Source organism: Caretta caretta, chromosome 24 (assembly GCF_965140235.1).
Source record: "Caretta caretta isolate rCarCar2 chromosome 24, rCarCar1.hap1, whole genome shotgun sequence".
In the NCBI taxonomy this organism is placed as follows: domain Eukaryota; kingdom Metazoa; phylum Chordata; order Testudines; family Cheloniidae; genus Caretta; species Caretta caretta.
Window position 1 is genome coordinate 3191170 of NC_134229.1, and position 72089 is coordinate 3263258.

Sequence of the window (72089 nt, forward strand, 5' to 3'; positions counted from 1 at the left end):
AGGTCTTTGCATAGCTTCATTTAGCGGCACCTGCATTCACAAACTTTTAAATAAAATAAATGATAAGTGTTCTTAAATTTCTTATTTATAGATAGCTAAGGAAGATGGGCGGGGGTGAGATTTTACTGCATTTTCATCTAAGATTTACAGTCTTTTAAAAACCAAACTAAAGCTATGGGAAGCCACAAATGATGCTGAAAGACATCATTTTTCCCCTGCCATTTCTACCTGTAGGAGCAAAGGCAACAGGTCATTGGGGGCTACTGCGACCAAATTGCTACCAATGATGTAGGAATTGCATTGTGTGGCAGATATACTGCAGGGTCCATTCAGGGGTCTCCCGGACTAGAGCCTCCAGCACGCCGGGCTGCCAGCGGGGGAATTTTTGCACTGAAGCACTGAGATAGGAGGCAGCAGAGGGTGGGCGCACAGAGCAGGGAATACAGGCTTCTGTTTGGTGATTTCAGTTCCTTTCTGCAGAGGCAGAGCACGCCTGTTGCATTCCAAGAGGCGCACGTATGGGGTTCCCCTCCAGTAGGTCCTCCCTGAACCGCCATCTCTCCTTCCAGAACAGGCCCAGAAGGAGGGCTGACAGTTTGGGTTGGGCGTATTCTTTGAGGTTTCATCATATGACATCATCTTTAATTCACCCAGAAGTGGCGGAAGAGCGGGAGGAGGCAGCCTGAGGGTGGGCAAGCTGGGATTCTGGAGAGTGAGGAACCAGGTCCAGCCTCTGGCGAAGGGGGAATCGGGAGACTGGGCCACTCCCTTTCCTCACTCACTGAGCATGTCACCACAGCTCTCAACCTCACATGTTACCACCACGTTCCTCTTTATGCATATCATCAGAACATCCGTGCAAGCTAAACACATTGCGTTCCTCTACTCTCGAAGGGAAGGGTCTTTTGAAAAGGAAATAAAAGGAAGGAAAACCTGGGCCTGAGAGCCTGTGACTGCTCAAGAGAATGAAGCACCAGGAGGCAGACAATGCCATGGATCGTAGCTTTTATTACTGCACATCTACATGACAAGACGGGGAAATTTCCCAACAACAATCACTCTACAGCACAAGTGACACAGGGTCTCTCTCCCGCCCATACACAATATCCCAGGGGTACAAAGTCGGTCAGTTAAACATTCCAAGGGAAGGCCTTGATACTGTGAGCAGAAAGAGTCTGCACAGTGAGGACAGAGATTGGAAACATTCCCAGAAACACCTCACACTTCAAGGGGAATGCCAGACAAGTGGAGTCAGGAGAGAGCTACTGCGCAAGGGGCTGCAATTCATTTTCATTTTGTAGACGTTGGTGGTTCCGTGGGCCCTAACAGAACTTCTTTTCTTGACAGCAGTGCTGCAGAGGTGGGCATGGAGGGCACGGATCCACACACTTAGGAGGGCATGGACAGGGATCCACGCACTTAGGGGGGCACGGATCCACGCACTTAGGAGGACATGGCCATTGATCCACGCACTTAGGAGGGCACGGATCCACGCACTTAGGAGGACATGGCCATTGATCCACGCACTTAGGAGGGCACGGATCCACGCACTTAGGGGGGCACGGATCCACGCACTTAGGAGGGCACGGACAGGGATCCACACATTTAGTCTTCACCTGCTTCACACAGCATGGAGGGGGCAGGCAGGGCTGTTTGCATTGCTGCTGGTAAGACATCTTCCTGGGACGTGGGCAAAACTGAAAGAAAAAGGAGTTTTCAGAGTTTGCAAAATCAAGACAAACAACTGTATTTTCTTGTTAACATCATGCACCAGAACATTCAGCAGAATCAGAGGCTGGTGCTCTTGGGAACACTTCTCCAGAGAGAGCATTGCCATTCCAAACCACTTCAGAAAGAACAAACATGGGGGAGGATGGACTGAAATCCCATCCTGAAGCCCTTCAATGGGATGAGTGAATTAAAGTCAAGTCACTTAAAGAAAGCCCTCTTGTGAGCAGTAATGTATTTTGGAAGAAGAAACCAAAAAATGAAATCCCAGCCATAAAGTTAGCTCCCAATAATCAGAAGGAGACTTACCCAATTCACCGATGGGAGCAAGTGAAGAAACCAAGTCGACTGAGGATCATTCAGGTGTGAGCCTTTTTATATGGTTCCTGTGGCTTGGTGTCCGGAAATGAGACACCTCAGAGCTATGTGGTTGTGGATTTTCACAATCCAAACCTCCTCCATGTACAGACTCTTCAATTGCTTGGTTGCATCACTATTTTTAATAATTATTTCGATAATTCTAATTATTTTAACAAGAGACATGACGTTATTTGAGGAAATGCTGTCTGTGAGTTGTAACACCTGATCTACGTAATTCAAATTGGAAAAAAGAATTCAATAAAGAACTGGACTCTTTGCTTTCATGAATGAATTCTTATGGATTTCTTGCGACTGAAACACAACCAGAAGTAGGAGGAAGGATCAGTTTGAGCCAAAGAGCAGAGCGGGAGGTTTGGATCAGCTACAAATTTCCTTCCACCTTCTTTTAATCTGGAGGCAGCTCTTGCTCTTGCCTGGTCCTCTCTGAACCATACACATTTCATGTCCCTGGCACACAGCACAGTCTGTCACCACTCAGCGGTGCTTGGGGACTGTGGATTCAAAGAGAGGTTGAGTTGAGTGTGTGTAGAGAGGTGTTAGGCATGGGGCTTGTGAGGAATGCCCAGTCGCAAAGGGACCCTGGCGGCTCTGGCTGGCACTCCCAACCGGGCCCTTAAATGTCTGGTCAGCGGCGCAGCCGGCCTAGGGGCCCCGCACCCTCTCCCGCACCCCAACCTCCTGTCCCAACCTGGAATCCACGCACATGCCCCAAATCCTTCCCAGAGCCCCCACACCACACAGACCGCCACACCCAACCCCCTTGCCCAACCCTGAGCCTCCTCTGCACCCGAACCCCTCCTCCCTGGCACCCACCCCACTCCCCCAGCCAGAGCTCTAACCCCCCTCCAGAATCCCAAACCCCCACTGCAGCCCGGTGAAAGTGAGTGAGGGTTGGGGAGAAGTGAGCGATGGAGGGAGGGAGGATGGGCGAGCAGTGAGCAGGGCCTCATAGAAGAGGTGGGGCGGAGCGGGGGCTCAGGGAAGGGGCGGGGCAGCGGCATTCTGCTTTGGGTGATTTGAAAGTTGGCAACCCCGTGTGAGGAGCAAGGAGAGTAGGCTGTGTAATTTCTGTGGGGGTTGCCAGGAGAAAGCACATCACAGACCTTGAGCATTGAAGCTAAAGAGCAGCTCCAGCAGCTGGAAGCACTAGTAGGCTAGCGTACCACATTAAAACTCCACGTTCTGTGATCTACCCACTAGATGGAGAAGCAACCCACATTTTACGAGGATGCATCACTGGGAGACACAGGAAGGTCAAGTTCTAGGATCACAGGGACCTGTTGCTTCTAGAAACTTGATCAGAGAAGATCAGGGCTCAGACTCCGCACACCGGCCTGCAGGATAATCCCTCTAGTGCCTTGTGCAATAGCGATTGCTGGGCGCCCCTCCCATTGAATCCTTGCTGAGCCTGGAGAGCAGGTCTGATCAGATCTTCTCCAATCCTCACAATACTTCATAGATTTGTGTAAACCTCAGAAGTTCCTGCTCTTGTGATGTACACTCCCTGCGCCAGATCCTGAGCTGGCATAAATCAGCGCAGCTCCATTAAAATGGCATCCGTATGGTACTAAAGACACGTACCATGGGCAGGATTCACCATTGGCTCAGACTCCCTTATACCTATAAGTGTCCTCCGGTGAATTCCCCCAACATCCTGTGCTCTCTGCCACCTCTTCCCTGAAAACACGGGGTAAGAGAGGGGAAGGGGGAATGGGTTTTAATCAAGGTGATCCATAAGGGCTGGGAGCAGCCACTTCAAGGTAGGACAGTCCCTTACACTGCTCTTAATAGCTCTACGAGGTAACGAGTCCCCCTTCCCAATAGGAAAGGTGAATAGAATTCTTCCCTCCAAAACAATTCAATCAAAATTATTTTTCTCTCTTTTCATCAAATATTTTGTATGAAATGTTTTGGGTCTTAATTGAATAAAACAAAAACATCCAGTCTAAAATGTGGTCTGCGCTTTTGAAATTTTTGTAGTTTTCTAGGTTTTTGCTTTATCGAGGAAAACACAGGATTTGGGGAACAATTTCTGCCTCCCCAATCAAAAAAGCATTTTTGGTCAAAAAAATGTTCTGATTGAAAAGTTCTGAGCAGCTATTGGGAAAAGAGAACAGGAAGCCACGTTTGTACCGTCCTCCATCCCGCACCCTGTGTATGCAACCCTAAGAACCAAATTCTGCCCTCAGTTACACCTGTGCACCCCCACGAGGAACCATTGGACATGGTTTCCATAGGGTTGGGGAAGGGCTGCTGATAATGGCAAACCAGCATTGCCCTGTCGCCCAGCCCCAATCCATATCCACTAAATCAAGCTCTCCTCTGCTCAAGCTGTATCAGTCACATCCTATCTTCCCAAAGGAGCAGGGAGCACCCATAACTCCCACGGGAGTCAGTGAGAGCACCACACCCCTGAAAACCAGGCCTCTTATTTTAACCAGTCCTATTTATCTTTCAATCGGGACAATAGAAGTTCACTGATGGATCCCAAAGTGCTGAATCCTTCAGCAGGAAATGGACCTATCTTTATGAAAGAATCACCGAAATAGTGTCAGATCTTTTCACTTCCCTGTAATAGTCTTGGAGATAGATAGATAGATAGATAGATAGATAGATAGATAGATAGATAGATAGGAACAAGGTACCGAGTCTCAATTTCCAACTGAAATACATTAAAAACTTTCACCATCTTGTTATTCTTCTTCCGAATTATTGCCTCTTTGTACTGATGGGAAGAACACAAAGAGGCATCACATCTTGTATTCATTCATCATTCGAGGAAAAGATTTAATTAGAAAATGATTTGGTATCAATGTTACGAACGCACCTAAATTCCCATCTCGGTGATGTACACTCCGCCTGCACACTAAGGATACATCAGATAGGTCACAATGCTGAGTAATGTGTGACTGGCAGAGTGGTACAGTTCAGTATTACCTCACCTTCAGAATGGGCCTTCGCCACGGTCCATGCAAGTCAATGGAAAGGCTTGGCAATATATTATGAACCCAAAGAAAGGGTTTTTTTTCCTTTAAACAACCTATTTAAACAAATTTCTGACAAATGATTGTTCTGTCTCCCGGACACTTTTCTTCTCCCCACTTTTGCCTGGGCAAAACCACACTGAAATCTTTGAATTCTGCTACGACTCAGTGGTACTAAGCTGTTGGCAGGGGATCTCTTTTTCCTCTCTATTTTACAGCACCTACCACCACAGGATACCAGCCCATGGCTGGGCTCCTAAGCGTTGTGACAATACATAGAGCAATAAGTGCTTCAGACTGAGAAGTGGACTTGGTTGGGTTTCCTTCATTCTTCACCCCGAACAGTTTCACAGGCATCCAGAAATCAATGGCGCTCAAACCAGAAGATAACCTGGACAGCAATGCGTCGTCAGTGGCAGTTTGAAGCACTGTGGCTTGTTGACCCTATCAGTGAGGGAAGGGTCCCCATCTTTCTTGAATGACACAGTTCAGCCCTGCTTTTCACAGCTCTCACCAATCCCTTCTAGCCCTACATGGCAGGAAATTCAAGTCACACATTTTATAGTGTCGAAGGACTTTTGGGGAGGAAACACCAGGTACTAACAAGCTCTTTAGCCAAACAGAGAAAGGCAGAACAAGAACTAATGGCTGGATGTTATAACCAGACCAATTCAAATGAGAAATAGGCCCCATTGTTTAGCAGAGAGAGAGAGATTAACCATTGGAACAAACTGCTGTGGGAAGTGATGGATTCCCCATCTCCTGTTGTCTTCAAAACCAGCCAGGATGCCTTGCTGGGACAGATGCTTCAGTCAAAGACAAGTTGTTGGGCTCAATACAGGCACAACAGGGTGAAATTCTCTGGCCTGTCTTATGCAGGAGGTCAGACTAGATGATCATAATGGTCCCTTTTGGCCTTAAAGTCCATGAATCTATTAATCTATTTCAGGAGCAGAAATAGAGACATTAAAAGAGGAAGTCCTGCAGTCTCAGGGCTAGATCCTCAACTAGTGTAATTAGAAGAGCTATTTTGAAATCAACAAAGCAATGTGGATGTACATGAGCTGAGGATCTGACTCTCAGAGTTTAATCTGAGGGTTCCAGTTGCCTGGACATGTGTGCATAGACCCAGAGACGTTTAAGTGATTGAAGAACTATATTATTGATTTGAATGAACAGTTTCAATGACCACAGGAGACTAGAACAAGGTAGCCACGGGTTTTTCCCCCCAGGAGTCAAACCATTCCGCTAGAACAGTTATGCTGCTCCTTACTGATTCCAAACCCCTCAAGGCAGCTGAACGGCTTGAGAATAAAGCTTTTCCACTAAATGCTTTCTTCTCTGTTGATTCATGAAAGAGCTTTCAGGCTCTTTGGGGCTCTCGCAAGGCGCAGTTTGAACATTTGATCACCGCTTAGCTTTCGTGCTATCGCGCCTGATCAGTCCAGCACTTTGGGCTGTATTGTGCAACCCATGCTCACGCATTCTGTGAACAGAGCTACGCGTGGAAATAGCAGAATGTAGCTCTGTCAGGTGCTTATTATCTAAAGAGAGAGGCACCTAACTCAACCAGCAGCTCTTTTTTTAAAAGATTTTTTTAAGATTTTTTAAAAAATGTCAAAATTTCATGCAAACATGTTTTGTAATTTTTCAATGAAATAACAAAGAAACAGAAAGCTGAAAAATACTCTGGTTTTTTATCAGAAACCCAGAAAATGTTTGACCAAAATTAGTTTTCCACCAACATTTTCATTTTTATTATAACCCCTTATTTCACCATAAACTATTTCTGTTGAAAAATTTGACTAGTTCTTGTGATGTCGTTTTCTTACACACTTTTTTTAAACTTAAAAAAGAAAACAACTTGGGAGTGAAACACAACCAAAAGTAGGAGGAAGGATCAGTTTGAGCAGAGGGTGAGGTTTGAATCAAGTGAAAATTTGCTTCCACCTCCTTTGGATCTGGAGGCAGCTCTAGGTCTTCCTCGTTCCTCTCTGAATCATGCACGTTTCATGTCCCTGGCACACAGCACAGTCTGTCACCACTCAGCTGCGCTTGGGGACTGTGGTTTCATAGTCAGGTTGAGTTGAGGGTGTTGAGAGAGCTGTCAGGGATGGGGCTTGTGAGGAGCAAGGATAGTCGGCTGCGTAATTTCTGTGAGGATTGCAAGGAGAAAGAACCAGAAAGATAATGGAGATAATCAGAAAGATAATGGAGTAAAAAATTAAGAAATCAATTTGCAAACACTCAGAAGATAATAAGGTGATAAATAACAGTCAGCATGGATTTGTCAAAAACAAATCATGTCAAACCAACTTGATAGCCTTCTTTGACAGGGTAACAAGCCTTGTGGATAGGGGGGAAGCAGTAGATGTGGTATATCTTGACTTTAGGAAGGCTTTTGATACTTTCTTGCATGACCTTCTCAGAAACCAACTAGGGAAATACAACCTAGATGGAGCTACTATAAGATAGGTGCATAACTGGTTGGAAAACTGTTCCCAGAGAGTAGTTATCAATGATTCACAGTCATGCCGGAAGGGCATAAGGAGTGGGGTCCCACAGGGATCAGTTCTGGGTCCGGATCTGTTCAATATCTTCCTCAGTTCGTTAGATAATGGCATAAAGAGTATACTTATAAAGTTTGCGGATGATACCAAGCTGCGGGGGAGGGGTTGCAAGTGCTTTGAAGGATAGGATTAAAATTCAAAATGATCTGGACAAACTGGAGAAATGGTCTGAAGTCAATGGGATAAAATTCAATAAGGACAAATGCAAAGTCCTCCACTTAGGAAGGAACAATCAGTTGCACACATACAAAATGGGAAATGATGGCCTAGGAAGGAGTACTGCGGAAAGGGATCTGGGGGTCATTGTGGACCACAAGCTAAATATGAGTCAACAGTTTAATGCTGTTGCAAAAAAAGCAAACATCATTTTGTGATGTATTCGTAGGAGTGTTAAAAGCAAGACATGAGAAGTAATTCTTCCGCTCTACTCCGCGCTGATTAGGCCTCAATTGGAGTATCGTGTCCAGTTCTGGATGCCACATTTCAGGAAAGATGTGGACAAATTGGAGAAAGTCCAGAGAAGAGCAACAACAATGATTAAAGGGCTAGAAAATATGACCTGTGAGGGAAGGTTGAAAAAATTGGGTTTGTTTAGTCTGGAGAAGAGAAGACTGAGAGGGGACATGATAAGAGTTTTCAAGTACATAAAAGGTTGTTACAAGGGGGAGGGAGAAAAATGGTTCTCCTTAACCTCTGAGGACAGGACAAGAAACAATGGGCTTAAAGTACAGCCAGGGCAGCTGGACATTAGGAAAAGCTTCCTACCTGTCAGGGTGATTAAGCACTGGAATAAATTGCCTAGGGAGGTTGTGGAATCTCCATCATTGGGGATTTTTAAGAGCAGGTTGGACGAACACCTGTCACGAATGGTCTAGAAAGATAATACTTAGTCCTGCCTTGAGTGCAGGAGACTGCACTAGATGACCTCTCGAGGTCTCTTCCACTTCTATGATTCTATGATTCTGTGGGGATGGGAGGGATAGGAAAGGGGGAGGAAAGGCGATCAGAATCTTGGAGGGCACAGAGTGTGAAACCAGGAAGCTGGCTGGGACATTTGGCAGTGGGTGCATGGGCTGGCGTAACAATTTCCGCATCAGGTCATCAGCAGGGTTTGGACCTAGCAACGCTGACCTCACATTACAGACCTTGAGCATTGGAGCTAAAGAGCAGCTCCGGCAGCCAGAAGCATTAGTAGGCTAGCATACCATGTTGAAATTCCATGTTATGTGATTAAGCCCCTTCGTTTTCAGTTCAAAAGAAAAAATAACTTGTTTTATAAGGAAAATACAATACATTGCACGAGACAACTGTATTACGATAATACATTAAGTCTGTGTGGATATGCCAAGCGGCCTGTTTATGAAGTAAGGCTATGTGTAAGTCTAGAAGATACACACAATAAACAAACAGATACACACACAAGCTCTGAAGTGCGTGCGCAATGAACATACTGGTGAATCTCACGCCCACCACATACACATTTCAAGCTGTTAGCAGAGAACAGTTTAAAGCTCTGACACACTAAAATAGGAAGAAAATGAAAGTATGTATCAGAATACATTACAGAACACAAGGAGGACGCATTCGAATGTTTTAAAAAAACAAAAACAGGAGAAAAGGATGAAGTTGAGCACATGCAAATGGTGTGGCCCAATTATTAAATGTAAATATTTACAGGCTAATAGTTCTATGTCTACAACAGTAAGCTATTTATTCAAATGGAAAATTTGATTTGGGGATTAGAGAGATATTCTGTATTTTCTTAAACTCACAGGTGGCATTGTGTTCTGTTTTAGGTCTGCAGCAAACCACATTGATGAATGGAATTCAAAGCATTAATCTACTGAATACCCCCCCCTTCCCGTCTTTCCGTCCAATCAAATAAACCCCAATATTTACCCAGAAAAAATATGAATAGTTTTTGCACAGATTTTCACCTGGTTCTGTTGTGGTGGTAATAAACACTGATAAGTTCCTGGGACAAATTAAATAAAATACAAACTGAAAACAAAGGGCCCTATATGTGAGCTAGGCAGCAGAGGGAGGCACAACCCACATTTTACGAGGCTGCATCACTGGGAGATCTAGGAAGGTCGAGTTTTAGGCTCACAGGAACCAGCTGCTTCAAATAACTTCATCAGAGAACACCAGGGCTGAGATCCTGCACAGCGGACTCCAGAATAATCCCTGAACTGGCTTGCGGAATAGCGATTGCTGGTTCCACCTCCTCCCACCTCTGTCCCCTTTTCTGACATGCCCATGCAAGGCCAATCTATACGGCCTGCAGTGGCACATTGGGAATAATCTCTCCCACCCATGCTAGAGCTAAAATCTTTCCCTCTTCAGTCCTCTGACTATATCTTATCCCTGTCAGCTATGCACGGGGTGTTTGCTATTTACATTGGTTCTTTCTTCACTAAGAGCATCTTATGAAATGCAAATTCACAGAAGAGGTGTTTTTAAGCAACGTGCAATATTCCTAATTTTCAATGTTTTGAAACTAGAGTTTTTCCACGGATGGGGGAGGATGAGAACGAAACACGGAGACCTGCGAGTGATAATGGTCATGTTAGATCTGCATATGGGATAACCATGGGCTTCAGATTTCATATTTCTCCTGTTGTCTCAGCACTTTGTTATGTCAAAACAGGGCACCAAATTTTGGCCTAGGTCTTTGCATAGCTTCATTTAGCGGCACCTGCATTCACAAACTTTTAAATAAAATAAATGATAAGTGTTCTTAAATTTCTTATTTATAGATAGCTAAGGAAGATGGGCGGGGGTGAGATTTTACTGCATTTTCATCTAAGATTTACAGTCTTTTAAAAACCAAACTAAAGCTATGGGAAGCCACAAATGATGCTGAAAGACATCATTTTTCCCCTGCCATTTCTACCTGTAGGAGCAAAGGCAACAGGTCATTGGGGGCTACTGCGACCAAATTGCTACCAATGATGTAGGAATTGCATTGTGTGGCAGATATACTGCAGGGTCCATTCAGGGGTCTCCCGGACTAGAGCCTCCAGCACGCCGGGCTGCCAGCGGGGGAATTTTTGCACTGAAGCACTGAGATAGGAGGCAGCAGAGGGTGGGCGCACAGAGCAGGGAATACAGGCTTCTGTTTGGTGATTTCAGTTCCTTTCTGCAGAGGCAGAGCACGCCTGTTGCATTCCAAGAGGCGCACGTATGGGGTTCCCCTCCAGTAGGTCCTCCCTGAACCGCCATCTCTCCTTCCAGAACAGGCCCAGAAGGAGGGCTGACAGTTTGGGTTGGGCGTATTCTTTGAGGTTTCATCATATGACATCATCTTTAATTCACCCAGAAGTGGCGGAAGAGCGGGAGGAGGCAGCCTGAGGGTGGGCAAGCTGGGATTCTGGAGAGTGAGGAACCAGGTCCAGCCTCTGGCGAAGGGGGAATCGGGAGACTGGGCCACTCCCTTTCCTCACTCACTGAGCATGTCACCACAGCTCTCAACCTCACATGTTACCACCACGTTCCTCTTTATGCATATCATCAGAACATCCGTGCAAGCTAAACACATTGCGTTCCTCTACTCTCGAAGGGAAGGGTCTTTTGAAAAGGAAATAAAAGGAAGGAAAACCTGGGCCTGAGAGCCTGTGACTGCTCAAGAGAATGAAGCACCAGGAGGCAGACAATGCCATGGATCGTAGCTTTTATTACTGCACATCTACATGACAAGACGGGGAAATTTCCCAACAACAATCACTCTACAGCACAAGTGACACAGGGTCTCTCTCCCGCCCATACACAATATCCCAGGGGTACAAAGTCGGTCAGTTAAACATTCCAAGGGAAGGCCTTGATACTGTGAGCAGAAAGAGTCTGCACAGTGAGGACAGAGATTGGAAACATTCCCAGAAACACCTCACACTTCAAGGGGAATGCCAGACAAGTGGAGTCAGGAGAGAGCTACTGCGCAAGGGGCTGCAATTCATTTTCATTTTGTAGACGTTGGTGGTTCCGTGGGCCCTAACAGAACTTCTTTTCTTGACAGCAGTGCTGCAGAGGTGGGCATGGAGGGCACGGATCCACACACTTAGGAGGGCATGGACAGGGATCCACGCACTTAGGGGGGCACGGATCCACGCACTTAGGAGGACATGGCCATTGATCCACGCACTTAGGAGGGCACGGATCCACGCACTTAGGAGGACATGGCCATTGATCCACGCACTTAGGAGGGCACGGATCCACGCACTTAGGGGGGCACGGATCCACGCACTTAGGAGGGCACGGACAGGGATCCACACATTTAGTCTTCACCTGCTTCACACAGCATGGAGGGGGCAGGCAGGGCTGTTTGCATTGCTGCTGGTAAGACATCTTCCTGGGACGTGGGCAAAACTGAAAGAAAAAGGAGTTTTCAGAGTTTGCAAAATCAAGACAAACAACTGTATTTTCTTGTTAACATCATGCACCAGAACATTCAGCAGAATCAGAGGCTGGTGCTCTTGGGAACACTTCTCCAGAGAGAGCATTGCCATTCCAAACCACTTCAGAAAGAACAAACATGGGGGAGGATGGACTGAAATCCCATCCTGAAGCCCTTCAATGGGATGAGTGAATTAAAGTCAAGTCACTTAAAGAAAGCCCTCTTGTGAGCAGTAATGTATTTTGGAAGAAGAAACCAAAAAATGAAATCCCAGCCATAAAGTTAGCTCCCAATAATCAGAAGGAGACTTACCCAATTCACCGATGGGAGCAAGTGAAGAAACCAAGTCGACTGAGGATCATTCAGGTGTGAGCCTTTTTATATGGTTCCTGTGGCTTGGTGTCCGGAAATGAGACACCTCAGAGCTATGTGGTTGTGGATTTTCACAATCCAAACCTCCTCCATGTACAGACTCTTCAATTGCTTGGTTGCATCACTATTTTTAATAATTATTTCGATAATTCTAATTATTTTAACAAGAGACATGACGTTATTTGAGGAAATGCTGTCTGTGAGTTGTAACACCTGATCTACGTAATTCAAATTGGAAAAAAGAATTCAATAAAGAACTGGACTCTTTGCTTTCATGAATGAATTCTTATGGATTTCTTGCGACTGAAACACAACCAGAAGTAGGAGGAAGGATCAGTTTGAGCCAAAGAGCAGAGCGGGAGGTTTGGATCAGCTACAAATTTCCTTCCACCTTCTTTTAATCTGGAGGCAGCTCTTGCTCTTGCCTGGTCCTCTCTGAACCATACACATTTCATGTCCCTGGCACACAGCACAGTCTGTCACCACTCAGCGGTGCTTGGGGACTGTGGATTCAAAGAGAGGTTGAGTTGAGTGTGTGTAGAGAGGTGTTAGGCATGGGGCTTGTGAGGAATGCCCAGTCGCAAAGGGACCCTGGCGGCTCTGGCTGGCACTCCCAACCGGGCCCTTAAATGTCTGGTCAGCGGCGCAGCCGGCCTAGGGGCCCCGCACCCTCTCCCGCACCCCAACCTCCTGTCCCAACCTGGAATCCACGCACATGCCCCAAATCCTTCCCAGAGCCCCCACACCACACAGACCGCCACACCCAACCCCCTTGCCCAACCCTGAGCCTCCTCTGCACCCGAACCCCTCCTCCCTGGCACCCACCCCACTCCCCCAGCCAGAGCTCTAACCCCCCTCCAGAATCCCAAACCCCCACTGCAGCCCGGTGAAAGTGAGTGAGGGTTGGGGAGAAGTGAGCGATGGAGGGAGGGAGGATGGGCGAGCAGTGAGCAGGGCCTCATAGAAGAGGTGGGGCGGAGCGGGGGCTCAGGGAAGGGGCGGGGCAGCGGCATTCTGCTTTGGGTGATTTGAAAGTTGGCAACCCCGTGTGAGGAGCAAGGAGAGTAGGCTGTGTAATTTCTGTGGGGGTTGCCAGGAGAAAGCACATCACAGACCTTGAGCATTGAAGCTAAAGAGCAGCTCCAGCAGCTGGAAGCACTAGTAGGCTAGCGTACCACATTAAAACTCCACGTTCTGTGATCTACCCACTAGATGGAGAAGCAACCCACATTTTACGAGGATGCATCACTGGGAGACACAGGAAGGTCAAGTTCTAGGATCACAGGGACCTGTTGCTTCTAGAAACTTGATCAGAGAAGATCAGGGCTCAGACTCCGCACACCGGCCTGCAGGATAATCCCTCTAGTGCCTTGTGCAATAGCGATTGCTGGGCGCCCCTCCCATTGAATCCTTGCTGAGCCTGGAGAGCAGGTCTGATCAGATCTTCTCCAATCCTCACAATACTTCATAGATTTGTGTAAACCTCAGAAGTTCCTGCTCTTGTGATGTACACTCCCTGCGCCAGATCCTGAGCTGGCATAAATCAGCGCAGCTCCATTAAAATGGCATCCGTATGGTACTAAAGACACGTACCATGGGCAGGATTCACCATTGGCTCAGACTCCCTTATACCTATAAGTGTCCTCCGGTGAATTCCCCCAACATCCTGTGCTCTCTGCCACCTCTTCCCTGAAAACACGGGGTAAGAGAGGGGAAGGGGGAATGGGTTTTAATCAAGGTGATCCATAAGGGCTGGGAGCAGCCACTTCAAGGTAGGACAGTCCCTTACACTGCTCTTAATAGCTCTACGAGGTAACGAGTCCCCCTTCCCAATAGGAAAGGTGAATAGAATTCTTCCCTCCAAAACAATTCAATCAAAATTATTTTTCTCTCTTTTCATCAAATATTTTGTATGAAATGTTTTGGGTCTTAATTGAATAAAACAAAAACATCCAGTCTAAAATGTGGTCTGCGCTTTTGAAATTTTTGTAGTTTTCTAGGTTTTTGCTTTATCGAGGAAAACACAGGATTTGGGGAACAATTTCTGCCTCCCCAATCAAAAAAGCATTTTTGGTCAAAAAAATGTTCTGATTGAAAAGTTCTGAGCAGCTATTGGGAAAAGAGAACAGGAAGCCACGTTTGTACCGTCCTCCATCCCGCACCCTGTGTATGCAACCCTAAGAACCAAATTCTGCCCTCAGTTACACCTGTGCACCCCCACGAGGAACCATTGGACATGGTTTCCATAGGGTTGGGGAAGGGCTGCTGATAATGGCAAACCAGCATTGCCCTGTCGCCCAGCCCCAATCCATATCCACTAAATCAAGCTCTCCTCTGCTCAAGCTGTATCAGTCACATCCTATCTTCCCAAAGGAGCAGGGAGCACCCATAACTCCCACGGGAGTCAGTGAGAGCACCACACCCCTGAAAACCAGGCCTCTTATTTTAACCAGTCCTATTTATCTTTCAATCGGGACAATAGAAGTTCACTGATGGATCCCAAAGTGCTGAATCCTTCAGCAGGAAATGGACCTATCTTTATGAAAGAATCACCGAAATAGTGTCAGATCTTTTCACTTCCCTGTAATAGTCTTGGAGATAGATAGATAGATAGATAGATAGATAGATAGATAGATAGATAGATAGGAACAAGGTACCGAGTCTCAATTTCCAACTGAAATACATTAAAAACTTTCACCATCTTGTTATTCTTCTTCCGAATTATTGCCTCTTTGTACTGATGGGAAGAACACAAAGAGGCATCACATCTTGTATTCATTCATCATTCGAGGAAAAGATTTAATTAGAAAATGATTTGGTATCAATGTTACGAACGCACCTAAATTCCCATCTCGGTGATGTACACTCCGCCTGCACACTAAGGATACATCAGATAGGTCACAATGCTGAGTAATGTGTGACTGGCAGAGTGGTACAGTTCAGTATTACCTCACCTTCAGAATGGGCCTTCGCCACGGTCCATGCAAGTCAATGGAAAGGCTTGGCAATATATTATGAACCCAAAGAAAGGGTTTTTTTTCCTTTAAACAACCTATTTAAACAAATTTCTGACAAATGATTGTTCTGTCTCCCGGACACTTTTCTTCTCCCCACTTTTGCCTGGGCAAAACCACACTGAAATCTTTGAATTCTGCTACGACTCAGTGGTACTAAGCTGTTGGCAGGGGATCTCTTTTTCCTCTCTATTTTACAGCACCTACCACCACAGGATACCAGCCCATGGCTGGGCTCCTAAGCGTTGTGACAATACATAGAGCAATAAGTGCTTCAGACTGAGAAGTGGACTTGGTTGGGTTTCCTTCATTCTTCACCCCGAACAGTTTCACAGGCATCCAGAAATCAATGGCGCTCAAACCAGAAGATAACCTGGACAGCAATGCGTCGTCAGTGGCAGTTTGAAGCACTGTGGCTTGTTGACCCTATCAGTGAGGGAAGGGTCCCCATCTTTCTTGAATGACACAGTTCAGCCCTGCTTTTCACAGCTCTCACCAATCCCTTCTAGCCCTACATGGCAGGAAATTCAAGTCACACATTTTATAGTGTCGAAGGACTTTTGGGGAGGAAACACCAGGTACTAACAAGCTCTTTAGCCAAACAGAGAAAGGCAGAACAAGAACTAATGGCTGGATGTTATAACCAGACCAATTCAAATGAGAAATAGGCCCCATTGTTTAGCAGAGAGAGAGAGATTAACCATTGGAACAAACTGCTGTGGGAAGTGATGGATTCCCCATCTCCTGTTGTCTTCAAAACCAGCCAGGATGCCTTGCTGGGACAGATGCTTCAGTCAAAGACAAGTTGTTGGGCTCAATACAGGCACAACAGGGTGAAATTCTCTGGCCTGTCTTATGCAGGAGGTCAGACTAGATGATCATAATGGTCCCTTTTGGCCTTAAAGTCCATGAATCTATTAATCTATTTCAGGAGCAGAAATAGAGACATTAAAAGAGGAAGTCCTGCAGTCTCAGGGCTAGATCCTCAACTAGTGTAATTAGAAGAGCTATTTTGAAATCAACAAAGCAATGTGGATGTACATGAGCTGAGGATCTGACTCTCAGAGTTTAATCTGAGGGTTCCAGTTGCCTGGACATGTGTGCATAGACCCAGAGACGTTTAAGTGATTGAAGAACTATATTATTGATTTGAATGAACAGTTTCAATGACCACAGGAGACTAGAACAAGGTAGCCACGGGTTTTTCCCCCCAGGAGTCAAACCATTCCGCTAGAACAGTTATGCTGCTCCTTACTGATTCCAAACCCCTCAAGGCAGCTGAACGGCTTGAGAATAAAGCTTTTCCACTAAATGCTTTCTTCTCTGTTGATTCATGAAAGAGCTTTCAGGCTCTTTGGGGCTCTCGCAAGGCGCAGTTTGAACATTTGATCACCGCTTAGCTTTCGTGCTATCGCGCCTGATCAGTCCAGCACTTTGGGCTGTATTGTGCAACCCATGCTCACGCATTCTGTGAACAGAGCTACGCGTGGAAATAGCAGAATGTAGCTCTGTCAGGTGCTTATTATCTAAAGAGAGAGGCACCTAACTCAACCAGCAGCTCTTTTTTTAAAAGATTTTTTTAAGATTTTTTAAAAAATGTCAAAATTTCATGCAAACATGTTTTGTAATTTTTCAATGAAATAACAAAGAAACAGAAAGCTGAAAAATACTCTGGTTTTTTATCAGAAACCCAGAAAATGTTTGACCAAAATTAGTTTTCCACCAACATTTTCATTTTTATTATAACCCCTTATTTCACCATAAACTATTTCTGTTGAAAAATTTGACTAGTTCTTGTGATGTCGTTTTCTTACACACTTTTTTTAAACTTAAAAAAGAAAACAACTTGGGAGTGAAACACAACCAAAAGTAGGAGGAAGGATCAGTTTGAGCAGAGGGTGAGGTTTGAATCAAGTGAAAATTTGCTTCCACCTCCTTTGGATCTGGAGGCAGCTCTAGGTCTTCCTCGTTCCTCTCTGAATCATGCACGTTTCATGTCCCTGGCACACAGCACAGTCTGTCACCACTCAGCTGCGCTTGGGGACTGTGGTTTCATAGTCAGGTTGAGTTGAGGGTGTTGAGAGAGCTGTCAGGGATGGGGCTTGTGAGGAGCAAGGATAGTCGGCTGCGTAATTTCTGTGAGGATTGCAAGGAGAAAGAACCAGAAAGATAATGGAGATAATCAGAAAGATAATGGAGTAAAAAATTAAGAAATCAATTTGCAAACACTCAGAAGATAATAAGGTGATAAATAACAGTCAGCATGGATTTGTCAAAAACAAATCATGTCAAACCAACTTGATAGCCTTCTTTGACAGGGTAACAAGCCTTGTGGATAGGGGGGAAGCAGTAGATGTGGTATATCTTGACTTTAGGAAGGCTTTTGATACTTTCTTGCATGACCTTCTCAGAAACCAACTAGGGAAATACAACCTAGATGGAGCTACTATAAGATAGGTGCATAACTGGTTGGAAAACTGTTCCCAGAGAGTAGTTATCAATGATTCACAGTCATGCCGGAAGGGCATAAGGAGTGGGGTCCCACAGGGATCAGTTCTGGGTCCGGATCTGTTCAATATCTTCCTCAGTTCGTTAGATAATGGCATAAAGAGTATACTTATAAAGTTTGCGGATGATACCAAGCTGCGGGGGAGGGGTTGCAAGTGCTTTGAAGGATAGGATTAAAATTCAAAATGATCTGGACAAACTGGAGAAATGGTCTGAAGTCAATGGGATAAAATTCAATAAGGACAAATGCAAAGTCCTCCACTTAGGAAGGAACAATCAGTTGCACACATACAAAATGGGAAATGATGGCCTAGGAAGGAGTACTGCGGAAAGGGATCTGGGGGTCATTGTGGACCACAAGCTAAATATGAGTCAACAGTTTAATGCTGTTGCAAAAAAAGCAAACATCATTTTGTGATGTATTCGTAGGAGTGTTAAAAGCAAGACATGAGAAGTAATTCTTCCGCTCTACTCCGCGCTGATTAGGCCTCAATTGGAGTATCGTGTCCAGTTCTGGATGCCACATTTCAGGAAAGATGTGGACAAATTGGAGAAAGTCCAGAGAAGAGCAACAACAATGATTAAAGGGCTAGAAAATATGACCTGTGAGGGAAGGTTGAAAAAATTGGGTTTGTTTAGTCTGGAGAAGAGAAGACTGAGAGGGGACATGATAAGAGTTTTCAAGTACATAAAAGGTTGTTACAAGGGGGAGGGAGAAAAATGGTTCTCCTTAACCTCTGAGGACAGGACAAGAAACAATGGGCTTAAAGTACAGCCAGGGCAGCTGGACATTAGGAAAAGCTTCCTACCTGTCAGGGTGATTAAGCACTGGAATAAATTGCCTAGGGAGGTTGTGGAATCTCCATCATTGGGGATTTTTAAGAGCAGGTTGGACGAACACCTGTCACGAATGGTCTAGAAAGATAATACTTAGTCCTGCCTTGAGTGCAGGAGACTGCACTAGATGACCTCTCGAGGTCTCTTCCACTTCTATGATTCTATGATTCTGTGGGGATGGGAGGGATAGGAAAGGGGGAGGAAAGGCGATCAGAATCTTGGAGGGCACAGAGTGTGAAACCAGGAAGCTGGCTGGGACATTTGGCAGTGGGTGCATGGGCTGGCGTAACAATTTCCGCATCAGGTCATCAGCAGGGTTTGGACCTAGCAACGCTGACCTCACATTACAGACCTTGAGCATTGGAGCTAAAGAGCAGCTCCGGCAGCCAGAAGCATTAGTAGGCTAGCATACCATGTTGAAATTCCATGTTATGTGATTAAGTCCCTTCGTTTTCAGTTCAAAAGAAAAAATAACTTGTTTTATAAGGAAAATACAATACATTGCACAAGACAACTGTATTACGATAATACATTAAGTCTGTGTGGATATGCCAAGCGGCCTGTTTATGAAGTAAGGCTATGTGGAAGTCTAGAAGATACATACAATAAACAAACAGATACACACACAAGCTCTGAAGTGCGTGCGCAATGAACATACTGGTGAATCTCACGCCCACCACATACACATTTCAAGCTGTTAGCAGAGAACAGTTTAAAGCTCTGACACACTAATATAGGAAGAAAATGAAAGTATGTATCAGAATACATTACAGAACACAAGGAGGACGCATTCGAATGTTTTAAAAAAACAAAAACAGGAGAAAAGGATGAAGTTGAGCACATGCAAATGGTGTGGCCCAATTATTAAATGTAAATATTTACAGGCTAATAGTTCTATGTCTACAACAGTAAGCTATTTATTCAAATGGAAAATTTGATTTGGGGATTAGAGAGATATTCTGTATTTTCTTAAACTCACAGGTGGCATTGTGTTCTGTTTTAGGTCTGCAGCAAACCACATTGATGAATGGAATTCAAAGCATTAATCTACTGAATACCCCCCCCCTTCCCGTCTTTCCGTCCAATCAAATAAACCCCAATATTTACCCAGAAAAAATATGAATAGTTTTTGCACAGATTTTCACCTGGTTCTGTTGTGGTGGTAATAAACACTGATAAGTTCCTGGGACAAATTAAATAAAATACAAACTGAAAACAAAGGGCCCTATATGTGAGCTAGGCAGCAGAGGGAGGCACAACCCACATTTTACAAGGCTGCATCACTGGGAGATCTAGGAAGGTCGAGTTTTAGGCTCACAGGAACCAGCTGCTTCAAATAACTTCATCAGAGAACATCAGGGCTGAGATCCTGCACAGCGGACTCCAGAATAATCCCTGTACTGGCTTGCGGAATAGCGATTGCTGGTTCCACCTCCTCCCACCTCTGTCCCCTTTTCTGACATGCCCATGCAAGGCCAATCTATACGGCCTGCAGTGGCACATTGGGAATAATCTCTCCCACCCATGCTAGAGCTAAAATCTTTCCCTCTTCAGTCCTCTGACTATATCTTATCCCTGTCAGCTATGCACGGGGTGTTTGCTATTTACATTGGTTCTTTCTTCACTAAGAGCATCTTATGAAATGCAAATTCACAGAAGAGGTGTTTTTAAGCAACGTGCAATATTCCTAATTTTCAATGTTTTGAAACTAGAGTTTTTCCACGGATGGGGGAGGATGAGAACGAAACACGGAGACCTGCGAGTGATAATGGTCATGTTAGATCTGCATATGGGATAACCATGGGCTTCAGATTTCATATTTCTCCTGTTGTCTCAGCACTTTGTTATGTCAAAACAGGGCACCAAATTTTGGCCTAGGTCTTTGCATAGCTTCATTTAGCGGCACCTGCATTCACAAACTTTTAAATAAAATAAATGATAAGTGTTCTTAAATTTCTTATTTATAGATAGCTAAGGAAGATGGGCGGGGGTGAGATTTTACTACATTTTCATCTAAGATTTACAGTCTTTTAAAAACCAAACTAAAGCTATGGGAAGCCACAAATGATGCTGAAAGACATCATTTTTCCCCTGCCATTTCTACCTGTAGGAGCAAAGGCAACAGGTCATTGGGGGCTACTGCGACCAAATTGCTACCAATGATGTCGGAATTGCATTGTGTGGCAGATATACTGCAGGGTCCATTCAGGGGTCTCCCGGACTAGAGCCTCCAGCACGCCAGGCTGCCAGCGGGGGAATTTTTGCACTGCAGCACTGAGATAGGAGGCAGCAGAGGGTGGGCGCACAGAGCAGGGAATACAGGCTTCTGTTTGGTGATTTCAGTTCCTTTCTGCAGAGGCAGAGCATGCCTGTTGCATTCCAAGAGGCGCACGTATGGGGTTCCCCTCCAGTAGGTCCTCCCTGAACTGCCATCTCTCCTTCCAGAACAGGCCCAGAAGGAGGGCTGACAGTTTGGGTTGGGCGTATTCTTTGAGGTTTCATCATATGACATCATCTTTAATTCACCCAGAAGTGGCGGAAGAGCGGGAGGAGGCAGCCTGAGGGTGGGCAAGCTGGGATTCTGGAGAGTGAGGAACCAGGTCCAGCCTCTGGCGAAGGGGGGATCGGGAGACTGGGCCACTCCCTTTCCTCACTCACTGAGCATGTCACCACAGCTCTCAACCTCACATGTTACCACCACGTTCCTCTTTATGCATATCATCAGAACATCCGTGCAAGCTAAACACATTGCGTTCCTCTACTCTCGAAGGAAAGGGTCTTTTGAAAAGGAAATAAAAGGAAGGAAAACCTGGGCCTGAGAGCCTGTGACTGCTCAAGAGAATGAAGCACCAGGAGGCAGACAATGCCATGGATCGTAGCTTTTATTACTGCACATCTACATGACAAGACGGGGAAATTTCCCAACAACAATCACTCTACAGCACAAGTGACACAGGGTCTCTCTCCCGCCCATACACAATATCCCAGGGGTACAAAGTCGGTCAGTTAAACATTCCAAGGGAAGGCCTTGATACTGTGAGCAGAAAGAGTCTGCACAGTGAGGACAGAGATTGGAAACATTCCCAGAAACACCTCACACTTCAAGGGGAATGCCAGACAAGTGGAGTCAGGAGAGAGCTACTGCGCAAGGGGCTGCAATTCATTTTCATTTTGTAGACGTTGGTGGTTCCGTGGGCCCTAACAGAACTTCTTTTCTTTGCAGCAGTGCTGCAGAGGTGGGCATGGAGGGCATGGATCCACGCACTTAGGAGGGCATGGACAGGGATCCACGCACTTAGGGGGGCACGGATCCACGCACTTAGGAGGACATGGCCATTGATCCACGCACTTAGGAGGGCACGGATCCACGCACTTAGGAGGACATGGCCATTGATCCACGCACTTAGGAGGGCACGGATCCACGCACTTAGGGGGGCACGGATCCACGCACTTAGGAGGGCACGGACAGGGATCCACACATTTAGTCTTCACCTGCTTCACACAGCATGGAGGGGGCAGGCAGGGCTGTTTGCATTGCTGCTGGTAAGACATCTTCCTGGGACGTGGGCAAAACTGAAAGAAAAAGGAGTTTTCAGAGTTTGCAAAATCAAGACAAACAACTGTATTTTCTTGTTAACATCATGCACCAGAACATTCAGCAGAATCAGAGGCTGGTGCTCTTGGGAACACTTCTCCAGAGAGAGCATTGCCATTCCAAACCACTTCAGAAAGAACAAACATGGGGGAGGATGGACTGAAATCCCATCCTGAAGCCCTTCAATGGGACGAGTGAATTAAAGTCAAGTCACTTAAAGAAAGCCCTCTTGTGAGCAGTAATGTATTTTGGAAGAAGAAACCAAAAAATGAAATCCCAGCCATAAAGTTAGCTCCCAATAATCAGAAGGAGACTTACCCAATTCACCGATGGGAGCAAGTGAAGAAACCAAGTCGATTGAGGATCATTCAGGTGTGAGCCTTTTTATATGGTTCCTGTGGCTTGGTGTCCGGAAATGAGACACCTCAGAGCTATGTGGTTGTGGATTTTCACAATCCAAACCTCCTCCATGTACAGACTCTTCAATTGCTTGGTTGCATCACTATTTTTAATAATTATTTCGATAATTCTAATTATTTTAACAAGAGACATGACGTTATTTGAGGAAATGCTGTCTGTGAGTTGTAACACCTGATCTACGTAATTCAAATTGGAAAAAAGAATTCAATAAAGAACTGGATTCTTTGCTTTCATGAATGAATTCTTATGGATTTCTTGAGACTGAAACACAACCAGAAGTAGGAGGAAGGATCAGTTTGAGCCAAAGAGCAGAGCGGGAGGTTTGGATCAGCTACAAATTTCCTTCCACCTTCTTTTAATCTGGAGGCAGCTCTTGCTCTTGCCTGGTCTTCTCTGAACCATACACATTTCATGTCCCTGGCACACAGCACAGTCTGTCACCACTCAGCGGTGCTTGGGGACTGTGGATTCAAAGAGAGGTTGAGTTGAGTGTGTGTAGAGAGGTGTTAGGCATGGGGCTTGTGAGGAATGCCCAGTCGCAAAGGGACCCTGGCGGCTCTGGCTGGCACTCCCAACCGGGCCCTTAAATGTCTGGTCAGCGGCGCAGCCGGCCTAGGGGCCCCGCACCCTCTCCCGCACCCCAACCTCCTGCCCCAACCTGGAATCCACGCACATGCCCAAAATCCTTCCCAGAGCCCCCACACCACACAGACCGCCACACCCAACCCCCTTGCCCAACCCTGAGCCTCCTCTGCACCCGAACCCCTCATCCCTGCACCCACCCCACACCCCCAGCCAGAGCTCTCACCCCCCTCCAGAATCCCAAACCACCACTGCAGCCCGGTGAAAGTGAATGAGGGTTGGGGAGAAGTGAGCGATGGAGGGAGGGAGGATGGGCGAGCAGTGAGCAGGGCCTCATAGAAGAGGTGGGGCGGAGCGGGGGCTCAGGGAAGGGGCAGGGCAGCGGCATTCTGCTTTGGGTGATTTGAAAGTTGGCAACCCCGTGTGAGGAGCAAGGAGAGTAGGCTGTGTAATTTCTGTGGGGGTTGCCAGGAGAAAGCACATCACAGACCTTGAGCATTGAAGCTAAAGAGCAGCTCCAGCAGCTGGAAGCACTAGTAGGCTAGCATACCACATTAAAACTCCACGTTCTGTGATCTACCCACTAGATGGAGAAGCAACCCACATTTTACGAGGATGCATCACTGGGAGACACAGGAAGGTCAAGTTCTAGGATCACAGGGACCTGTTGCTTCTAGAAACTTGATCAGAGAAGATCAGGGCTCAGACTCCGCACACCGGCCTGCAGGATAATCCCTCTAGTGCCTTGTGCAATAGCGATTGCTGGGCGCCCCTCCCATTGAATCCTTGCTGAGCCTGGAGAGCAGGTCTGATCAGATCTTCTCCAATCCTCACAATACTTCATAGGTTTGTGTAAACCTCAGAAGTTCCTGCTCTTGTGATGTACACTCCCTGCGCCAGATCCTGAGCTGGCATAAATCAGCGCAGCTCCATTAAAATGGCATCCGTATGGTACTAAAGACACGTACCATGGGCAGGATTCACCATTGCCTCAGACTCCCTTATACCTATAAGTGTCCTCCGGTGAATTCCCCCAACATCCTGTGCTCTCTGCCACCTCTTCCCTGAAAATAGGGGGCAAGAGAGGGGAAGGGGGAATGGGTTTTAATCAAGGTGATCCATAAGGGCTGGGAGCAGCCACTTCAAGGTAGGACAGTCCCTTACACTGCTCTTAATAGCTCTACGGGGTAACGAGTCCCCCTTCCCAATAGGAAAGGTGAATAGAATTCTTCCCTCCAAAACAATTCAATCAAAATTATTTTTCTCTCTTTTCATCAAATAGATAGATAGATAGATAGATAGATAGATAGATAGATAGATAGATAGATAGGAACAAGGTACCGAGTCTCAATTTCCAACTGAAATACATTAAAAACTTTCACCATCTTGTTATTCTTCTTCCGAATTATTGCCTCTTTGTACTGATGGGAAGAACACAAAGAGGCATCACATCTTGTATTCATTCATCATTCGAGGAAAAGATTTAATTAGAAAATGATTTGGTATCAATGTTACGAACGCACCTAAATTCCCATCTCGGTGATGTACACTCCGCCTGCACAATAAGGATACATCAGATAGGTCACAATGGTGAGTAATGTGTGACTGGCAGAGTGGTACAGTTCAGTATTACCTCACCTTCAGAATGGGCCTTCGCCACGGTCCATGCAAGTCAATGGAAAGGCTTGGCAATATATTATGAACCCAAAGAAAGGGTTTTTTTTCCTTTAAACAACCTATTTAAACAAATTTCTGACAAATGATTGTTCTGTCTCCCGGACACTTTTCTTCTCCCCACTTTTGCCTGGGCAAAACCACATTGAAATCCTTGAATTCTGCTACGACTCAGTGGTACTAAGCTGTTGGCAGGGGATCTCTTTTTCCTCTCTATTTGTACAGCACCTACAACCACAGGATACCAGCCCATGGCTGGGCTCCTAGGCGTTGTGACAATACATAGAGCAATAAATGCTTCAGACTGAGAAGTGGACTTGGTTGGGTTTTCTTCATTCTTCACCCCGAACAGTTTCACAGGCATCCAGAAATCAATGGCGCTCAAACCAGAAGTTAACCTGCACAGCAATGAGTCGTCAGTGGCAGTTTGAAGCACTGTGGCTTGTTGCCCCTATCAGTGAGGGAAGGGTCCCCATCTTTCTTGAATGACACAGTTCAGCCCTGCTTTTCACAGCTCTCACCAATCCCTTCTAGCCCTACATGGCAGGAAATTGAAATCACACAATTTATAGTGTCAAAGGACCTCTGGGGGTGGAAGCACCAGGTACTAACAAGCTCTTTAGCCGAACAGAGAAAGGCAGAACAAGAACCAATGGCTGGATGGTATAACCAGACCAATTCAAATGAGAAATAGACACCATTGTTTAGCAGAGAGAGAGATTAACCATTGGAACAAACTGCTGTGGGAAGTGATGGATTCCTCATCTCCTTTTGTCTTCAAATCCAGCCAGCATGCCTTGCTGGGACAGATGCTTCAGTCAAAGACAAGTTGTTGGGCTCAATACAGGCACAACAGGGTGAAATTCTCTGGCCTGTCTTATGCAGGAGGTCAGACTAGATGATCATAATGGTCCCTTTTGGCCTTAAAGTCCATGAATCTATTAATCTATTTCAGGGGCAGAAATATTGTGCTCCTTGCAGCAGGACATGGTGAGACGGTTCCACTCTGTGAAGAGCCAATGTCAGAACATAAGCACCCAAACTTCACAGCAGCAGGAGTCTGTGGTGAATCCTTAATCTAGCCTGGCCAAACAAGCTCTTTAGCCGAACAGAGAAAGGCAGAACAAGAACCAATGGCTAGATATTATAACCAGACCAATGCAAATGAGAAATAGGCACGAACATTTGAAAGGAATGCAAAGATTGAAGCAAATCCATGAATTCCAGCATTTATTTAAACAAGACGGGAACAAAAAATTATGAAAACAAAGCACTGAGTTGTTTGTTACAGCGAATGCTGTTTCCCAACTCTAGTTTCATTTCGTCTTTCAGAAAGCGGCGGGGAGGGGTGGGAGGGAGGAGGGAATTGCTTGGCTCTGAAATGGGAGAAGGTTGGGAATTTTCCAGCAAAGAAGATGATTCAAACGAGGAATTTAAGGAGGCGGAGGTGGAGCAAGTTCAGGTTGCTACATACAAGGTCCTCACACTGTCTATCCAGAGCCTGCTTTGCAGGAAACTGGGCTCAGAAACGCTATAAAAGGTCTCTTTTCACAGCGCTCCTCAATCCACTTGGCTTCTCAATGCTTCTTGGTTGCTCAGTCCTGTGGGTGAATTAGGTAAGTCTCTTTCTGATTATTGAAGGCTGCCTTTGCCGTGGTCATTATCTTGACCCTTTGTTCTGCAGAGATCTATTTATGATAACAAGACTGTCCTGTTTAAAGATGGGATTTATCGATTATTTCACTCTTTCGCCAGCATTGGTGATTGGAATTAACTATATCCAAGTCATTGCTTATGAATCTCCTGCAGGGTTTGCACCCGGGGCATTCAGCATTGTAACACAGACCTCTGCAACTTGCGTTAGAGGATTAAGGTCCTTTCTAGAAAGTCATTATGTCCTTAGCCTGAAGCACAAGCTGAAATTCATTCCCTCTTCAGGGAAGCATTCAGAAATTAAAGCAATGCAAAGCACTGGTTTTTTGGTTCACTGGGAACTGCAAAAAAAAAATTTTTTTTAAGTGTTTCAGGTGGATCAGGAAACAAAATAGTTCAAAATTTTTGGTGAACAGAAAATGTAAAGAAAAAATATTTGGGGTTGAACTAAACCTTTAGACTGTGAGTAGGTGCCGTTTTTTTCATTTTTGTTTAAATAAAAGTGAAGAAAATTTCAAATCCTGAGTCGCAGGTTTTTAACCATTGTGGACCAGCCCCCAAAGGAGACAGGCAACCCTCTTTCCAAGCGATTTACACTGGTGCTTGCTGAAATAGTTTGCAATTGCCAACCACACCCCTTAGAAATGCTCCACAGCATGCTTGTCTGTGGTTCAGCTGAGTGTCTCACCTTGCTTTCTTTAACCTTTTTTTCACTCTGCAATTGATATTAAAATGGGAATTGCGGCAGAAGAAGGAATGTCATGGAAGAAGTTTCAGGGATTCAGAAAAAAAAGACCTAGGAATGCTCAGGGTTAGCGTTCCTACAAGAGATTTCAGGGTAAATGGACAGGAGAAGCCTAGAAGACAAGGGGAAGAAGGAGTAGAGACATTAAAACAGGAGGTCCTGCAGTCTCAGGACTAGATCCTCAAGTGGGGGAATTAGAAGAGTTATCTTAAGTCAATAAAAGCTATCTTAGTTTACATGAGCTGAGGCTCTGGCTCTCAGAGGTTAATCAGAGATTTCCAGTTGCCTGGACGTGTGTGTAGCCCCAGAGACGTTTATGTGATTGAAGAAGTATATTATTGATTTGAACAAACAGTTTCAATGACCACCGGAGACTAGAACAAGGTAGGCAGGGTTCTTCCCCAGGAGCCAAACCATTCCGCGAGAACAGTTATGCTGCTCTGTACTGATTGCAAACCCCTCAAGGCAGCTGAATGGCTTGAGAATAAAGCTTTTCCACTAAATGCTTTCTTCTCTGTTGATTCATGTAAGAGCTTTCAGGCTCTTTGGGGTTCTCACAAGGTGCAGCTTGAACATTTTGTCACTGCTTAGCTTTCATGCTTTCGTGCCTGATCAGTCCAGCACTTTGGGCTGAATTGTGCAACCCATACTCACGCATTCTGTGAACAGAGCTACGCGTGGAAGTTACACAGTCTAGCTCTGTCAGGTGATTATTATCTAAAGAGAGAGGCACCTAACCTAACCAGCAGCTCTCTTGATAGAGGTCTCAAGCCATGCAAATGACAAGCCTTGCGTTGGGAGTCCGAGCAGGGATGCATTCTTAGAAGCAGGATGGCTACATTGCCATTGCCATTAGAAAATAACGGAACCCCAATAAATGGTAACCCCAATGCACAATTTACTGGAATATTTTCTCTTACTCTCAAAGGGCATATTCAGTTGCCCAGTAAGAGCTGATGACGTGTATGCCCGAAAAAGGAGAGGTGAGCCTGAGATTTTCAAAGGAGTCTAAATCCTATTGAAATTCACTGAGAAGAGAGCATCTAATTCCCTTAGGCTCTTCTGGAAAACCCCGTGTTGCAATGAAGGAAAATACTGGAAGATTGTCTTATACTCACAAGGGCTGTGTTCTTACTTTCCTTTCAGGTTTACTTAATTCGTTGAAATATGTCTCACCAACATCAGCAGCAGTGTAAGCAAACCTGCCTGCCACCACCAGTGTGTCCACCCCAGTGCCCGGACCCGTGCCCCCCAACGAAATGCCAAGAGCCGTGCCCTCCACTCAAGTGCCCGGACCCGTGCCCTCCACCCAAGTGCCCAGAGCCGTGCCCTCCACCAAAATGCCCTCCACCTAAGTGCCCGCCTACGCAGAAGTACAACTGAAGTGATATGAGTATCCACAGGAGCATCAACAGCCACGAAATGTCAAGCAAATTAGCAAGTTCCTGTTTGTAACTTATTTCATAATTGGTTCTCTCATGTTCTCCCTGGCTTGTCTTCTGGGGGGTTTCAGAGCGCTACTTGTACCCTGAGTATTTATTCAGTCATTAGTATCCTCTAGGGATTGGTATAGCCTGCAATTGGCTTTGTATCCCTGAAATATTGTTTTTTACATCCTTCAGAGACATACCGTACCATACACCGGTCCTGAGGAATAAATGATAATGCTGTACATTCATTTGCCTGTTTTCCATTCCATCTTTCATTGTAGACATGCTGGAATAAAAATGATAATTTATTGTATCCACTGGCTCCTGGTGTTTCCTTTACCTTGCAACTCTATTTTTCTTGGCTATCTAGACATTGCTACGGCACCCATCACTGTGAGCTTCTCACACACATTACTACATTTATCCTGACAACCACCCTCTAAAGCAGAGGTGTGTTATATCTGTTGCAGGTGGGAAATTGATAGACAGAGAGAATAAGTGACTTGACCAAGGTGGCATTGGATGTCCGTAGCAGAGCCAGGGACAGAGCTCTGAGACATTAGGGGTCACTTCTGTAATCTAACCAGAAGACTACCTGGGTCCTATTTTCCTACCTTTCTCTCTGCCTCTTAGGTGATGAGGAGTTATGGTTAAGAGCTCATGGAAAAAAATATAATTTTCATACGAGTTCTTTTTTTAAAAATGTCAAAACTTCATGCAAACATGTTTTGCGATTTCTCAATGAAATAACAAACAAACAGAAAGCTGAAAAATACTCAGTCTGACTTCTGATTTTTCATCAGAAACCCAGAAAATGTTTGACCAAAATTAGTTTTCCACCAACATTTTCATTTTTATTATCACCCCTTATTTCACCATAAAATATTTCTGTTGAATATTTTGGCCGGTTCTTGTGATGCGGTTTTTTACACTCTTTTCTTTAAACTTAAAAAAAAAAAAAAACTTGGGACACCACTTAGCTCCGCTTGGGGACTGTGGTTTCATAGTCAGGTTGAGTTGAGGGTGTTGAGAGAGCTGTCAGGGATGGGGATAAGCTATTACCAGCAGGAGAGTGAGTTTGTGTGTGTGGTTTTTGGAAAAAAGGGGGGGGGGGTGAGAAAACCTGGATTTGTGCTGGAAATGGCCCACCTTGATTATCATACACATTGTAAAGAGAGTGATCACTTTAGATAAGCTATTACCAGCAGGAGAGTGGGGTGGGAGGAGGTATTGTTTCATGGTCTCTGTGTATATAATGTCTTCTGCAGTTTCCACAGTATGCATCCGATGAAGTGAGCTGTAGCTCACGAAAGCTTATGCTCAAATAAATTGGTTAGTCTCTAAGGTGCCACAAGTCCTCCTTTTCTTTTTGAAAATAGCAGAGGAAATTCAGTGTTGGTAAATACAAAGGAATGCACACTGCAGAACATGATCCCATCTGTATGTATCAAATGATGGGGTCTAAATTAGCTGTTACCATTCAAGAAAAGAGATCTTGGAGTCACCGTGGATAGTTCTCTGAGAACATCTGCTCAATGTGCAGCGGCCATCAAAAAAGCAAACAGAATGTTAGGACCCATTCGGAAATGGATAGCTAATAAGACAATAAATATTATAATGCCACCATATAAACCCATGGTACGCCCACACCTTGAACACGGTGTCCAGACCTGGTTGGCCCACCTCAGCAAAGAGATATTAGAATTGGAAACGCCAAGTCAACCTGTGGAACTCATTGCCAGGGGATGTTGTGAAGGCCCAAAGTATACCTGGGTTCAAAAAACAATTAGATAAGTTCATGGAGAATAGGTCCATCAATGGCTATTAGTCAACATGGCTAAGCCTCTGACTGCTGGATACTGGGACTGGACAACAGCGGACGGTTCACATGATAATTGCTCTGCTCTGGCCACTCCTTCTGAAGCACCTAGCATTGGCCACTATGGGAAGACAGGATACTGGGCTAGAGGGACCACTGGCCTGACCCACCACACTCCTGTTTCTTATGCCAGCCAATTGGAAGAGTTCAGAAATCATGAGTCAGGCCCCAGGGATGATGAGGTTTTAATAACGATCAATTTTGGTGAACTTGGAATTAGGAAAAACTAGAGTTGTGTGCCTCTAGAGTTGCATGCTGCTGCATGCAGTACCCCTCTGATGTCGAAGGGTTGGCTGGCCCCCCTGCCCGTGCTGTGGCATGCCTGGCTGATACCAGGGGCATTCTGGTCCTGTAGCACACACACCGCAGGCAGTGGAGAGGGGAGGCGCTGAGCAGGGAACACAGGCTGCTGCTGGGCCTGTCTCCCATGTTCCCAGCTGCCTCTGCAGCTCCTGGCTTCCTGCAGCCCCACCACTTCCTCGAGGCACCAGTGAGTACTCTCGAAGGGAAGGCTCTTTTGAAAAGGAAATAAAAGGAAGGAAAACCTGGCTCTGAGAGCCTGTGACTGCTCAAGAGAAAGAAGCACCAGAAGGCAGACAATGCCATGGATCGTAGCTTTTATTACTGCACATCTACATGACAAGACGGGGAAATTTCCCAACAACAATCACTCTACAGCACAAGTGACACAGGGTCTCTCTCCCGCCCATACGCAATATCCCAGGGGAACACAGTCGGTCAATTACACATTCCAAGGGAAGGCCTTGATACTGTGGGCAGAAAGAGTCTGCAAAGTGAGGACAGAGATTGGAAACATTCCCAGAAACACGTCACACTGCAAGGGGAATGCCAGACAAGTGGAGTCAGGAGAGAGCTACTGCGCGAGAGGCTGCAATTCATTTTCATTCCGTTGACGTTGGTGGTTCCGTGGGCCCTAACAGAACTTCTTTTCTTTGCAGCAGTGCTGCAGAGGTGGGCATGGAGGGCACGGATCCACACACTTAGGAGGGCACGGATCCACGCACTTAGGAGGGCACGGATCCACGCACTTTGGAGGGCACAGATCCACGCACTTAGGAGGGCATGGCCATTGATCCACGCACTTAGGGGGGCACGGATCCACGAATTTAGGGGGGCACGGATCCACGCATTTAGGGGGGCACGGATCCACGCACTTAGGAGGGCATGGGCAGGGATCCACGCATTTAGTCTTGACCTGCTTCACACAGCATGGAGGAGGCAGGCAGGGCTGTTTGCACTGATGCTGGTAAGACATCTTCCTGGGACGTGGGCAAAACTGAAAGAAAAAGGAGTTTTCAGGGTTTGCAAAATCAAGACAAACAACTGTATTTTCTTGTTAACATCATGCACCAGAACATTCAGCAGAATCAGAGGCTGGTGCCCTTGGGAACACTTCTCCAGAGAGAGCATTGCCATTGCAAACCACTTCAGAAAGAACAAACATGGGGGAGGATGGACTGAAATCCCATCCTGAAGCCCTTCAGTGGGATTAGTGAATTAAAGTCAAGATACTTAAAGAAAGCCCACTTGTGAGCAGTAATATATTTTGGAAGAAGAAACCAAAAAATGAAATCCCAGCCATAAAGTTAGCTCCCAATAATCAGAAGGAGACTTACCCAATTCACCGATGGGAGCAAGTGAAGAAGCCAAGTCGATTGAGGATCATTGAGGTGTGAGCCTTTTTATATGGTTCCTGTGGCTTGGTGTCCGGAAATGAGACACCTCAGAGCTATGTGGTTGAGGTTTTTCACAATCCAAACCTCCTCCATGTACAGACTCTTCAATTGCTTGGTTGCATCACTATTTTTAATAATTATTTTAATAATTATAATTATTGTAACGAGACACGTGACATTATTTGAGGAAATGCTGTGTGTGAGTTGTAACACCTGATCTACGTAATTCAAATTGGAAGAAAGAATTCAATAAAGAACTGGATCCTTTTGCTTTCATGAATGAATTCTTATGGATTTCTATAAATTCCTTCTGAGTGTTTGCTTGCGTCTTCCTCTGAGGCATCTGATACTAGTCATTGCCGGAGACAGAATCCTGAACTAGATGGATCTTTGGACTGACCCACGATGTATGTTGCTCTTTCCTGCTATTGTACAAATAGGCACGGAGTTGACATTGGAATCCTGGATTCCCCAGTAGGACACGCTCCACGCCGTTTGTCCTGCTAAAATAAAGATTTGTCAGATAACTCCCGATGATAGGAGGTTTGGTCTTTATTCTCTGACGCTGTGTATTCACCTAGTGGTGGCTTCTTGCCATTTTGCGCTGCAACGTCGTTCTAAGCCTAATATATGCTAATGTAATATAGATTGTAAATTCTTTGTGGTGGGGGTCCCTCTTTATACATATGGGGTGCCAATGCCCCCTAAATTGATAGCAGTCTCCTATCCATTTTCATTACATTAAGGTCTTTTACATACCTAAGATGCCAGGAGCATGTGCATGGAATTGCAATTATCCTAAAATATGTATGTCTACTTGACATGAGTAATTGGTCATGGGTGAGGCCTCATTTCTGGGAAGACAGAATTAGGGAGCTAAATGGGTCAGCAGCCTGGAAACAGAATGTCTGTCCTAGCTGAGGTAAGGGGAACACCATAGGACAATGGACAAGATAACAATGGATAAGATAAGCCTGAAACATATGATGATGTAAGGAGTAAGGTATGCATGGACAGAGCATGCTTTACAGGGACTGGCTCCTACAAAGTGACCATAGGAATCCCCAGATGTGTGATGCAATGTATAGTAAATGCAATGGAACATATGAGCGTGTATAAAGGAAGAAGTTTCTGTGTAACATTGACTGCCCCACACCCATGCCCTAGGCTTGTGGTGGATCAACTCAGCATACCTTTGCTGTGTGCAAAACAAAGAAAGCTGAGTGAAAAACTAGAGTAGAACTGAGCTCCTGTGGAAGCAAGTGGAATAGGTCTTGGGGAAATCCCAAAAATATTGACAGGAAAAGTCATGAGATTATGTGTTCTGGTGACAATTTTTACCAAATCAACTAATTCAATCATTAGTTCAGCACTGTAATGACTGACAACATGGAGCGAACCACCTAGTGGTGGTGTTATCCTGTTTACACAGGACAGTGAAGTGTTCTGAATATGAATGACAAAAGTTTGAAAGTTTTAATGTATTTAAATCAGGAAATGAGAACCTAACCAGGTATGTGTCAGGAAGTGCCTTTTTCTTTTTCTTTCTTTCTTTCTTTCTTTCTTTCTTTCTTTCTTTCTTTCTTTCTTTCTTTCTTTCTTTCTTTCTTTCTTTCTAAAGGAGAGGCTACTGCAGAGATTAAAATAGCTTGTAAGCTCACTGGGACAGGAACCATATTTTTATGTGCTTGTACAGCACGGGGTCAAGTGACTTGCCCAAGGTCACACAGGAGGTCAGTGGCAAAGTCAGGAATATAACGCATTTCTCCTCACTCTCAAAGCAATGACTTATATCATCTACATCATGCTTCCTTCTACAAGGTATTTAATTATTGTGACTCACTAAGGGAAAGTCTCCTTTATCAGAACAATCCTGACACAGGTAATTTCCCAAATCCATCTCCTGTAGATACGGCCTGGGCTCCTGGAATCCGGAGGCCCAGCTGTAAGAACCGACACACTGGAATGCCAAAGAGAAAGTTTCACCCATGTTGGCACATTCAGAGGCTGAGTCACCACCTCACAGGAGGATGACACATGCTCAGGGCCTTGCAGCATGTGAGTCCACAGTGCCCATTAACTGATTAAGTGGGAATAGCAAGTGACACAAAAGGAAGGGGCTGAAAGACATCCTTGGATGTGCTTTTAATGCCTACAATTGTTTGGGGATTTTCATTTTAAATGTCAACACAAAGATGGCACCCCCAGCAGCACAGCACTCACTCGTGCTGCACCAGGGAGTTGGTTCGGTATAGAGTCAGAGAAGCATCACCAGTCACATCTCTCCTGGTTAAAGCTTAGGTCAAAGCCTCTCTGCTATTGGTAAGCATTGGCTTTCAATGGCAGGCTCTCTGCTAGACCCATCTGACTCTCCCCTGGACCAATATTCCAGTGTGTTCACATCAAATCGTAAAAAGCAAATGGGCCGTGAACATTAGCTGCCGTCCTGCAACACACTCTCTGCATCAGTCTTGGTAACTCCTCCGTAACTTCGGATGCCTTCTCCCCGGCCTGCGCCACCACAGCCTTTGCCTCCCTGAGAATTTTCTTCCCACTTTGGTATCCAAACCCACCTACTTCTGTCTCCCTGCTCCCTCTCCATACAGCATGCTCAGACACTGCGGCCATGGGCAGAGACTAAGAACCTATGACAGACTAGATCCTATTTCTTCAGAGCCCTATTTCCTCACAGCAGGCTCCTAAGCACTGAGACCCGTGTTGCTAAATACCTCTTCCAGGGATAGAGAGGGAGACAGCTGGTGCAGTACGACAGGGACCTTTCCATGACTGGATGCGATGGTCAGTTTTGTGGAGGGTTCAAATCAGCCACCAGGGAAACACACTAAGGCCCAAATTAATCTCTTGCATAAATCCATCGACCTCCATGACCCAGTGAAATTGGGGAAGGGATACAAAAGTCCATGACTACACCTCATTCTGAAGGGCTTTCTTAAAAATCCCTCTGTGTGTTAGTGCTGTTTGATGGGCAAAGAGATGTAGTCACTAAAATAAAAAATCTCATTATGGAAACAAAATCTCTCCTAGTAGAAAGCTATTCAATGTGTAAAAAGAAAAGGAGGACTTGTGGCACCTCAGCGACTAACCAATTCATTTGAGCATAAGCTTTCGTAGCTGTAGCTCATGAAAGCTTATGCTCAAATAAATTGGTTAGTCTCTACGGTGCCACAAGTACTCCTTTTCTTTTTGCGAATACAGACTAACATGGCTGTTACTCTGAAACCTATTCAATGTGTGTGATTAATATGTTGTTTCACTTGGACTAAAACTCCTTGCTTCAAGTGAGAGAAGACTGAACTCCACAGAGAACATCCTAGCTGAGTTTTATTGTTTCTAGGTTCTTGTATCATCCTCATCATCTGACACCTTCCAGTAGTTTCTTAAGAAACCTGACTAACCTCTGTCACAGGTGGTTTATCCACTCTTTCACCATCTTGGCAGGGAATCCCCGGGTTAGTTTCTTCTTTCTCTCATCCTCGTCAGAGGGGAATTGTGGGAAGTGCAGTTTTGTTTTGGTTGGGGTTTGTTTATGGGAATTTTTTTTTACATGTACACCCTACTACCTGTCTATGTTACAGCTACACCACAGAGCTTGCACCTGCTCCACTTTACCCCTGCTAGTGCAGATGGTGTAAGCTGATGGGGGAGAGCTCTCTGTCGACTTAATTACTCCAACTCCCGCCAGCAGCGGTAGCTACGTCGGTGTGAGAAGTTCTCCTGCTGACGTAGCGCTATCCACCCCAGTGCTTAGGTCGGTGTAACTTCCGTCACGCAGAAGGGTGGCTTAGTCCCACCCCTGAGTGACACAACGTACACCGACCCCAGCTGTAGTGCACACATAGCCTTAGAGAAGGAAGGTCAAACAATTCTGTGCCAGGCACTTTTAGCATCATATCATGTCTTATGATCCTTCAATCCTGAGTGAGTTCATTCCAGGCTCAGACCCAGTCCCTGTGAAAGCTCTGTCTCCTAACAAAATGAACTTTACTCCCTGCATGACATTTCAAGCCCTTTTCTCTATAGGATTTATTAAGATATTGGTGCAATGTACTTCATTACCCTAAAATAGGCTGGAAAAGTCACACATTTCAGTGACAGGTTTCAGAGTAACAGCCGTGTTAGTCTGTATTCGCAAAAAGAAAAGGAGTACTTGTGGCACCTTAGAGACTAACCAATTTATTTGAGCATAAGCTTTCGTGAGCTACAGAAGTGAGCTGTAGCTCACGAAAGCTTATGCTCAAATAAATTGGTTAGTCTCTAAGGTGCCACAAGTACTCCTTTTCTTTTTACATTTCAGTGAGATGGCGACATCCCTTACCAAACTGAGTAATTAACTCTTTTCCTCAAGGGCCCAAAGAACAGGAAGCACAGTGCGATTCTCTTGGGAGTGCTGTCCTTTTTACCTCGAAAGGCAAGAATCCTGAACAAGAACAAACAGGCGGTAAACATTTTTATTCTTAAACATTAGGAGGTGTTGAATATGTATAGCTAAGTCAGTCCCCATTCAACAGACTGAATTTGGAAGAGAGGGCTATATGCTAACGTGCTGAATGAAACATCCATAGAAAAGGATAAAGAGAAATTGATCACACTGTGTTTCCCTCTCTGCATTTTATCTTAAGGATCATCAATCCATGTAACTACTAGACAAAAAAAGCATTTTTTGGGGTGGGAGGACCAAGCAGGTTCTACCTGTATCCTGGTATCACTCATTAGCTTACTACCCATGGACAGGCAACCCTATTTCTGGTGTTTCCCAACTTTGAGTGACTGTCTTTGGATGCTTCATGTTCCTTTACTGTAGATTTTTCATGAGTAATACACTTGAAGTCACTGAATTGATTTTAAAGACTGAATGACCTACAGAGACAGATCTCACTTAGAAAAAGCCGTAGCTTTTCTCCCTGCTGCAACAAGCCCACTCACTTGTAGTTGAAGTAAAGCTTAGTTTCAGGAAGGTGCCCAGTGTTGATTTAAAGCTCCCAAGTGGTGGCAAATCCATCCTATCCACTGGTAAGTTGACCCAGTGGACAACGACTATTTCTAGCTCAGAATTTTGCATCTTATTTCCACCTGGAATTCTTTTTAAACTTCAACTCCCAGCCACTGGCTCTTGTTCTGTCTGTGTTCGGTACAGGAAAGAGATCTCTAGTGTACCTAGAGGGAAGTGATAACTTCCAGGTTATAGGAATATATACAAAAATGTCTTCAATATTGGTGTTTCACTTCCATGGCCAACTAGTGTTCTGTGCTTGGCAGGCTTCTACTCAGCTATTTCAGCGCAGTCCCACAGAGGCAGATTATGGGCCTGTCTCACATGTTCCCTGTTGCCTCTGCTCCTCCTGGCTTCCTGCAGCCCCAGCACTTCTTCTGGGCACCAGCTTCCACTTCCAGCGGAAGGGTCTTTTAAAAAGAAACCAAAGGAAGGAGAATCTGGGTCTGAGACCATATGACAGCTGAAGAGAATGAAACACCTGAAGAAGAGCCCTGTGTGGCTCAAAAGCTTGTCTTTCACACCAAGAAACATTGCTGCAAGAATAGATATTAGCTCACCCACTTTATATCTGAAACACCAGGAGACAGACAATGCTGTAAACTATAGCTTTTATTGCTGCACATCTATATGGTATGATGGGATAACATGATTTTGGCAATTAATTGATCTTTAACTATTCATGGTAACTAGGTCCAATGGCTTGTGATGAGATGTTAGATGGGGTGGGATCTGAGTTACTACAGAGAATTCTTTCCTGGGTGTCTGGCTGGCAAATCTTGCCCACATTCTCAGGGTTCAGCTGATCTCCATATTTGGGCTCAGGAAGGAATGTTCCTACAGGGCAGATTGGAAGAGGCCCTGGGGGTTTTTCGCCTTCCTCTGTAGCATGGGGCACCGGTCACTTGCTGGAGGATTCTCTGCACCTTGAAGTTTTTAAACCATGATTTGAGGACTTCAACTGATCAGACATAGGTGAGAGATTTATTTCAGGAGTGGGTGGGTGAGATTCTGTGGCCTGCATTATGCAGCAGGTCAGACTAGATGATCATAATGGTCCCTTCTGACCTTAATATCTATGAATCTATGAATCTTCGTTACAAGATGGGATGGGAAAAGAGATCAGATGGGGAAATTTTCCAACAACCACCAGTCTGCAGCACAAGTGTTACAGGATCTCTCTCCCGGCCCTACGCAATACCCCAGGGGTACAAAGTTTGTCGGTTACACATTGTTAGGATATAGATATTCAGGCCTGTCTGCAAACGCCTGTACTTTAAGAATTTAGGGGTATTCTTATCACTTGGCTAGTTCTAGAGGTATAAAAGAAAGAATCAAAATCACTGTCTGCTGGTGTAAGGGCCTTCTCTTACTGTGACAGTCTGAGGCCCTGTTCTTAGGCTAAGGCCTTTGGCTAAGCAGCAGAGGCAGCCATAAGCTAGGAAGCGAACAGTCACATCCTCACATTCCAAACTAGTCTCATTGAAATAAGGTGCTATTGGGCTGTTAGGCACTATCAGGACAGGATTGTATTCCTATCACCTCCAGAGAAAGGGAAGTGCCTAGAAAATGTAAAAGGAAACTTAGTTTGATAGCGTCCTGTCTGGCAAGAACTCACTTATCAATAGCTGGGATGTGAAATCCTCACTTCTGTATTATCTTGTCATTATAGTTCCCACTTTGCTATTGTTTGTCTGTATAATCTCTGTCTGGTTCTGTGATTGTTCCTGTCTTCTGTATAATTAATTTTGCTGGGTGTAAACTAATTAAGGTGGTGGGATATAATTGGTTACATAATCATGTTACAATATGTTAGGATTGGTTAGTTAAATTTCAGAAAAATGATTGGTTAAGGTATAGCTAAGCAGAACTCAAGTTTTACTATATAATTTGGAGTCAATGAGGAAGTGGGTGAGTATGGGTGTGGGTGGGAGGGGGTGGGTGTGTGGGTGGGTGTGGGAGATGGGAACAGGGAATGGGGGTAAGGAAATTGCAATCATGTTTTGCTAAAGGGGGAAATGGGAACAGGGAATGGGGGTAAGGAAATTGGAATCATGTTTGGCTAAGGGCAGGAATGGGAACAGGGACACAGGTGTAAGGCTCTGTGGTGTCAGAGCTGGGAAGGAGGACACTAAGGAAGGAAACTGGAATCATGCTTGCTGGAAGTTCACCCCAATAAACATCGAATTGTTTGCACCTTTGGACTTCGGGTATTGTTGCTCTCTGTTCATGCGAGAAGGACCAGGGAAGTAAGTGGGTGAAGGAATAAGCCCCCTAACACACATTCCAGGGAAAGGCCTTGGTCTCTAGGCACTGATAGCAGAAAGAATGTATGAAGTGAGGACAGAGATCGGAAACATTCCCAGAAACACGTCCCACGGCAAGGGGAATGCCAGACCAGCGGAGCGAGGAGAGAGCTACTGCACGAGAGGCTGAAATTCATTTTCATTCCACGGACGTTGGTGGTTCCGTGAGCACTAACGGAGCTTCTTTTCTTTGCAACAGTGCTGCACAGGCGGGCATTTTGGAAAGCACAGAGGGCACGGATCCACGTGCTTAGGAGGACATGGGCATGGATGCACACATGTAGTGCACTTCTTCACACAGACTTTACAGCAGGGATCCAGGCATTTGGTAGTGCACTTGGTCACACAGCATGGAGGGGGCAGGCAGGGCTGTTTGCATTGCTGCTGATAAGCCATCTTCCTGGGACGTGGGAAAAACTGAAAGACAAAGGAGGCTCCAGGGTTTGCAAAATCAAGACATTGTCATTAGTGCCATGCATCAGGACATTCAGCAGAATCAGAGGCTGGTGCACTAGGAACCCTTCTGCAGAGAGAGCATTGCCACTGAAAATCACTTCAGGAAGAACAAGCCTGAGGGAGGATGGACTGAAATCCCATCGTGAGACCTTCAATGGGATTAGTGAAATGATCACAAGATACTAAAGCAAAGCACTCTTGTGAGCAGTAATATATTTTGGAAAGAAAAAACAAAATCCCAGCCATAAAATTAGCCCCCAGTAATTAGAACGAGGCTTACCCAATTCACCGAACGGGAGCAACTGAAGAAGCCAAGTGGATTGAGGACTATTGAAACACAAGCCTTTACATATGGTTTCCATGGCCTGGTCTCCAGAAATGAGACACCCCAGAGCTATGCAGATTTGATTTTTCACAACCTTGCACCACTTACAGTGTTTGAATCATTATTTAAATAATAACTCATCATTATTTTATGGAGACAGGTGACCGTGTTTGAGGAAATACTATCTATAAATTGTAGCTCCGAGCTACGTAAGTCAAATCAGAAAAAAACCTGATTCAATAAAGAACTGGCTTTTGTGCTTTATACAATGGACTCAGATGGATTTCCATAGATTTGTTCTGCAGGCTTTTCTGTACCTTCCTCTGAAACATATGGTACTGCTAAATGTCAGAGAAACAGTACTGGATTGAATGGATCTTTGGTCTGATCCGATATTCAGATTCCTCTATTCCTGGTAATGTACAACTCCCCTCCATGATATAGCATTCTTGCTTCTGTAGACACAGAGCTGACATTAGAATCCTGGATTCCCCTGGTTTTTTAGCAGACACTCTCCACTCTGTTAGTCCTTCCAGAATAAACATTTGTCAGAAGATTCCAGATGATAAGGAGTTTAGGTCTTTATTATCTGACATTGTGTTTTCGTGCTCATTTGTGCTGCAACTTCTTTCTAATTTTAATATAGAATCATAGAATATCAGGGTTGGAAGGGACCTCAGGAGGTCATTGAATCCAACCCCCTGCTCAAAGCAGGACCAATCCCCAATTTTTGCCCCAGATCCCTAAATGGCCCCCTCAAGGATTGAACTCACAACCCTGGCTTTAGCAGGCCAGTGCTCAAACCACTGAGTAACATAGATTCATAAATTCCAAGGCAGGAAGGACCATTGGGATCATCTACACAGGCCAGAGATCTGCCTCAAAAGACAATTCCAAGAACATATATTTTAGAAAAACATCTAATCTTGATTTTAAAATGGTCAGTGATGGAAAATCCACCATGACCCTTGGTAAATTGTTCCACTGGTTAATTGCCTTTACTGTTGGAAATTTACAGCTTTTTCCCAATCTGAATTTTTCTAGCTCCAACTTTCAGGATTGCATTAGTCTTTTCTGAGCTCGATTGAAGAGCCCATTATTAAATATTAGTTCCTCATGTACTTTCTTATAGACTGATCAACTCACCCCTTAACCGTCTCTTCATTAAGCTAAAGGCATTGAGCTCCTTAGTCTGTCACTATAAGGAATGTTTTCTAAACCTTTAATCATTCTTGTGGCTCATATCTAAACCCTCTCCAACTCCCCAGCATTCTTCTTGAATGGGTGGCACAAGAACTGGACACAGGCTTCCAGCGGCATCCACACCAGTGCAAAACATAGAGGTAAAACAACCTCTCTACTCTCACTCCAGATTCCCATGTTTATGAATCCAAGATCATGCTAGGTATTTTGGTCCCAGCATCACACAGGGTGCTTGAATTCTGCTGATTATCCACCGTGCCCCCCAATCTTTTTCAGAGTCACTGCTCCCCAGGAGAGAGTCCTGTATGAACGGCCGACATTCTTTGTTCGTAGCTGTATACATTTACATTGAGCCATATCAAAATGTGTATTGTTTGCTTGCATGCGGATTACTAAAGCATCTAGACTGCTCTGAATCAAGGACACTTCCACTTAATTAATTACCACTCCCCCAATTTTCATGTCATTTGTAAATTTTTCACTGATGATTTTATGTTTTCTTCCACCTCATTGATAAAAAATTTTAAGTACGGTAAGGCCAGGAACCAATCCATGAGGGACCCCACTGGAAACTCATCCGCTCGATGACAATTCCCTGTTTACAATGACATTTTGAGACCTATCAGTAAGCCAATTTTTAATCCATTTAATGTGTGCCATATTAATTTTATATCATTCTAGTTCTGGATTAAAATGTCATGTGGCACCAAGCCAAATGCCTTAGAACATCTAAGGATATTACGGCAACATTATCAACTTTATCAACCAATCTTGTAATTTTATTAAATAGATATTGAGTTAGTTTGACAGGATCTATTTTCCCATAAAACCATTGCATTAATGACATTATTCTTCTTTATTAATGAAGTCCCGTATCAGCCTTTCCAGTCTCTTGCCCGGGATCGATGTCAGGCTACAATTACAGTTGGTCATTACCTGGGTCATCCCATTTAACCTTTCTAAAAATTGGCATAACATTAGCTTTCTTCCAGTCTTCGGGAACTTCCCCATGCTACAAGAGATACTGAAAATCAACATTAACAATCCAGTGACCTCCTCAACCAGCTCTTTTAAAACTCTTGGGTGCAAGTTATCTGGACCTGCTGATTTATATATGTCTAACTTTTGTAGCTTCTTTTTAATATCCTCCAATGTAAGCACTTTGTGGTGGGGTCTGTCTTTATACAAATGGGATGCTAATGCCCCCAATGGTGATAGCAATCTTCTGTCTATGTCCATTGCACTATTTCTAGTCCAGCCATGTCACTGTAACCAGAACCAGATGGCTCAGAGGAAGGTGAAAGAAAGCCTGCAGAAGGAATTTTTGCAAATTCATCAGTCTATTAATTAAGGAAAAGAAGCCAGTTCTTTATTGAATTTTTTTTTTCTTATTTGAATTATGTAGCTCAGCAGTTACAACTTACAAACACTATTTCCGCAAACACTGTCACCTGTCTCCTTAAAATAATTATTAATTATTATTAAAATCAGGATTTGCACAATCAACTAAAGAATCTGTAGGTGGCGCAAGGTTCTGAAAAATCACATCTGCATAGCCCTGGGGTGTCTCATTTCCAGAGACCAGGCCACGGAAACCATACATAAAGGCTCATGCCTCAATGTTCCTCAATTCACTTGGCTACTTCACTTGCTCCCATTTGGTAAATTGGGTAAGTCTCATTCTGATTATTGGGAGCTAACTCTGTCTGTGGGATTTCATTTTTTGCTTTCTTCTTCCAAAATATATTACTGGTTACAAGAGTGCTTTGCTTAAATATCTTGTGACTATTTCACTAATCCCATTGCAGGGCTTCAGGATTGTATTTCACTCCATCCTCCCCCATGTTTGTTCTTTCTGAAGTGGTTTGCAATGGCAATGCTCTCTCTGGAGAAGTGTTCCTCGTGCATCAGCCTCTGATTCTGCTGAATGTTCTGGTGCATGACACTAATAAGAAAATACAGCTGTTTGTCCTGAGTTTGCAAACCCTGAAACCTCCCTTGTTTTTCAGTTTTGCCCACATCCCAGGAAGATGGCTTATCAGCAGCAATGCAAACAGACCTGCCTGCCCCCTCCATGCTGTGTGACCAAGTGCACTACCAAATGCCTGGATCCCTGCTGTAAAGTCTGTGTGAAGAAGTGCACTACATGCGTACATGCGTGCCCGTGCCCGTGCCCGTGCCCTCCATGTCCTCTGTGCCTTTCAAAATGCCCACCTGTGCAGCACTGTTGCAAAGAAAAGAAGCTCTGTTAGTGCTCACGGAACCACCAAAGTCCATGGAATGAAAATGAATTTCAGTCCCTCGTGCAGTAGCTCTCTCCTCGCTCTGCTGGTCTGGCATTCCCCTTGCCGTGGGACGTGTTTCTGGGAATGTTCCCGATCTCTGTCCTCACTTTGTACACTCTTTCTACTATCAGTGCCTAGAGACCAAGGCCTTCCCCTGGAATGTGTAACCGACCGACTTTGTACCCCTGGGGTATTGCCTAGGGCCAGGAGAGAGATCCTGTAACTCTTGTGCTGCAGACTGGTTGTTGTTGGAAAATTTCCCCATCTGATCTCTTTTCCCATCCCGTCTTGTAATGTAGACATACAGCAAATAAAGTTACGATCTACAGCATTGTCTGCCTCCTGGTGTTTCAGATATAAATTGATTGAGCTAATATCTTTTGTTGCATCAACATCTGTTGGTGACAGATACAAGGTTTCGAGCCGCACACGGAGCTCTTCTTCAGGTACTTCATTCTCTTCAGCCGTCACATAATCTCAGACCCAGATTCTCCTTCCTTTGGTTTCCTTTGAACAGACCCATTCCCTTCTGGTGCCCAGAGGAAGTGCTGGAGCTGCAGAAAGCTAGGAGGAGCAGAGGCAGCAGGGAACACGTGAGACTGGCCTGTTCTCTGTCTCTGCGGGACTGGGCTGAAATAGCTGAACAGAAGCCTGCCTAGCAAAGAACACTAGTTGGCCATGGAAGTGAAATACCAATATTGAGGACATTTTTTCAATATGTTCCTATAAACTATAAGTTATTGCTTCCCTCTGTGTACACTAGAGATCTTTTTAATGTGTCATACAAGGACAGAACAAGAGCCCGTGGCTGGGAGTTGAAGTTTTAAAAAATTCCAAGTGGGAATAAGATGCAAAATTCTGAGCTACAAAGAGTCGTTAAGCACTTGAACAGCTTCCAAAAGGATAGGGTAGATTCATCACCACTCGGAAGCTTTAATTCAAAATTGGGCATCTTCCCAAAACTATGCTCCACTTCAAGCAGAAGTGATTGGGCTTGTTCCAGAAGGGAGAAAAGCTGTGGCTAGAATAAGGGAATCTTATGCATCTAGTCAAGCACTCAAAAGTTGGGAAACACCAGAAATAGGGCTGCCTTTCCATGGGTAGTTAAGATAATGTGTGATACTGGGATTCAGATAGAACCTGACGGGTTAACTCAAAAATTCTCTGTTTGTCTAGCAGTCATGCGGATTTGATCCGTAAGACAAAAGGCAGAGAGTGAAACACATTGTGGTCAGTTTCTCTTTACCCTTTTCTATTAATCTTTGATTCAGCACTTTAGCATGTAGCCCTCTCTTCAAAGTCAATCTGTAGGATGGGGACTAACTTAGCTATACATATTCAAACCTCCTAATGTTTACATGGGAAAACTTTCACCACCAGTTCTTCTTATTCAGGATTCTTGCCTTCCGAGGTAAAAAGGCCAGTACTCCCAAAAGAATCGCACTGTGCTTCCTGTTCTTTGGGCCCTTGAGGAAAAGAATTAATTACTCAGTTTGGTAAGGGATGTCACCATCTCACCGAACTGTGTGAATTTTCCAGCTCATTTTAAGATAATGAAGTACATTGCACCAATATCTTAATAAATCCTACAGAGTAAAGGGCTTGAAATGTCATGCAGGGAGTAGTGAGCTGTAGCTCACGAAAGCTCATGCTCAAATAAATTGGTTAGTCTCTAAGGTGCCACAAGTACTCCTTTTCTTTTTGCGAATACAGACTAACACGGCTGTTCCTCTGAAACCAGAGCTTACACAGAGACCGTGTCTGAGTCCGGAACGAACTCGCTCAGGAACGAAAGACCACCAGAAACCATATCACGCTACAAGCGGCTGACATGAAATTGTTTGACCTCCCTTCTCTAACATAGATACTGGGGTGTACATTTCAAAGCAATCCCCATAAACAAAACCCTACCAAAACAAAACTCTGCACTTCCCACACAATGCCCCTTGGAAGAGGATCAGAGAAAGACCAAACCACAGGTGATTCCCCTTGCAAGTGGATGACCGAATGAATAAACCACATGAGAGAGGTGAATCATATTGCTTAAGGCACTACTGGAACATGTCAGATGTTAAGGCCTTTACCAGAAACTATAAACAATAGAATAGAATACAATGCTAGTATGTTGCTATTGTGCTGGGTGGCACAGACATACCATGTGAATCTCAGGAAAACAAACACAGAACATTGTCTCTGGACTCTTTTCCCTCCTTTAGAAGAAAATTATTTTATTCCAAGTTAAAGGAAATATCCATTGTATAATTTTAATACATTTTTAATGATAGACATTTCATTTTCATGATGATATCTTTATCTTAGCTCTGCCCAGGTGACATCACTTTACCCATCAATCATCACCAAAACACAGGATTTTTAAGAAATCCTTTCAGAATGAGGAATAGCCATGGGCTTTTGTTTCCTTTGCCCAGTTTCTCAGAATCATGAAGAGTAATGGAATTATGCAAGTGATAAATCTGCTCCTTCACATGTGTGGCTGATTTGAACCCTCATCAAAACTTAGCAAGTCATCCAGTCACAGAAGGATCTCTCTGGACCACACCTGATTGTCCCAGCTCTGTCCAGTGTCCTGAAAACCTAAATAGCATCACAATTGGCAAGGTGGCAGCTGCTTTCACCAGCTTAATGGTGATTTGGCCATCAAAAATCTATAACTAGAAGCCCAACACATGAAACTTCAGCTCAAATGTTATATCCGTCTTAACGTATGGGTGTGAAATCCACCATAGGTTCAGACATACACCTAAATGCCTTTGAAAGCAAATGCCTTAGGAAATACAAGGTATTAATTGGAATGATTTTATAACAAATGCTGGGATTTGTCAGAGAGTTCGACAAGCACTTGTGTCTAACTTTATCCTGAAAAGAAGATGGAAATATCCAGGATATCCTTCTCTTTTCCTTCTGCTACGAAGGTCGATATAGCTTTTTAGAGCTTAGCCATGTGAGAAAGGAAAGCACTCTTTTCAGCCACAGAACCATCAACAGTCACGGAATGCAAAGCAAATCCCACGTCCCCGTGCAATTTACTTCTCCTCCCACTGCTTAGCTCATGTTCTCCTAGCTTTGTCTTTGTTAGTGATTTCTCTAAAACTGCCAGAGTTTTATGTTAATTCTCGTACTACTGTGTAGGGATCAGAGTCTTCCCACGTAATATGTAACTGACTGACTCTGATCTTCTGGGATATTGCTCATACCCTAGTGAATCACTCTGTACAATTCAACTGTAGCATAGTCAGTGGTGGAACAATTTGATTCCCCAGCTCCCATCCCAACATTTAATTGTGGCTGTGCTTAAATCAAACTTGCAATTCCTAGCTTCATCCGCCTCTTAGTGTTTCCTTGATCTTCTCTCTCTTTTTAAGAGGTCTGGGCCCCATTCTGTCAGGTGCTGAGCAGCCACTTAACAAGACACCATCCTGCTCTGAAGAGCTTGCAATCTAAATAGACCAAGAATCACAGGAGAAATAACTGACACGAGGTCACCCAGTAGGCCGGTGACAGAGCTGGGAACAGACTTCCAGTCAAGTGTCCACTAGGCCACACCAACCACTGAAGAAGCACTCAAAAAGCTTTGGCCCTGTGTATCAATGTCTGTACTCCCATGGCAGGGCTGACTTGCACTTGAGGAACTTACCCCTCAGAGTCACACCTCTTTTGCTCTGGCACACGGCACCTGGAGGAGGCCTTGAGCAACCCAGGTCTCCCGGTGCTTAGGAGTCTGCTAGGGAGTGCAGGGCTGTGAGGACTTAGGGCTCTGAAGAAATAGGACCTAGTCTATCATAGCTGGGTTCTTAGTCTCTGTCCATGGCCGCAGTGTCTGAGCATGCTGTACGGAGAGGGAGCAAGGAGACAGAAGTAGGTGGGTTGGGACAGGGGTGGGTATCAAAGTGGGAGGAAAATTCATGGGGATGGAGGAATAGGGGGTTCAGGAGCAGGCTGGGGACACGGTTACAAAGACTAATTTAGAGTGCGTACTGTTAGGCGAGGATAGCTAATGCTCAAGGCCCATTTACTTTTTACGGTTTGATGTGAATACAAGGGAATATTGGTTCTGGGGAGGGTCAGATGGGTCTAGCAGAGAGCCCGCCATTGAAAGCCAACCCCCACCAACAGCAGAGAGACTTTGACCGAAGCCTATGACCAGAAGGGATAGGATGGGAAGGGAGAGGATTCTCTAACTCGATACAAAACCAACTCCCTCTCTGGCACTAGGGGGTGCTGTGCTGCTGTAGGTGTCATCTCTGCGATGACACCGAAAACCAAAATCCCAAGCACTTGTGGGTCCTTGAGAGCCCGTGCGAGGGCGTCTTTCAGCCCCTTCCTTTTGCGTCACTTGCTATTCCCGCTTAGTCAGTTAATGGGCACTGTGGACTCTCACGCTGCAATGCCCTGTGGTGTGTGATCCTCCTGCGGCTTCAGATAGCAGCAGCTGGATTAAAGACCTTCTGACTCAACCTCTGAAGCTGCCGACACAGGTGTATGTTCCTCTTTGGAATTCTAGTGTGTTATTCTCACGAGCTGGGCCTCAGGGTTCCAGGAACCAGGTCTTATCTAGAAGAGACGAGTTGGGAAATTACCTCTGGATTCTTCTAGTAAAGGAATCTGTCCCCTAGTGAGTCACAATAATTAAATACCTTACAGGAGGCACGGGGATCTCCTGGATATGGCATTGCACGGGGAGTCAGGAGAACTGGACTATATCCCTGCCTGTGCCACTGACCACCTGTGTGATCTTGGACAATTCATTTCACCTCCCTATGCCTCTTTCCCCTCCAGCCTTTTATCAGTCTAGATTAAAATTTTGGGGGCAGGCACTATGTGTTTGTACAGCACCTAGCACAATGGGTTTCCTGTCGTGGTTGGGGCCTCTCGGAGCTGCAGTAATACAAATCATTAAATTTAAAAAAAGCCTACCACTCTTCAGTATTTCTAATTGCCTGGCATCTGAGAACACTCAAAGTAACTCTCCTAAAGGGTCTGTTTGTCACAGAAATTGTTATTTCCCGACCAACGGACAGGAGAGAGATGAGATATAAAACGAAAAGCACAGGGGGGAAGAAGCTTTGCGTTCAGATAACACTTCCCCTTGAAATAACTTTTCCTGGAATTACTCTGCTTGTATTACAGTCGCTTTCACTTCAACCTTTTCTGTGAATTTGGCTATTCAGAACTCACTGCTAGACCCTAAAGGGCTGAGCCCAGGGACATCCAGGAAGTAGGGTCATAGAAATCCAAGTAGGAGAGCTTTGGCTTTCTCAGGTTGGAGTACTATTTCACCCTATGGTTACACGCATGGAAATCAGTGGTACGGCCTCTGAGAAAAGTGTAGCTCAACATGGGAAAGGGTGGCAGAATCCAGCATACAACATGATGCATTGTGGTAGAGGACCTAGACCCTGCTGTGTTAGGTTTGGTGCCTGTGCCAAAGATGTTACAATCTCAGTAAATCTCTGCCATGGCTTCTCATCTTGAAAGAAAGAAAGAAAGAAAGAAAGAAAGAAAGAAAGAAAGAAAGAAAGAAAGAAAGAAAGAAAGACCCCACTAGAGGTAAAAGGGGAAAGTGAGCGTCCTGACACATGCATAGATGGGTTCTTGTTTCCTAACTGAAATAAATTAAACCTTTCTTTCCTTGACATTATTCTTCAGAACAGTCAACGTCCACGGCAACAGGATCACATATGTGTTTTTTCCAGTCCATATTAGCATAATTCCCATTCCACACTCATGTTGATGGCGTGTTAGATATGTAAAATTGTATAATGTAATGGAGATGGACAGAAGATTACTTTCCCCATTGGGGTCACTGGCATCCCATATATAGCAAGATAGCCCATGCCACAGCAGTTTACCTTCATTTTTAGAAAACACAACAATTAGAATGAAATTTCAGTGCAAAATGGCAAGAAGCCACCCTTAAGTGAAGACTCAATGTCAGATAATAAAGAGCCAAACTCCGTATCATTAAGAGTCACCTGACAAATATTTATTCTAGCAGAACTAACAGGGTGGACTGGATTTGAAGTGTCCTCCTGCTAAAAATACCAGGGAATCCATGAATCCAAGGTCACCTCTGTGTCTATAGAAGCATGGGTGGTATATCATGAAGGGAAGTTGCACATTAGCAGGAATAAAGAAATACGCATAATGGCTCAGAGCAAAGATCCATCCCGCCCAGTGTCCAGTCTCCAATAGCAACCAGAACCAGATGACTCAGAGGAAGATGCAAGACAGTCTGAAAAAGGAATTTATGAAAAACCATAAAGCAAAGAGTCCTGGCATTAATTGAATTGCCTTTTTCTAAGGTAGAGTATGTGGATCAGGCAGAGAACTTCCAAACAGCATTTACTCTAATATGTAACGTGCATTCGCTTAAAATAATTATTTAAAATAATTAGCAACATTAGTGATGCAAATGATCAATTGAAGGCTGTGTCACTGGAGCTGAACAGGATTATAAAAATCATATCTGCATACCTGTGGGGTGCCTCATTTCCGTGGAGCAGGCCGTGGAAACCATATAAAAAGGCTCGTGTCCCAGTGCTCCTCAATCCACTCGGCTTCTTCATTTGCTCCTGTTGGTGACTTGGTAAGTCTTATTCTTATTACTGAGAGCTAACTTCATGGCTGGGCTTCATTTCTGGCTTTCCTTTCCTTGCTCTTCACAAGAGCGTTTTGCATAAGTATCTTGCTGTGATTTCTCTAATCCCATTGCAGGGCTGCAGGAAGGGATTTCAGTCCATTCTCTGTCAGGGTTGTTCTTTCTCAAGTGGTTTGCAATGGCAATGCTCTCTCGACAGAAATGTTTCCCACGGCACCAAGCTCTGTTTGTGCTGAATGCTCTCTGTCCATGATTTCCAGAGCCCTTTCTAAATCAGGAGATTTAATTAGTGGGTGTGACAGCGAATTACAGGGCGGGGCTCAGTGCTTCAGAAGAGAGAAGTGGGAAAGGGAAACCTCTAGGCGGAGGCAGCGGTCAGAGACTTGAGGGCAGAGGAGTAAGATGTGTCTGGAAGTAACTCAGACTGACACGATATGGAGGGGATATAGCCCCTGCACTCTCACTGCCCGATTCCTCACGAGCGAAAACCTGTTCAATTCTGTGGATGTCAATGGAGCTCCACTGATTTACACCAGCTGCAGAGCTGGAGGGGAACAGAAGAGAATCTAAAGGCCTTGCCTGCGCACACATCCTCCCAATGAAAGAAAGGCAGTAAGTAGATTCAAGGAATCACCACCCATAAAAATCAAGCTGCTCTGTACTGGAATTACAACTCCAGATGCATTCGTGCAGCCTCAGGACCTGGGAAGAAAACATTTGCAAAAATGCACTTCCATTCTGGACTATTTAGTTCAGAACACAAGAGGCCAAAGGAACTGACTGTTCATTTGGGGCTTTGGAAAAGTTCAGCTGAAAAGTTGACCCTTGGATCAGTTGTGTTGGGCTCAGTCAGCCCTACAGACTGTGATAATGACGAGATAGTAGAGAGTATCTTTACCAGTGCCACTTGCCACCTGCACGTTCAGAAGCACTGAGTGGTTTATTTCACTCTTCTCACAGAAAAACATTTGAATGCAGAAATGATCAATGGTTACATATACTGCTAAACCCATTCTGTATCTCTCGCCCTGCCATTAATCTCAGGATAACTCTTTCAACCGTAGAGTACATATTGCACTGAATGTTTTGCTTTCTTCTGCAGAGATATATTACTGGTCAGAAGAGTGTTTTGCTTAGGTATCTTGAGGTTATTTCACGAATCCCATTGCAGACCTTTAGAATGGGATTTCAGTCCATCCTCCCCCATGTTTGTTCTTTCTGAAGTGGTTTGCAATGGTAATGCTCTCTCTGGAGAAGTGTTCCCAGTGCACCAGCTTCTGATTCTGCTGAATGTTCTGGTGCATGATGCTAATGAAAAAATGATGCTGTTTGTCTTGATTTTGCAAACCTTGAAGCCTACTTTGTCTTTCAGTTTTGCCCACGTCCAGGAAGATGGTTTACCAGCAGCAATGCAAACAGACCTGCCTGCCTCCTCCTTGCTGTGTGACCAAGTGCACTACCAAGTGCCTGGATCCCTGCTGCAAAGTCTGTGTGACAAAGTGCGTGACAAAATGCGTGGATCCTTGCTGTAAAGTCTGCGTGAAGAAGTGCACTACATGCGTGCATCCATGCCCGTGCCCATGCCCTCAAAAATGCATTCCGTGCCCTCCCTGCCCTCCGTGCCTTCCAAAATGCCCACCTGTGCAGCACTGCTGCAAAGAAAAGAAGTTCTGGTAGGGCCCATGGAACAACTGACGACTATGGAATGAAAATGAATTACAGCCCCTCGCGCAGTAGCTCTCTCCTCACTGTGCTGGTCTGTCATTCCCCTTGCAGTGTGACGTGTTTTCAGTCTCTGTCCACACACTGTGCACTGTTTCTGCTTCTCCTGTCCAGAGGTCAATTCCTTCCCTTGTAATGAGTAACTGACCATCTTTGTGCCATGGGATATCAGCTGTGCCTGGGAGTGATCCTGTAACACTTGTGCTTGTAGACTCTTTAGTGTTGGAGATTTCCCCACTCTGGTCTCTTTTCCCAACCAGTCTTTTAATGTAGATGCACATCAATAAAAGCTACTATTCATTACATTGTTGGCCTCCTGGTGTTTCATTCTCTTCAGCAGTCACATGCTCTCAGACCCAGATTTTCCTAGGGGCGGGGATTTTTGAAAGGAAACCCAAGGAAGGAGGTGGTCGCAGGTGCCAAGAAGAAGTGATGAGGACAGAGGTAGGAAGGAGGAGTAGAGACAGTAGGGTACAGTTGAGACAGGCCGGTTCTCTGCTCCTGTGGGAGCGAAAGAGGAAAACAACAGCCCGTGTTCCCTGCTCAACGCCTCCACATCTGCTGACTGCGGTGTGTGTGCTACAGGGCCTGAATTCCCAGTGGGTATCTGGGTGCGCTGCACCAGTGGGGGCCAGACCAGCTCAGCTGCCAGACGGGTTCTGCCTGCTGCAGCAACTCAGCCAGAAAACAATTTAGTTTTTCTTAATTTACAAGTTCATCAGAATGTATCATTTTTATGAATCTCATGATTTTGGGGTCCCACTGCTGCCTTTTTAGCTCTTTGGCCTGAAAGTTCTGCCGACGCACACAAACTGGTTTCCTAATATTCTGCCATATTCAACTACTGCCACCAGCTACCCACCTTGCGCTGTAACTTCCCTTTACGTCCACATCTGAAAGGTGCGTCAGGCTAAGGGTGAGCAAATGTCCTAATATTATTGGGACTGTCCCAATTCTTAGGGGATTTGACTTACATAGGACCATATTACCTCCTCATTATACTCGTCCCCCGTCCCCCCATCCCGATTTTTCACACTTGCTCTCAAGTCAATCTAGTCAGACTCCAGGTTTCTGAGTATCCGTCTTCCAGCACATTGGGTGCAGCTGTGAAAATCATGACAGGTCCAGGTGTTGTTTGTACAGCACCTAGCACAATAGGGTCTAGGTCCACGCATAGGACACCTCGGTGCAATGACAATTCCGGTAAATGATAATAATGCCATTTTAGAAGGGACTGGGAGTTTATCTTTGGCCATCAATTTAGGGTGTTCACATCCACTGCTGGCTGCAATCTGATGGCCAAATTCATCTCTGGAGTAACTCCCTTGATTCCAATGTCAGACTGGGCCAGGAAAACGAGATGTATTGCCTGGTGACATTCAAGTGGCTCAACAGGCAGAACTAGCATAAAATAGGGCTGTTGTTTTTTATTTATTAAATCCTTTTCTTTGGAAGGAGCAATAAGACTGAGCTCTGTAGGCAATGCTCCGTATTTGTTTTCATGCCTTGCCCATGGAGTACAGTCTTTGAAGGGGTGGACCATGAGTCCATCCCTGGGAACCTGTATCAGAAAAATAACAATGAGGGGCACAAGCTGATGCAACACCCCCACAACAGGTCTGGAACTGCTTTTGATTATGGGATGTCAGGATTATAACTCAGACCTCAGCCACCTGAGCTAAGTGGTAACACCGTTACCTAGAGTAGCCTGTCACCTTGAAATTCCATTTTCTGTTGAGTAGCCACTAGAGAGAGATACAACCCACCCATGACTGTGACAATTGTGAGAGGAGAGCAACAGAGGATCACTGGTCAACTTGGCCTCTACCAATTAATCAGAAAAACACAAGGTCTAAAGTACTTTAGTTCTGGCACTTCCTCCATACCAATAATTCTCAACATTTTCTGTAGTCTCCAATATTTGAGGTCATCATCATCTGAAATTGTGTCATCGCTGAGTAGTGGCCAGAGGCGCTGCTGGAGCAGCCACGGGGAAAAATTGGAGGGTTCTCTGCACGCACCGGCATCCCCCTGCCTTGCCCCAACTCACCTGCGCTCTGCCTCCACCTCCTCCCCTGAGCGGGCCGCTGTTTGGCGGCGGCAAGTGCTGGGAGGGAGGGGAGAGAAGGGGGAATGCGGCGCACTCCGGGAAGAGGCGGGACCGGGGCGGGGATTTGGGGAAGGGGTCCAATAGGGGCAGGGAGGGGGCGGAGTGGGGATGGGGACTTTGGGGAAGAGGTTGGAACGGGGGCGGGGCAGGGGTGGAGTCAGGGCGGGCATCCACCCACACCGGGAAAAGTCGGCGCCTATGGTAGTGGCTTCCTGCCATTTTGTGCTGCAATTTCATTCTAATTCTAATTGTGACAGGTTTTAATTGGTCCACCGAGCCTCGAGGGGGCAATGGAGAGCTACTGTCCCACTGGCAGGCCTTAGTCACACCTTGCAGGCACTGGGGAATTAGCGGAGAAGGTGTGCCGGCTGGAGTCTGCAGCGCGCCCCTCAGGCAAGGGAGGGTCGGTTAGAGTCTGCGGCGCGCCCCTCAGGCAAGGGAGGGTCGGCCCGGGTCTTCGGCGCGCCCCTCAGGCAGGGAGAGCGCTGGCGTGAGTCTGCGGCGCGCCTCTCAGGCAAGGGAGGGTCGGTTAGAGTCTGCGGCGCGCCCCTCAGGCAAGGGAGGGTCGGCCCGGGTCTGCGGCGCGCCCCTCAGGCAAGGGAGGGTCGGCCCGGGTCTGCGGCGCGCCCCTCAGGCAAGGGAGGGTCGGCCCGGGTCTGCGGCGCGCCCCTCAGGCAAGGGAGGGTCGGCCCGGGTCTGCGGCGCGTCCCTCAGGCAAGGGAGGGTCGGCCCGGGTCTGCGGCGCGTCCCTCAGGCAAGGGAGGGTCGGCCCGGGTCTGCGGCGCGCCCCTCAGGCAAGGGAGGGTCGGCCCGGGTCTGCGGCGCGTCCCTCAGGCAAGGGAGGGTCAGCCCGGGTCTGCGGCGCGCCCCTCAGGCAAGGGAGGGTCGGTTAGAGTCTGCGGCGCGCCCCTCAGGCAAGGGAGGGTCGGCCCGGGTCTGCGGCGCGTCCCTCAGGCAAGGGAGGGTCGGCCCGGGTCTGCGGCGCGCCCCTCAGGCAAGGGAGGGTCGGCCCGGGTCTGCGGCGCGCCCCTCAGGCAAGGGAGGGTCGGCCCGGGTCTGCGGCGCGCCTCTCAGGCAAGGGAGGGTCGGCACGGGTCTGCGGCGCGCCCCTCAGGCAAGGGAGGGTCGGCCCGGGTCTGCGGCGCGCCCCTCAGGCAAGGGAGGGTCGGCCCGGGTCTGCGGCGCGCCCCTCAGGCAAGGGAGGGTCGGCCCGGGTCTGCGGCGCGCCCCTCAGGCAAGGGAGGGTCGGCCCGGGTCTGCGGCGCGCCCCTCAGGCAAGGGAGGGTCGGCCCGGGTCTGCGGCGCGCCCCTCAGGCAAGGGAGGGTCGGCCCGGGTCTGCGGCGCGCCCCTCAGGCAAGGGAGGGTCGGCCCGGGTCTGCGGCGCGCCCCTCAGGCAAGGGAGGGTCGGCCCGGGTCTGCGGCGCGCCCCTCAGGCAAGGGAGGGTCGACCCGGGTCTGCGGCGCGCCCCTCAGGCAAGGGAGGGTCGGCCCGGGTCTGCGGCGCGCCCCTCAGGCAAGGGAGGGTCGGCCCGGGTCTGCGGCGCGCCCCTCAGGCAAGGGAGGGTCGACCCGGGTCTGCGGCGTTCTGGATTCTGCTACCCAAGGCAGGCTGGCCGGGGGAGGGGAACGCAGCCCCCCCCCCCCCCCCCCCAACTCCACTGCGTTCCAGCCCAGGGCCCTGACAATGGTGGGAGGCGAAGGTCCCGCCGCTGGGTCAGCGGAGGACCCTCCGCGCCCCGCTGACCAAATACGCCCACCCCACGGCGCAGTTCTGCCCCTGGGCTACTTCCTACCCGGTCTCTCAAGCAGGCCTCTCCGGTCTCCCCAGCTCGTCCGGGTCTCCAGCCGCTGGCAGCTCCAGCTCCCCCTCTGTGTCGGGCTCACGCTGGCCCAGGCTACAGCCGGGCCCCTCCAGCCCCTCCAGGTCCTCAGCGGCTGGCAGTCCTGGTCGCCACAGGCCTTCCTCCCGGTCAGGTTCCTCCTGGCCCAGAGCCTCCCCTGGGTCGGCAGCAGGGTCTGGAGAGAGTCGCCAGCAGCCTGGGTCTGTCTCCCACCCTGGTGCTGCCCGCACTGGGCCACGGGCCCCACCCTTTGTACTTCCTGTCCCATCCCGCCCCTTCCAGGGATTGGCGCAAGCTTGGTCTGGCCCCGCCGTCTCAGGCTGAGAGGGTGGCTCTTTACCCTCTCATTCGGAGGGAAGCCACCCTGGCTCCCTACACTAATCCATTGAAATACACTCGACATTCATCGATTCCTAGGCCAGAAGGGACCACTCTGATCATCTTGTTGGGGACACTGGGGCATGGCCACTGGGTAATTCGAGGGGATGGAAGACCACGAGTGTCGATGAAGCCTCCTCGCACGAGGCCCAAGTGTCCTTGCCCCCCCCCCTCCCACCTGGAGGCACTCGCAGCAGCTCTGCGGACTAGGCCCAAGTGTTCTTGGCCCCCCTGCCTGGAGGCACTCACAGCAGTTATGCTGAGAATCTGCAACAATATGCTGCAGAGTCAGACTGCCTGAAACTAAGCAAGGCCACACAGGGCAGATATGGAAGAACAATGGTGAATAAAGCAGCTTTATGTATGGTTTAATAAATGTTTGGATACGGCAGCAAGGGGCACAGTATTAGGACCTGGCTATGATAGATTAGATCCTATTTCCTCACAGACCCCTATTCCCTAGCAGGCTCTTAATGCTCTGAAAGACCCGTGTTACTAAAGATCTCTTCCTGGGATATCTAAGGAAGCAGAGTGTGCCACAGGGTAAGGTGTGAGATTCAGGGGTAAATGTGGAAGTCTCCACTGCGGTCTGGTGCATATGTTGATCCACAGCACCAAAGCTTTTTGAGTTCTTTGGAATGTGGGCTTCAGATCATCCAAACCTGCCCTCTCTTTAGACCACTAATGTTTGTTATTGCTGTGGGCACTAAGTGGCTACCCAAGAAAAATGTCACGTCACATCATAGAGACCATACATAGCAAAGACTTGGAGCTGTGGAAGGGGGTGGTGTGGCCTAGTGAATAAACTCTTGACAGGCAGAGAGAGGAGATGGGTTCTCTGCTAGCTCCATCACACACCTGCTGTGTGACCTCGGGTGAGTCCGTCCCCTCCTCATTTTCAGTCTGTTTAGATGGCCAGCTTTTCAGGGGAAGGGACTGTGACCTGCTGCGTTTCTACTCAGTGCCTGACGCACGGGGCCCCGGTCTCAGTGGGCCTGGAGGAGCGAATGAAATATGAAGTAATAATAATAGCTCTCCTGTACTTCACCAGCGCTGACAGAGCCTTAGGTGAAAGGTTGGCAAAGAGCTGGGAGGGCTTGGCTGATGCGGGTTGAATTATTTGTGGCACCCAGAGAACACTGCAGCGTAAGAAATGATCCAATGGTCTTTTCTCAGTTCTTTCTTTTTAGGTTCGTAGGTTGCTACGAAGTCACCCAGGCTTCTCTCGGAATTTTTCTTTCCTCTCTTTTCATGCTATGTGGGTCTTTTAAAGCAAACACAAAAGAGCGATTGATGTGTCAACGCAACAATAATTCGAGGATGGATGGAAGCTGGGGAATGAAATTATTCCAGTGCTGAAGACGAGACGGTGGAATTGTACAGAGTGAGTTTCTAGGATGTGAGCAATATCTGAGGGGTACCTACGCAGTCAGTTACATCCTAGATGGGAAGGTCCTCATCCCATAAGGGAATTAACAGTCTGTGAAAGGATAAACCTCTGGAACCGTCAGTGAAATAAGGAACAAAGCTCAGGAGAACATGAGCTAAGCAAGAGGAGGAGAAATAACTTGGAAAGGGATGTGAGAAGTATGAATTTTTGACAGGGAGGTTGCTTAACCATTGGAAAAACAATGCAAGGGAAGGGGGAGGATCCTCCATCACTAAAAGTCTTCAGATCAAGACCCTTCTGGCAGAGACGCCTTAGAGAATCACAAGATATGGGGTATAAGTATACAGCGGAGACTGGGTAAAATTCTCTGTGCACTATCGTACAGGGTGTCAGTCTAGATGGTAATGGTCTCTTCTCACCTTATGCAATTTAAAGGTGAAAATGAAGATAGGGGAATACAGCAATCGAGTTTCCAGGAAATATGAAACAGAGGTGTACATTTTGAAGGGCAATGCTTGATTGCACATGGTGCTTCCAAAAGTCTCCCCCATAATGTATAATCCATGGCTGTCCTTATGAATAGCATCAGTAACCCCCTATTGAAGGAGGCATGAATTCTGTGGAAGATTAAGATCTAGTCTCTTAAAAGACGCCTTTTTTCCTAGACTTCCATTGGTTTTCTAGGACGGCCAAGTCCCCATGGGGTCTATTTGGTATCTATGACAACACAAATAAATTGGAGGTAGGTTCAGCTGACCTAATAAGACCTCATTTCAGAGCTTTGGCCCACAGTATGGAGACTTCTGCAGCAGGTCCTTCTGCGAAGGAGAATGAAACACCAGGAGGCAGATGATGCCAGGAATCACAAATTTTATTGGAGCACGTCTCCATTAAAAGACATGATGGGATAAGAGAAAAAAGGGGGAAAATCTCCCACAGGAAAAAGAGTTGAAAGCACAAGTGTTACAGGATCTCTCCCGGGAACAGCTGACATCCCAGGGGCACAAAGACGGTCAGTTTCTCATTACAAGGGGAGGCATTGACCTTTGGAGAGGAAAAGCAGAAACGGTGCGCAGTGTGTGGATAGAGAGTGGAAACGTTCCTAGAAACACGTCCCACTGCGAGGGGAATGCCAGACCAGCGGAGCGAGGAGAGAGCTTCGGCGCGAGGGACTGTAATTCCTTCTCATTCTGTAGATGTCCGAGGTTCCATGGGTCCTAACAGAGCTTCTTTTCTTTGCAGCAGTGCTGCACGGGGGGACATTTTTCAGGGCACGGAATGCACTTTTCAGGGCACGGAATGCACTTTTCAGGGCACGGAATGCACTTTTCAGGGCACGGGCATGGACATGGATGCACGCATGTAGTACACTTCTTCACGCAGACTTTACAGCAAGGATCCACGCATTTTGTCACACACTTGGTCACACAGACTTTGCAGCAGGGATCCAGGCATTTGGTAGTGCACTTGGTCACACAGCAAGGAGGAGGCAGGCAGGTCTGTTTGCATTGATGCTGGTAAACCATCTTCCTGGACGTGGGCAAAACTGAAAGACAAAGTAGGCTTCAAGGTTTGCAAAATCAAAACAAACAGCATCATTTTCTCATTAGCCTCATGCACCAGAACATTCAGCAGAATCAGAGCCTGGTGCACTGGGAACACTTCTCCAGAGAGAGCATTACCATTGCCAACCGCTTCAGAAAGAACAAACATAGGGGAGGATGGACTGAAATCCCATTCTAAAGGTCTGCAATGGGATTCGTGAAATAACCTCAAGATACCTAAGCAAAACACTCTTCTGACCAGTAAAATATCTCTGCAGAAGAAAGCAAAACATTCGGTGCAAAATGTACTCTAAGATTGAAAGAGTTATCCTGAGATTAATGGCAGGGCGAGAGATACAGAATGGGTTGAGCAGTATTGGTAACCATTGATCATTACTGCATTCAAATATTTTTCTGCTAGAAGAGTTAAATAAACCACTCAGTGCTTCTGAATCTGCAGGTGGCAAATGGAAGTGCATTTGTGCAAATGTTCTCTTCCCAGGTCCTGAGGCTGCACGAATGTATCTGGAGTTGCATTTCCAGTACAGAGCAGCTTGACTTTTACGGGTGGTGATTCCTTGAATCTACTTACTGCCTTCCTTTCACTGGGAGGATGTGTGCGCAGGCAAGGCCTTTAGATTCTCTTCTGTTCCCCTCCAGCTCTGCAGCTGGTGTAAATCAGTGGAGCTCCATTGACATCCACAGAATTGAGCAGGTTTTCGCTCGTGAGGAATCGGGCAGTGAGACTGCAGGGGCTATATCCCCTCCATATCGTGTCAGTCTGAGTTACTTGCAGACACATCTTACTCCTTTGCCCTCAAATCTCCGGCCGCTCCCTCCGCCTAGAGGTTTTCCTTTCCCACTTCTCTCTTCTGAAACTCTGAGCCCCGCCGTGTAATTCCCTGTCACACCCACTAATTGAATCTCCTGATTTAGAAAGGGCTGCGTAAATCATGGACGGAGAACATTCAGCACAAACAGAGCTTGGTGCCATGGGAAACATTTCTGTCGAGAGAGCATTGCCATTGCAAACCACTTGAGAAAGAACAACCCTGACAGAGAATGGACTGAAATCCCTTCCTGCACCCTGCAATGGGATTAGAGAAATCACAGCAAGATACTTACGCAAAGTGCTCTTGTGAACAGCGAGGAAAGGAAAGCCTGAAATGAAGCCCAGCCATGAAGTTAGCTCTCAATATTAAGAACAAGACTTACCAAGTCACCAACTGGAGCAAATGAAGAAGCCGAGTGAATTGAGGAGCACTGGGTCATGAGCCTTTTTATATGGTTTCCATGGCCTGCTCCACGGAAATGAGGCACCCCACAGGTATGTCTCGCTCGAATCACACAGCCTTCAATTGCTCATTTGCATCACTAATGTTGCTAATTATTTTAAATAATTATTTTAAGCGGATGCACGTTACATATTAGAGGAAATGCTGTTTGGAAGTTCTCTGCCTGATCCACAGAGTCGACATTACCAAAAGGCAATTCAATTAACACCAGGATTCTTTGCTTTTCCATAAATTCCTTCTTCAGACTGTCTTCCATCTTCCTTTGAGGCATCTGGTACTGGTTGTTGTAGGAGACAGGACACTGGGCGGGATGGATCTTTGCTCTGAGCCATTATGGGTATTTCTTCATTCCTGCTAATGTACAACTTCCCTCCATGATATACCACCCAGGCTGCTATAGACACAGAGGTGACCTTGGATTCATGGATTCTCAAGTATTTTTAGCAGAAGGATACTTCAGATCCAGCCCACCCTGTTAATTCTGCTAGAATAAATATTTGTCAGGAGATTCCTACTGATATGGTGTTTGGCTCATTATTATCTGACATTGTGTCTTCACTTAGGGGTGGCTTCTTGCCATTTTGCTCTCAAATTTTATTTCAGTTCTTGTATTTTCTAATACAGATGGCAAGCTGCTGTGGCAGGGTCCATCTTGATATATATGGGATGCCAGCGACCCCAGAGGGGAAAGCAATCACCTGTCCATGTCTCAAAAGAGTGGTAGACGATTTTTTTTATTTCATGATTTAAATGACTGAACCTCCTAGAAAAAAGAACAGGAGAACGTGTGGCACCTTAGAGATTAACAAATTTATTTGAGCATAAGCTTTTGTGGGAAGTGGGCTGTAGCTCACAAAAGCTTATGCTCAATTTGTTAGGCTCAAAGGTGCCACAACTACTCCTGTTCTTTTTGCAGATACAGACTAATACGGCTGCTACTGTGAAACCTGTACCTCCTAGAAGCCCCAACAAGGAGAGCAAACTTATTGCTAGGTGCTGTACAAACATATGGCACCTGCCCCAAAGATTTCCATCTAGACGGATAAAAGGTTGGAAGGGAAAGAGGTGTAGGGAGGTGAAGTGACTTGTCCAAGATCACACAGGTGGGCAGAGGCAGGGATATAGTCCCGTTCTCCTGTCTCCCCGTGCAATGCCATATCCAGGAGATCCCTCTGCCTCCTGTAAGGTATTGAATTATTATGACTCACTAGGGGACAGATTCCTTTACTAGAAGAATCCAGAGATATTTTCCAGCCCTTACCTCTTCCAGGGAGGACCTCATTCTTGGAACCCTGTGGCCCAGCTGGTGAGAACAACACACGGGAATTCCAAAGAGGAAGATACACCCGTCTCGACAGCGTCAGAGCCTGAGTCACAGGGTATTGAATCAGCTGCTGCCATCCGAACCCACAGGAGAATCACACCCCCTCAGGGCCCTGCAGCATGAGACTCCACAGTGCCCGTTAATTGACTAAGGAGGAATTGCAAGTGACACCAAAGAAAGGGTCTGCAAGATGCCCTAGGATGGGCTCTTAACGACCCACAAGTGTTGGCTTTAAGGAGAAAAAGGGAACATGATCTTCCTGATACCTGCATAGAAAGCTCCCCATTTTCTGACTAAAAAAATTAAAACTTTCAACCCTTGTTTTTTTCTTCACAACAGTCACTGCCCTGTATACACAGGATAAGCTGGGTATCTTTCCCTGCCCATATTAGCATAATGACAATTCCACACTCACGTTGATGGCCTCTTAGATCTGTAAATGTTTTGACGGAATGGAGATGGACAGGAGATAGTTCTCACCCTTGGGGGCACTGGCATCTCATACGTATAAAGACGCACCTCCATTGGAAGAGTTTACAATCTATATTAGAAAATATTAGAATTAGGATGAAGTTTCAGTGCAAAATAGCAAGAAGGCAACATGAGGTAAAGACACAATGTCACATAACAAAGACCCAAGCTTCTTCTCAGGAAACACCTGACCAATATTCCCTCTAGCAGGAGTAACAGCGGCGAGTAGGCTGCATTTGGAGTGTCCTACTGCTAAAACTACCAAGGAATCCATGAGCCCAGCATCAGCTCTGTGCCCATAGAGACATGCGTGGTGTATCATGGACGGGAGATGTACATTAGCAGGAGCAGAGGAATACCCCTAGTGGATCAGCTCAGAGATCCATCCAGGCCACTATCTTCTCTCTGCAAGTGAGCAGTACCAGATGCCTCAGAGGAAGATGCAAAAGCCTGCAGAAGGAAGGAATGGAAATCCATAAAGACCATTTTTAAGCAAACAATGCAGTTGTTTATTGAATTGTATTTCTAATATGAATTTTGTAGGTCAGGCGTTTCCTCAAAGATGACACGTGTGTCCACTTAAACTAATTATTAAAAATAATGATGCAAACAAATAGTTGAAGGATGTTTAATTGGAGCAAGTTACTTTATGCAAATCGTATTTGCATACCTCTAGGATCTCTCGTTTCCGGATGCCAGGCCATGGAAACCATATAAAAAGGCTCGCATCACAATGCTTCTCAATCGACTTGAAATCTTTACTAGCTCCTGTCGGTGAATTGGGTAAGTCTCCTTCTGATGATTGGGAGCTAACTTTAAGGTTGGGCTTAATTTTTGGCTTTCCTGTCCTTGCTGCTCAGAAGAATGTTTTGCTAAACTATCTTGTGGCTAGTTCACGAATCCCATTGCAGGCCATGGGAATGGGATATCAGTCCATCCTCCCCCATGTTTGTTCTTTCTGAAGTGGTTTGCCATGGGAATGCTCTCTGTGGAGAAGTTTTCCTCGTGCACCAGCCTCTGATTCTGCTGAATGTTCTGGTGCATGATGCTAATGAAAAAATGATGCTGTTTGTCTTGATTTTGGAAACCCTGAAATCTCCTTTGTCTTTCAGGTTTGCCCACGTCCAGGAAGATGGTTTACCAGCATCAATGCAAACAGACCTGCCTGCCTCCTCCTTGCTGTGTGACCAAGTGTACTACCAAGTGCCTGGATCCCTGCTGCAAAGTCTGTGTGACCAAGTGTGTGACAAAATGCGTGGATCCTTGCTGTAAAGTCTGCGTGAAGAAGTGCACTACATGCGTGCATCCATGCCCGTGCCCGTGCCCTGAAAAGTGTGCTCCATGTCCTCCGTGCTTTCCAAAATGCCCACCTGTGGAGCACTGCTGCAAAGAAAAGAAGTTCTGGTAGGGCCCACGGAACCACCGACGACTATGGAATGAAAATGAATTACAGCCCCTCGCACAGTAGCTCTCTCCTCGCTCCGCTGTTCTGCCATTCCCCTTGCAGTGGGACGTGTTTCTGGGAACATTTCCAGTCTCTGTCCACATACTGCGCACTGTTCTGTCTCTCCTATCGAGAGGTCAATGCCTTCCCTTGTAACGAGTAACTGACCGTCTTTGTGCCCTGGGATATCAGCTGTACTGGGAGAGATCCTGTAAGATTTGTGCTGTAGACTCTTTCCTGTGGGAGATTTTCCCCCTTGTTCTCTTTTCCCATCCCGTCTTTTAATGTAGAGCAATAAAAGCTACAATTTACGACATCTTCAGCCTCCTGGTCTTTCATTCTCTTCAGCACTCACATGCGCTCAGAGCCAGATTCTCCTTCTTTGGGTTTCCTTTTAAAAAGACCCTTCCCTAGGAAGTGGTGGCTGGTGCCCAGAAGAAGTCATGGGGACAGAGGGAGCAAGGAGGAGTGGAGGCAGCTGGGTACAGGGGAGACAGGCCGGTTCTCTGCCTCTGTGGGACTGAAACAGTCAGACAGCAGCAGTCTGTGTCCCCTGCTCAGTGCCTCCCCCGTCCGCTGTCTGTTGTGTGTGTGCGACAGGGCCTGAATTCCCAGGGGGTATCCAGATGCGCTGCACCAGTGGGGGCCGGACCAGCTCAGCTCTCAGAGGGGTTCTGCCCGTTGCAGCAGCTGGGCCGCAAAACAATTTCGTTTTTTTTAATTCTCATGATTTTGGGGTCCCACTGATGCCTATTTAGCACTTCGGCCTGAGAATCCTGCCGATGCCCACAAGCTGGTATCCTAATATTCGGCAATATTCAACTACTGCCACCAGCTACCAGCCTTGCGCTGCACCTTCTCTTTACTGAAGGGTGCGTCAGGCTTAGCGTGACCAAATGTCCTGATTTTATCGGGACTGTCCTGATTCTTTGGGGATTTGACTTATATACGACCCTAACAACTAATCAGTATGTCAAGAGAAAGGACTGTGTGGTACCCCCGAGCTCTGATTCAGCTGGGAAAGGACCTGCTGCAAAAGCCACCATGCCGGGAGGGTGGGGTGGGCAAAGCTTTGAAATGAGGCCTTGTTAAGTTAGCCATCCCCACCTCCAATTCAGTTTCTATTTTTGTGGGTACTAAAGAGAGCTCACAGGAGCTTGGCCGTGCTAGAACATCAATGTCCGGTTGAGCAAAAGAAGAAACCGTGACGAGAAAAGATCTTGATTTTCCACAGTATTGGCACCCCCTTCAGTCAGGGATGACTGATGCTATCCGTAAACACTGGCATGGATCAGATATTATGTGGGAGATTTTTTATATGCTTACCAGGGCTGGGTGCCCAGAAATGAGACAGGCTAGTGATATGCAGATGTGATTTTTAACAATGCAAACTTCCTCCACCTACAGATCCTTCAATTACTTGCTTGCATCAAGATTTTTAATAAGTATTTTAACAATTAGTTATAATTATTTTAAGGAAACACACGTGACAGTGTCTGAGCAAATGCTGTTTGTAAGTTCTTGCGCCTGACCCACGTAATTCCAATGGGAAAAAAACAATTCAACAAAGAACTGGCTTATTTGCTTTCTAAAATGGACTCTTATGTATTTCCATAAATTCCCCTTCACAGGCGTTCTTGCACCTTCTTCTGAGATATCTTGGGGTGCTCACTGTCAGAGACACGATCCTGGCCTAGGCTGATCTGTGGTCTGACCTGCTATGGGTATTTCTCCATTCCTGCTAATCTGCAGCTCCCCTCCACGCTTCTATAAACATGGAGTTGATGTTGGAATAATGAACACCCCAGTAATTTTAGCGGTAGGACAGTCTCCACTCTGTTAGTCCTGCTAGAAGACATATCTGGGGTCCTTATCATCTGACATTGTGTCTTCGCTTAGTCGTGGCTTCCTGCTACTTTGTGATGCATCTTCTTTCTCCTTCGAATCCAATCGAATACACTCGACTTTCATCGATTCCAAGCCCAGAAGGGACCACTCTGATCACCTCATCTGATCTCTTGTCCAACACTGGCCACAGAACTAACCCGGAATAACTTCTAAAGCATAGACATTGGACAAACATCCGGTCTTGATTTAAAACTTCTCAGTGATGGAGAATCCACAACCACGGCTGGCAAATGGTTCCAATGCCTAATCACACTCCCTGTTAATATTTTACGCCTTATTTGCAGCCTGAATTTTTCGAGCTTCAGCTTCCAGCCATGGTCCAGTGACCTCCTCAACCAGCTCTTGTAAAACTCTTGCATTTGAGTTATCTGGACCTCCTTCTTTAAAAATGTCTAACTTTAATAGCTTCTCTTCAACATCCTCTATTGTAACACCTTTGTGCTGGACAGGTGTCTATCCTTATACATATGGGATGTCAGTGCGCCCAGTGGTGAGAGCAAAATCTTGTTTATCTCCATTATGTTAAAAATGTTTACATATCTAAGGTGCCCTCAGTCTGAGTTTGCAATTATAATTACCCCAATATGGACTGGAAAAGTCACCCATGTTATCCTCTTTATACAGGGTGGTGAGCATTCTGAACAAGAATGACAAGAGTTTTAATTGATTTAAATCATGGAATGAGAACTTACCATACATGTGTCAGGAAGCTCATGTTTCCTTTTAACTTATCATAGGGTGGTTGTCTTTCTGTCTTTCTGTCTTTCTTTCTTTCTTTCAAAAAAGAGACTGTTGCAGAGATTTCCTTAATTGTAAGCTACTTGAGACCAGAACCATAGTTTCCTTATGTGTTTGTACAGCCCCTAGCACAATGGGGTCCTGGACCACTAATGATGCTCCTTGGCCTTACCTCTATTCCAGGATTATGCCCCAGATTCTATCACCTTCAGGAGAGGGGACTGTGTCCTGTTGCATGTCTGCTCAGCCCTTGACGCAATGTGGCCCCTGTCTCAGGGGGGGCCTCGAGGAGCTCATGAAATATGAAGTAATAATAATGGCTCTCCTTTACTTCACAGCACTGACACACCCTTAGATGAAAGGCTGGCAAAGAGCTGGGAGGGCTTGGCTGATGCGGGTTGAATTATTTTTGGCACCCAGAGAACACTGCAGCGTAAGAAATGCTCCGATGGTTGTCAAGGTTCCTTCCCCACTCTGAACTCTAGGGTACAGATGTGGGGACCTGCATGAAAACCTCCTAAGCTTACTTTTAGCAGCTTAGGTTAAAACTTCCCCAAGGTACAAACTATTTTACCCTTTGCCCTTGGACTTCCACTGCCACCACCAACGTTTATCTGGGCTTATTTATTAGGAAAGCATTATTTGGAAATGTCTTTCCCCACAAAATCCTCCCAACCCTTGCACCCCACTTCCTGGGGAAGCTTTGGTAAAAATCCTCACCAATTTGCACAGGTAAACACAAACCCAAAACCTTGGGTCTTAAGAACAATGAAAAAGCATTCAGTTTCTGAAAAGAAGGATTTTAAGAGAAGTAAAAAAGAATCACCTCTGTAAAATCAGGATGGTAAATACCTTACAGGGTAATTAGATTCAAAACATAGAGAATCCCTCTAGGCAAAACCTTAAGTTACAAAAAGAGACACAGACAGGAATCTTCATTCTATTCAGCACAGCTTAATTTCTAAGCCATTTAAAGGAATCATAAACTAACGCATCTCTAGCTAGATTACTTACTAAATTCTAAGACTCCATTCCTGTTCTGTCCCCGGCAAAAGCATCACACAGACAAACACAGACCCTTTGTTTTTCTCCCTCCTCCCAGCTTTTGAAAGTATCTTGTCTCCTCATTGGTCATTTTCGTCAGGTGCCAGCAAGGTTATCCTAGCCTCTTAACCCTTTACAGGTGAAAGGGTTTTTCCTCTGGCCAGGAGGGATTTTAAAGGGGATTACCCTTTCCTTTATATTTATGACAATGGTCTTTTCTCCTTTCTTTCTTTTTAGGTTCGTGGGTTTCTACGAAGTCACGCAGGCTTATCTCGGAATTTTTCTTTCCCCTCTTTTCATGCTATGTGGGTCTTTTAAAGCAAAACACAAGAGAGCTTGAAACGGGTGAGACAGAAGCCAAGCAGTGATTAAAGAGACAAAGAGAGGGCAAACACCAGGAGGCAAATGATTTCAGGAAGAGGAAGTTTCATTTCAATGCAACAATAATTCGAGGTTGGATGGAAGCTGGGGAGTGAAATTATTCCAGTGCTGAAGACGTGATGGTGGAATTGTACAGAGTGAGTGTCTCGGATGTGAGCAATATCTGAGGGGTACCTACGCAGTCAGCTACCTCCTACATGGGAAGGTCCTGATCCCATAAGAGAATTAACAGTCTGTGAAAGGATAAACCTCTGGAACCGTCAGAGAAATAAGGAACAAAGCTCAGGAGATTATGAGCTAAGCAACAGGAAGAGAAATAACTTGCAAAGGGATGTGAGATGTGTGAATTTTTGACAGGGAGGTTGCTTAACCATTGGAAAAACATTGCAAGGGAAGGGGGAGGATCCTCCATCACTACAAGTCTTCAGACCAAGACCTTTCTGGCAGAGACGCCTTAGAGAATCACAAGATATGGGGTATAAGTATACAGGGGTGACTGGGTGAAATTCTCTGTGCATTATCGTACAGGGTGTCAGTCTAGATGGTAATGGTCTCTTCTCACCTTATGCAATTTAAAGGTGAAAATGTAGATAGGGGAATACAGCAATCGAGTTTCCAGGAAATGTGAAACAGAGGTGTACATTTTGAAAGGCAATGCCTGATTGCACGTGGTGCTTGCAAAAGTCTCCCCCCATAATGTATGATCCATGGCTGTGCTTATGGATAGCATCAGTAACCCCCTATTGAAGGAGGCATGAATTCTGTGGAAGGTTAAGATCTAGTCTCTTAAAAGAGACATTTTTTCCTTGACTTCCACTGGTTTTCTAGGACGGCCAAGTCCCCGTGGGGTCTACTCGGTATCTACCACAATACAAATAAATTGAAGGTAGGTTCTGCTGACCTAATAAGACCTCATTTCAGAGCTTTGGCCCACAGTATGGAGACTTCTGCAGCAGGTCCTTCTGCGAAGGAGAATGAAACACCAGGAGGCAGACGATGCCAGGAACCACAAATTTTATTGGAGCACGTCTCCATTAAAAGACATGATGGGAGAAGAGAACAAAGGGTGGAAATCTCCCACAGGAAAAACAGTCAAAAGCACAAGTGTTACAGGATCTCTCCCAGGAACAGCTGACATTCCAGGGGCACAAAGACGGTCAGTTTCTCGTTACAAGGGGAGGCACTGACCTCTGGAGAGGAAAAGCAGAAGTGGTGCGCAGTGTGCGGATAGAGAGTGGAAACGTTCCTAGAAACACGTCCCACTGCGAGGGGAATGCCAGACCAGCGGAGCGAGGAGAGAGCTTCGGCGCGAGGGGCTGTAATTCCTTCTCATTCTGTAGATGTCCGAGGTTCCATGGGTCCTAACAGAGCTTCTTTTCTTTGCAGCAGTGCTGCACGGGGGGGCACTTTTCAGGGCAGAGAATGCACTTTTCAGGGCACGGAATGCACTTTTCAGGGCACGGGCATGGACATGGATGCACGCATGTAGTACACTTCTTCACGCAGACTTTACAGCAAGGATCCACGCATTTTGTCACACACTTGGTCACACAGACTTTGCAGCAGGGATCCAGGCATTTGGTAGTGCACTTGGTCACACAGCAAGGAGGAGGCAGGCAGGTCTGTTTGCATTGCTGCTGGTAAACCATCTTCCAGGACGTGGGCAAAACTGAAAGACAAAGTAGGCTTCAAGCTTTGCAAAATCAAGACAAAACAGCATCATTTTCTCATTAGCCTCATGCACCAGAACATTCAGCAGAATCAGAGCCTGGTGCACTGGGAACACTTCTCCAGAGAGAGCATTGCCATTGCAAACCGCTTCAGAAAGAACAAACATGGGGGAGGATGGACTGAAATCCCATTCTAAAGGTCTGCAATGGGATTCGTGAAATAAGCTCAAGATACCTAAGCAAAACACTCTTCTGACCAGTAAAATATCTCTGCAGAAGAAAGCAAAACATTCGGTGCAAAATGTACTCTAAGATTGAAAGAGTTATCCTGAGATTAATGGCAGGGCGAGAGATACAGGATGGGTTGAGCAGTATTGGTAACCATTGATCATTTCTGCATTCAAATATTTTTCTGCTAGAAGAGTTAAATAAACCACTCAGTGCTTCTGAACGTGCAGGTGGCAAATGGCACTGGTAAAGATACTCTCTACTATCTCGTCATTATCACAGTCTGTAGGGCTGACTGAGCCCAACACAACTGATCCAAGGGTCAACTTTTCAGCTGAACTTTTACAAAGCCCCAAATGAACGGTCAGTTCCTTTGGCCTCTTGTGTTCTGAACTAAATAGTCCAGAATGGAAGTGTATTTGTGCAAATGTTTTCTTCACAGGTCCTGAGGCTGCACGAATGCATCTGGAGTTGGATTTCTAGTACAGAGCAGCTTGACTTTTACGGGTGGTGATTCCTTGAATCTACTTACTGCCTTCCTTTCATTGGGAGGATGTGTGCGCAGGCAAGGCCTTTAGATTCTCTTCTGTTCCCCTCCAGCTCCGCAGCTGGTGTAAATCAGTGGAGCTCCATTGACATCCACAGAATTGAGCAGGTTTTCGCTCGTGAGGAATCGGGCAGTGAGAGTGCAGGGGCTATATCCCCTCCATATCGTGTCAGTCTGAGTTACTTCCAGACACATCTTACTCCTTTGCCCTCAAATCTCTGACCGCTCCTTCCGCCTAGAGGTTTCCCTTTCCCACTTCTCTCTTCTGAAACTCTGAGCCCCGCCCTGTAATTCCCTGTCACACCCACTAATTGAATCTCCTGATTGAGAAAGGGCTCCGTAAATCATGGACGGAGAACATTCAGCACAAACAGAGCTTGGTGCCGTGGGAAACATTTCTGTCGAGAGAGCATTGCCATTGCAAACCACTTGAGAAAGAACAACCCTGACGGAGAATGGACTGAAATCCCTTCCTGCAGCCCTGCAATGGGATTAGAGAAATAACAGCAACATACTTACGCAAAGTGCTCTTGTGAACAGCGAGGAAAGGAAAGCCTGAAATGAAGCCCAGCCATGAAGTTAGCTCTCAATAATAAGAACAAGACTTACCAAGTCACCAACAGGAGCAAACGAAGAAGCCGAGTGGATTGAGGAGCTCTGGGTCACGAGCCTTTTTATATTGTTTCCATGGCCTGCTCCACGGAAATGAGGCACCCCACAGGTATGTCTCGCTCGAATCACACAGCCTTCAATTGCTCATTTGCATCACTAATGTTGCTAATTATTTTAAATAATTATTTTAAGCGGATGCATGTTACATATTAGAGGAAATGCTGTTTGGAAGTTCTCTGCCTGATCCACGTAGTCGACATTAGAAAAAGGCAATTCAATTAACACCAGGATTCTTTGCTTTTCCATAAATTCCATAGCAGATGACAGAATGAGGAGTAATGGTCTCAAGTTGCAGTGGGGGAGGTTTAGATTGGATATTAGGAAAACCTTTTTCACTAAGAGGGTGGTGAAACACTGGAATGCGTTACCTAGGGAGGTGGTAGAATCTCCTTCCTTAGAGGTTTTTAAGGTCAGGCTTGACAAAGCCCTGGCTGGGATGATTTAACTGGGATTTGGTCCTGCTTCGAGCAGGGGGTTGGACTAGATGACCTTCTGGGGTCCCTTCCAACCCTTATATTCTATGATTCTATGATTCTTCAACATCCTCTATTGTAACACCTTTGTGCTGGACAGGTGTCTATCCTTATACATATGGGATGTCAGTGCGCCCAGTGGTGAGAGCAAAATCTTGTTTATCTCCATTATGTTAAAAATGTTTACATATCTAAGGTGCCCTCAGTCTGAGTTTGCAATTATAATTACTCCAATATGGAC

The 72089-nt window shown here is 46.0% G+C and overlaps 1 protein-coding gene and 1 long non-coding RNA gene across 2 annotated transcripts; both read right to left on the bottom strand.

Moving 5' to 3' along the window:
- Positions 1-990: 990 nt before the first annotated feature.
- On the bottom strand, positions 991-12025 carry LOC142070039 (uncharacterized). The gene is made up of 3 exons (XM_075123003.1): positions 11659-12025; positions 3707-3786; positions 991-1697 (listed from the first exon to the last, which is right to left on the bottom strand). The coding sequence occupies exons 1-3, from the start codon at positions 12005-12007 to the stop codon at positions 1323-1325; spliced, it is 804 nt and encodes a 267-aa protein (XP_074979104.1). The 5' UTR covers positions 12008-12025; the 3' UTR covers positions 991-1322.
- Positions 12026-31367: 19342 nt separating this feature from the next.
- On the bottom strand, positions 31368-51010 carry LOC142069982 (uncharacterized). Its single transcript, XR_012665941.1, has 2 exons — positions 50544-51010; positions 31368-32062 (listed from the first exon to the last, which is right to left on the bottom strand). It is a non-coding gene; the product is annotated as an uncharacterized LOC142069982 (long non-coding RNA).
- Positions 51011-72089: the final 21079 nt, after the last annotated feature.

What these genes read in the sequence shown, in the direction of transcription:
- LOC142070039 (XM_075123003.1), bottom strand. Translation starts at nt 12,007, where the DNA reads ATGTCTTACCAGCAGCAATGCAAACAGCCCTGCCTGCCCCCTCCATGC. An exon ending in CTGTCAAGAAAAGAAGTTCT is followed by an intron (nt 3,787 to 11,658) that starts GTTAGGGCCCAC and finishes CCGTGTTTTCAG; the next exon opens with GGAAGAGGTGGCAGAGAGCA. An exon ending in TAAGGGAGTCTGAGCCAATG is followed by an intron (nt 1,698 to 3,706) that starts GTGAATCCTGCC and finishes TTTTTCTTTCAG; the next exon opens with TTTTGCCCACGTCCCAGGAA.